At 38.6% G+C, this 72,089-nt stretch overlaps 1 protein-coding gene and 1 long non-coding RNA gene across 2 annotated transcripts; one reads left to right on the top strand and one right to left on the bottom strand.

Moving 5' to 3' along the window:
- The first annotated feature begins 29,329 nt into the window (after nt 1-29,329).
- Nucleotides 29,330-40,405, top strand: snrpa1 (small nuclear ribonucleoprotein polypeptide A'). The gene is made up of 9 exons (XM_073859161.1): nt 29,330-29,558; nt 29,659-29,806; nt 30,543-30,626; nt 30,731-30,772; nt 31,390-31,492; nt 32,563-32,642; nt 32,974-33,046; nt 36,496-36,589; nt 40,151-40,405. The coding sequence occupies exons 1-9, from the start codon at nt 29,477-29,479 to the stop codon at nt 40,294-40,296; spliced, it is 852 nt and encodes a 283-aa protein (XP_073715262.1). The 5' UTR covers nt 29,330-29,476; the 3' UTR covers nt 40,297-40,405.
- Nucleotides 40,406-43,038: 2,633 nt separating this feature from the next.
- On the bottom strand, nt 43,039-45,193 carry LOC129443900 (uncharacterized). Its single transcript, XR_012360207.1, has 3 exons — nt 45,037-45,193; nt 44,011-44,141; nt 43,039-43,408 (listed from the first exon to the last, which is right to left on the bottom strand). It is a non-coding gene; the product is annotated as an uncharacterized lncRNA (long non-coding RNA).
- Between the last annotated feature and the right edge of the window lie 26,896 nt (nt 45,194-72,089).

Genomic DNA, 72,089 nt, shown 5'->3' with positions numbered 1-72,089 from the left:
AAACTTCTAACATCATCTTGCCTTGTGATAAACACTGTAATATCGTCTGCATATGCGGATAAAACGGGAGTTTGCTCTTGTATTTTCTGCAATTAATTCAGGAATAATCTCCTTATGTATGTCAGGATCCGTGAGAATCATGTCTAATTATATCTTGCCTTTGTGTTTGGGGTCCTGGCAGTACCATGTTTTATGTGGGAAATGCGTGGTTTTAGTATTGAATTATTCTGACCACGCATTTCCCGGGTCTCGTCACTTTTTACCCGCTCCCTTGCTTGTCATTGATTTCATTAGTTCTCCCTATTTATTGTCCTTGTGTTTGGTGTTCTGTGCTCGTGTGTCTTGTTGTATTCCTCGTAGTCGTCCTGTTTAGGATCTGTGAGTATTTTTGTATATCAAGTCTAGTCTGTTATATGTAGTTTGAAGTTTATTGTTGGTTTATGTTTAGTTTAGTGTTAGTTTAGTGTTTCACTCATCCTGTCTTGTTTTGCCCCCTCGTGGGTTTTGTTTTCCCCTGTTTCGTGTTCAATAAATCATTCGTTTTGTGTCATGTCCGCACTTGGGTTCATTTCTTTGTTAAATCCTCACAATGTAGAGGTGTGTTGTCATCAGTTGGCAGGGACGTGCACAGACATTTTGAGGGGCAGGGGCTCAAGTGAAATAAAGGGCACCTTTCATAATTATGTATATTTTTTTTCTTTCTTTTTTTTAAACAAAAAGTATATATATTAACACAATTCTTACTTCCTTTTTAAAAAAAATTATTAAAAAAGTTAATTAATTTTATCTTCCTCAAACTCCTGCAATTGTTTAATTTTCAAAAGATGTCTACAAAATAATCAGTTCACACAGACACCATGGTCTCCTTAGTATTCTAGGTTTATAGAGCAGCAAAGGAAGCCAAGTTGTGACTGCTGAGTTAGCACTACATGCCAATAAATGCTATATCATATGCTAGCGTTTAGCTGATTAGTTGTTAGTTGTTACTCAAAATGTATTTTTGTCTGATAAGGGCTCAAAATATAAGGTCTGTTTACTAATGTGAGCTTCTGGCATGAGCCTCAGAGCAGAGCTCAACATTATTATTCATGACCCTTTTAAATAGGGCAAAAATAGACCATTTAAATAAATTGACAAATTCTAGCGTTGTAAATAGACATATAAAAACGTTTCTGGATAATTTTTGCACTTAATAAAGCAACATACCTTCTATGTAATTGTCAAAGAACAATTTAACATATTATGACAACACATCCTATGGCACCGTTAATCTTAGGTTTCATATTTATTAGGATTACATGTCAGAAACAACAAATATAGATTAGGCCTATTTTATTTGTATTTTATATTTTACTTTTTTGTGATGTCAGTGAAAAGTCAGACTGGGCAAGTAAAATACTGAATCATCAGATTTCTTCCAAATCTACTCCAGCACTCCAGTATAACACATTATACTTATTTAACAGCCATTACAAAAAAACGCAAACAAAAAGCTTACTACTGCAGTTAGCAATTATTTTATTGTTTGTGCTTAATTATTTTATGAGCAGTCTGTTAAACTACATACACTATACGCCGGTTACACGTTTGCAACTCTTCAGGTTAATATGGGATTGCTGTGGAAAACAATGTCCCTGAATCGTTATGTGTAACAACGTGTCTCATATTTTGTGCGTAAAACTGTTAATATAAGAATGCTTTCTTGCTCACACACTTACCGGTAGCTGCCTGCATAGTCATGCACATCGCGTCTCCTTGAGCTTTGGCGCTTGAAGCGCGAATGATGCAGCACGAGTGTAGACAAGCCAATCATAAAGGGAAGTAAGTTAGAGAGGCGGGACCAAGGAAAGGTAAAGCCAATCATATTAGCGATGTGAATTTTGGAGGCGGGAATCATCTGTAAACCGTTTGTGTGCCACAAATAGCGCTATTTTTCTTTATATAAGAGTTTAAATCTCATTTAAATGATTCCTGAATAAATTCATGTTAAGTTAAATTAAATAAGCAACAAGTAAAAAACACAAGAAACAGACAGACATCAGTTGTTATATGAATAAAGATCATATTATTATTTTTTTTTTTTAAGTACCCCAGAAAAAAAGGGCACTTTCTCTCCAGGAATAAAAAGGGCAGGTGCTCAAGCCCCCTTTGATGTCTATGTGTGCACGTGCCTGTCAGTTGGTATACCCATAATTAACCCAATGGACACAGTATGTGGTAAAATTAGTTTTTTGCAGTCCAAAAACAATAACAAGTCTATTCGAGCACTATTTTTAAAGGACATTGTTACCAAATCTTGCTCTACTGCCTATTGGGCTAAGTTTGTTAATGACCTTGATTGGAAAAGTGTTTGGTTATTACCTCATAAATTCTTTGTTACAAACAAGGTCAAAGAAATCTCTTTCAAGTTAATTCACAAATTTTACCCTGTCAAGCATTTTCTTAGTAAGTTTAGGAAGGACATTGATGTAAGGTGTTCTTTTTGCACTTTACACTTGGAAACGGTACCCCATATTTTTTGACACTGTAGTCATGTGAAGAAGTTATGGCATGAGATGTCGTTGTTTATTATAGTCAGGAGGCCAAAACTGATATTAAAACTTTGTCGGACACTTTTTGGTACAAGCATACAACCTATCCAGTATTAATATTTAACCCCTCAACATGTGTTCTAGCCAGGTTGTCAGCTTAGTAAATGTTTTTTGACCATTTTAACATTATATTCTTAAAAGTGGTAAAATCGGTTCCCCCCCAAAGTGCTTTCAATTTCTATGTCCTACTGTAATTTTGGGCAAATGTGCAATATAATCCAATTTATGTGCAAGCATGATCATTAAAAAATAATAATCAATAAATACCACAAGAGTACCACACCACATTGGGCACTGTTGTGTCAGCCTAGCTGTGATTTGGCATGAGGCAGCAGATCCAGAGAAGATGATCACAGCAGAGTCAACAGTCTGAACCAAACTTTCTAATCATGATGGTAAATGGACTGCATTTATATAGCGCTTTTAACAGACCTATGGCCATCCAAAGCGCTTTACAATTAGCCTCACATTCACCCATTCACTCACACATTCATACACCGACAGCGGTGTCAGCCATGCAAGGCACCAGCCAGCTCGTCGGGAGCAGCTGGGGTTAGGTGTCTTGCTCAAGGACACCTCGACACTTGGTCCAGTGGAGCCGGGGATTGAACCACCAACCTTCCGGTTGAACCACTAGGCCACTGCCGCCCGATGATGATGAAAAAGTGGCAACGGCAGCTGGGATTGATGATTAATGTTGCCCACATACGGGCTGCACATGAAGAACAGTTTGTCTGCAAACCAGGGCTTTGAACAGGTTTTTTCCCAATTGGTTCGTTCTGAACAGAAACAGTATTTTAACGTTTCCGGTTTTCGGTTCTACCCTAAAACTGACGTTCCTAAACCGGTTAGAGCAAAAAAAATGAAGTTCCCGAACAGGTTAATAACGTTCCATGACAGCTGTGGGACATACAAATAAGTATGCTGATCATTAGGACATTAACCCTCTGGGGTCCGACCATTTTGGGACACTGTCAGAGGTTCTGACATGCTCTTACATTTGGTCTTTTTTCAGTTGCTTTAAACATATTAATGGCAAGTGTCTCATACCACTGCGTTCAGCACAAACTGGGCTAAAATATTATATGAGCTACATGTATGTATATGTTTGTATTTTTGAGAGAAAAATGTTTATGCGTGGTTTTTAAAAAAGCAAAATTTTTAAGTCACTGATATAAGTCCACAAAACCCATACTAAACATGTTTTAACAAGACTTTTCTAAACAGAATCTAATCGTCAAGAGTTTTCTCATTAAAATTATGTGAAAATCATTCTGCTTACTCATTCACATAAACCAGTATATTGATTTAGAAATTGTAAGACAGTTTTTGTTTAGAGGGGCCGTATGCGAGAAAAGGATTGATTTACAGCTAGCAAACAAAGGCTCGCATAATGAGCTGCATAATGAGGCAGGAGTGTTGGGAACTACAGTAAAGAATGTGCGGACAAATGTATACATGTTTGTTTGAGGTTTATTAAGAAGTTAACAATATAATAAAAATAGAGATGAAGGTCAGTAGGACATTTTCAGTTTATTTAGAAACAAACTCAATTCAAAAACTTAACTTGTATAAGAAACTGATAAACAACAGAGCTGGTCATGTGGCTAATGTTACCATATAACTTTATGTCCAAAAAGTGTTTTTCCACTTCATAGTTTCTGTACTGATGAGAGGGATGCAGACCTGTAAGAGAGTTATGGACAGCTGTTAGCATAAATTGTCCACAGAAATATCCTTACATATATAACTGATGGGTAAATATCACTGATAGTACATTCATATAAACTATCATGTACACAAACTAAATTCAGAACATCTCAGATAAACATCTGCAGTGATTAGTTATATAAAAAGCTGTTTTCAGATGCCCATCCCCTTATCGTCTAGCTTCTGTTTTAAACGTGTTTCGGTAAGCGCGTATGAACTTTAAAAACACATTGCATATTGCGGCCATGTGCGCGGGCTCGCGTCTCCGTGTAACGCGGCACTCATAAACACGGTGTCGCGTGTAAAGCGCAATGTATGGAATTGCCTTGCATGTAAACAATATGGAATCATTTTACAGCAAATCCTGCAGTGCAGCATTACTCAAAGTTGCCATGAAGGATACGAAAGTGAATAACTGTGTCTAACACTGTACAACATGTAACAGATATCCGCCATTATGGGAGGTCACGCATACTGGTTTGTAAATAAGCATGTAAACATGGAATCATATTACAGCACACACTTAAAAGATACAGCAGTTCAGACTTACTGAAAGTTGCCATGAAGGATATAAGTGAATAACTGTGTTTAACACTGTGCAGCATGCAACAGTGAAATCCGCCATTACGTGAGATTGCGTCCTCGTTTGTAAATAAGCATGTATACATGGAATCATATTACATCACACACTTAAAAGATACAGCAGTGCAGGCTTACTGAAAGTTGCCATGAAGGATATAAGTGAATAACTGTGTTTAACACTGTACAGCATGCAACAGTGAAATCCGCCATTACGTGAGATTAGGGATGCTCCGATCAGGATTTTTGCAGCCGATACCGATCACCGATTTGTAATCTTCGTGATCGGCCGATACCGATTCCGATACCGATTTTTTTAAAGCTGATATGCAAGCTCTTTGATGACTGTAACTGTTACAATCTTTCTAAATAAAATAATACCATGGATGTTGCCTTTATTATATTACTTGCAGTAATTAGGTATATTATTGTTTTAATAGAGACTCAAATAAATAAGCACAACAAATATTTATTCTGCAAAGAGAAATTTAATATGGCTTTAAAAAGGCTTATGTCTCCTAAAAGTACTGAAAATAAAACACTTCACAGACTTTACTGTATTAATTAAATATACACGCATTCGTATGAAGTATAAAAATTCTTAAGTCAAGAGCAGAGAGTGATGTTATTGAGAAATGAATTAGGTTACTGTAGCTTTAAGACTTGACAGAGCTCGCTCTGTCCACGTGCACTGATGACAGGCTGCTGTGTGTGTGGGCGGCGGCTGAACGCAGACAAGCAGGTGTGAGGAAAATAAAAGTTTAAACGCTCAAAACTTTAAGACGCATGCAAATAAGAAACTTTTGGCATGATGATGCAATTGTCCGTGATAGATATGTGTTGTATACGCTGTTTGATGGGGATGTGAAGACGCCTCGCGCTGTTTACCGGAGCGCGTAGAAAATACGCATATCTCTGTAAAGGCAAAGAGAGACATACAAATCTGCACGCTGCACATGAGCAACAGGTTGTAAAAATGCTCGCGCTACGTAAAAAAATGTCTTTAATTGCAGCCGCATTCAGGATCCTTTTGATGACAAAAGTAAACAGAAAGATCGGTTTAAGAGATCGGCAGATTTAGCGAGCACCGATCGAGTCATTTAATGCCATTATCGGCCGATACCGATCGGCGGCCGATCGATCGGAGCATCCCTACGTGAGATTGCGTCCCCGTTTGTAAATAAGCATGCAAACATGGAATCATATTACATCACACACTTAAAAGATACAGCAGTGCAGGCTTACTGAAAGTTGCCATGAAGGATATAAGTGAATAACTGTGTTTAACATTGTACAGCATACAACAGTGAAATCCGCCATTACGTGAGATCGCTTCCTCATTTGTAAACAATGCAAAACTTTTTCAATCCGAAGCGTGCCGTCTGCTGATGCTTACTGTGCGTAGGCTGAACTGCACAAGCCATGAGCATATTACATGATAGCAAATATAAATAGTATAAATTAACTGTTACTTACTTCCAATATCCTCCTCCAGTGCGTCCTCCATTGTTCTTCTTAGGTAACGATAAAGATAAATGCTTCCTCAATGTCCAGACATAAATGAAGATCTTCCTCACGTGTGTATGTATAAAGTTTAAAATCCAGACATGCGGTAAAGTCTTTAAATCTGAACTTAAATCAAACTTCACTTTTTAATGTTCGAGGTGCTCTTCATTACCATGTATTACTACTAACTAGTTACTAACCCCTAACCCCAAAGAAGTGAGAGAACAGTTATGTTAGGATAGAATTATTAACTATAGTGATATGTCAATTAAATATAGTATGTGTTACAACCTGGTTCATTAATGAAGTCAAATAGCACCATAGACCACCATCTACAGTTCTACATTTCGGCTTGACATTAAAGTTTTATAACTTGTGCATCATTGCACTGTCTCTCCCTACAAGCTTTAAACTTGGCTTGACTCATTCCCATAGATAGGGGTACTGATAAATAGAACTTTTGGGATACTATGTTATGTTTCCAAGCTGATATTCACTTTGAAAACTGGTTCTCTTTAGGCGGAGATTGTTTTTTTCATGTTCTAGTTCTGTTTTCTCTTACATTGTACAATAAATGTTCATTCTGACACTTCAGCAGACATCCCATGAGTGTTTGCTTTCATTTGATACCATTTTTATGTATATGGGCCTTGTGGTTGTGGAGATTTGAACATTTATTGTTGGATTGTCGAGTTGAGCTGGAAACCAAAAAAATTGTCCTGAAATCGCTTGCACAAGTAAAAAAAAAATAATAATTCAGCTTGACAACCACCCTAATCTCTTACCTATAGGTGTCTTCTAACAAAAAAAATAGGGTGACAGCTTGTACCAAAACATGTCCGCAAAAGTCTTAACGGAAGCCCTTTTCAGAATTGGCCCCCTGACTATTAAGGAAAAGGTACTTTTTAATTTTGTTTTGCTTTTTGAAAATGTAGTTTTTGGTTATTCAAAATATGAAAATTGTGTGATAAAGGAGGCTTTTGTAATCAATCTATTAATAGTATTGGTCAAATTTCATATTCATAAGTGTAAGTTTTCTAACAAAAAGCCACTTTTTTCTGTATTCCTCAAAAAATTTAAAAATGATTTTTCCACAATTCAATCTAGTACTAATAGAAAAGCTATAAAAACTGTTCAAGTGTGTACTGTCTTTAAAATCTTTGACTGATGTATTGGTCTTGTATTTTATTTTATTTGTGTGTGTATGTTTTATTTGCTTCCCTGGCTCTTAAGTTGTATACTCTATCATTCTGTTGTTTAAAGAAAAAAAAAATAGGCGGATAAAACCAATGTAACACTTTCATCTCCATTTTGAAATAATACACCTCTTAAATCTTTTTTAAGTCTGAGTAAAAGCGGTTCAATTATTAAACTATATAACTGCCCTGATAATGGACAGCCCTGTCTTATTCCTCTTCCAATAGGTACTGGAGCACTTAGACCTCCACCAGCCTTCACCAAACTAAAAACATTTGAATACAACAATTTTACATATGACATAAAAGTTTCACCAAACCCAAAATGTTTTAACACATTAAAAAGGTATTCATGGTCCACCCGATCAAATGCCTTTTCCTGGTCCAATGATAAAATACCAAGGTTATTATTGTTTAGATTGCTAAGATCAACTATGTCCCGCAATACAAAAATGTTATCTATAATTGACCTTTCTGGAACACAATATATTTGTTCTTTCTCATTCTATTCGCCAAACACTTTGATAGTATTTTATAATCCAGGCATAATAAAGACAGTGGTCTCCAGTTCTTCAATAAGCATAGATCCCTTTTTTTTGTAACAGTGAAAGTACTGCGCTTAAACAACTTAAAGGAAGCAACTTTCCTTTAAAACAACTTAAAAACACCTCATATAAATCCACTTATATAACATCCCAAAACATGCATTGCCTCTGTAAGTTCATTAAAAGTAATTTCATTGTCCAACTTTTTTTCGTCTGCTAGCTTTTGTAAACCCTGAAGCAATTCCTCAATACATTTTGAGTCACATGATTCTTTATCATATATAGTCCATGAGGCAGACCCCCAAATTTCAGAAATTAGTATCATAAGAGGGCACCAATGTTGCTCTTTTTATTCAACAGAGGGATGTCCCTGCACCACAAAAATGCATGATAGCAATTCTTAGTGGGTAGCTTAAGGTACAAAAATCACCAATTTTATGTATGACCGTCCTAAAATTTGGCGAATTCCATGTGAGGTCAGTTATTTCTTTAATTCATTATTTTTGGTACCAAACAATTTATACTTGGTGATATCTAGGTTGTTATATTGTCAAACCTTTAACTTGTTTCAATAATATAGTTTTTATGATTATTTTTTTAGCATAAAACATAGTGGTGTACAGCTTTCACTCATTGTTTTAAACTAAAGACCAGGCTGTATATGCTTCCATGTAACAGGTAAGAATGGATTTTGCAATGTTATATATTATAGACCCCTTGCACGTGACGTCACGCTCTACTCGCGCGAATTATGGCCGCCATGATGGACGGCGGAAGTGCTATGTTGTAGACAGACGGCAAGCCGAACAAGTACGTGTTTGTGTTCGTTAGGGTCATTAAATGGTTATTTCGTGTTGCTATGATGCACCTACCATTACAGAAAAGTGGCATAAATACATTATTTTTACATGAATGTTATTGTTTAATGCAGCAGTGACATCATAAATTTCATAGCTGCCAACTCTTACGCATTCACCGTGAGACCCACGCAATTGACCCCATTTTCACGCAATACATCCATTATCACGATGCAAGTAGCTAAACCAGTGCTCGCAGTACTGACACTTTTATATTTTAGCGTACCTTCACTGTCTTTTGCGTGCCACCTTCTCATGTTGCTGGTACTTTGCTGCAAAGAGTCAAAGAGCATTTCACTTTATGTGGCGCTGCGCAGGAAGTTCGGCAGCGAGGACACCAGAGTACAGAGAGAGCAAGTAGAAATGTTACAAATGGGTCAGCCTTTTGCTTTTCTCTAGCGTTACGCCGACGTCATACTCCGTTCAGTCATCTCGGCACCAGTCGAACACAAAAAGCGTCAAGGTCTGAATGAAAAGCAGAGACCTGCCCGGATTCCACGCACGCAGATACCCTCAGAAAACAGCAATTTTAATCAACCATCACTCGCGTGTGCATGTTTGCAAGCAGTACAAGCCTGCGTGAAGTTTGCGGTGACAGGTTTTAATAAATGAGAAAAAAGTCAATTGATATTTGACATCTATAAACAATAATATATACGAAATACAATTATATGGTCTTGACATACACATTATCTGTTGCTTTAGTTTAATATAAACTACTCATTTGGTTTATTTGATTGTGACAGTCCCTCTATCACCAATCACAAATCATCACTTTACGCTTCTCTTTCTCAACGGAAAAACTGAATCAAAGCTGCTGTTATCTGCAGTTATACATTTTACAGAGACCAGTAGCTTATTCATTAGATTTTAACTGAACTTTTTTGGCACTTTTATCAGAAGGAAAGCATAATAGAAGTGTAAAAAATTATAGTAAAGACTCTAATCCGAGGCATTTAAACTCAGTCGCAGTCTTTCCCAACTATTTAACACAGAAATAGCTAAAATCCACACTATTATCAATTGGCAAATGGTTAGGACTTATATAAAAAAATATTACCACAAACCCCCACCCCCCCAAAAAAAATCTCACTCCAAGCTGAACTCAGAAGTTGGCAGCTCTGCAGACTTTTAAAAGCCTTAAGATCAGGAGCAGTGTATGGGGATATCCCGTTTACCACATAGTGGTACAAATCATGCGGGCTGAAGTCGGGCAGACTCGGCGTTTAATGAGGTCCGTGAAAATTGAAGGAGGAAGAAGGGTCGGTATCCAGTCCCGCTATCTCTAATTTCTCTAAATAGCGCTTTTTGTGAGGACCTACCAAATGCCCTACCTCGACCGATAACGGCACAACAACTTCCTTAATATAAGAAGCCATGTATTTTAGTGTAATATATATTTAAACTGTTTAAAACTAATCAAAAATCCCGCTCGTCTATTACTAATCAACCTAGTGCGTCAGTGATTTTGCCGTCCAGCATGGCGTCGTCACGTGGTCTAGGTCACGTGTTTGCAAAGGGTCTATACAATTATTGATTAAGTTAATTCATTGTATGCTATCATGGCTAACTAAACAACAAGTAAAGTGAATGCTAATTGCCCAAATTGTACATTTGTTGACTGTCTGTGTACTGGTGTTTGAGACATCTTTATAATAGATGCACACTACAGTATATGCAGAAACACACATAAGCAGACATTTAGTATATTACACTCTTGAAGGCAGACAATAAACATTAAATTAATTTACAGCTTGCAGAAATATGTATAAGGCTCAGGAAGAAAGATCTCCTCAAAAGAAATGGCCTAAAATTGTAAACCAGTGTTTAATACATTGCACTGAAGAGGACCCAGAGAAGAATTTAACAACACCAAAGGACTGGAATTCGTGGACAACATTGGTTAAGGCAGCAGAAATAAGAAATCATAAAGACATATTAGATTTGGCTGAGAGTTGTTCTGAAGCAGAGGTTCCAGAAATATGGTATCACAGGAGGTGCCGGAGTCTCTTTACAATGAAAAGGGATTTGGAAACACTCAAAAGCAAGCCATTAGACCAGGAGTGGGGAACCCTGGGTCCTGGAGGGCCACCGTCCTGCAGAGTTTAGCTCCAACCCCAATCAAACACACCTGAATCTAATTTCCAAGTGATCGTGAAGACTTGAATTAAATTTTTCAGGTGTGTTTAATTAGGGTTGGAACAAAACTCTGCAGGACAATGGCCCCCCAGGACCAGGGCTCCCCACCCCTGCATTAGACACTACAACAGAAACAATGGCTAGAATGTCCATACGAACTCAGAGCTCTAGTTCATTGGTCTATGAAAAAATCTGCATCTTTTTTGATAAGTCTTCAAAGTTCAGACCAGGAACAAAAAGTAGAGGGCCATTAATGCAGTCTGTCTTGGCAGTCTGATGTTGCAGTTAGAAATGCAGCTGTAGCCAACCAGGATAAAATAATGATTGCAGTTACTAGCAGAGAGCTGATAGCAGCAGAAGCTCACTACCACAAGAGTTGTTACAGGAACTATAATAGAGTCCTTACATCTCATGATGCCCCTTCGGACAGGTCAGAAGTGTCTGATGAAGAAAACAGATATAAAGCAACAGAAGCAGCTGCATTTGACGAGTTGTTTGAATACATACGGGAAGAACTGATGGAACATCCTTGTGTTATGAAGTTTAGAATTCTCACATGTAGAATCAGAGAGTATATGCACAAACGTGGGGTTGATACTGTGATGAAATCAATGATCAAGAATGATTCCCTACATTTCTGCAAGTCTAACAATGGCAGGATACTGATGTATCCTGACACATTGTCTATGGAGCATCTTGTTGTGGAGAACAGTGAAATACGTGACAAGCTTAGTCAAGAAACAACCTTGTAATGGTTCTCCCTTACTTGTCTTCATTTGCCCTCTTGTTTGATTGTCTGCACCTGTTCATTGTCATCATCATTGTCATTAGTGTCTCCACCTGTGTTTTCCTGATTACCTGTGTATTTAAACCCCTGCTTTAGTTCAGTCCTTGTCGGTTCTCGTCTATGTCTACGTGGATTATCTGAATTGAAACATAACAGACAGCCCCATCTCAAGAAAAGTACAGACTCTGCCCCATCTGCACCTTCAAGAAAAGTCTTGGATGGCTTGACCCATACTTACACAGTGATGCTTTGACTGCAACATCCTAAAGCATAACTAAAAAAAACAGACACACAGTTCACAGCTGGTTTTAATAACAACACCAAAGCGAACTAATCCACAATGCAAAACCCTTGCCAATGGATAATGTTTCTACTTTGTGTACTTTGCGTTCACACGGTTTCATAATACGGTTGTCAAACCCGTATTTGAGTCCTTAAGACGGTTCCGTTCACACGCAGTTTGGTTACTTATGGGTTTGACAACCGCATTCTATAACCGACCTCACACCCGTAAATTTTCGGGTTTCACAACTATATTTACAGAGAAGCTGTGCCGTGTGAACGGAATCGCACTGGACAACCAGTTGTCTGTCACGTCATTCATTGCTCTTTGTGTTAAGATAACGTTACAGTGCATGAAATACATGAAATGCAAACTACACAGCAGAATTGCTCCATAAGGTTAATGTGATATTATATTACCTTCATAGACGCCACAGAACATATTACATTACGCATAAAATCGCGTGCAGCCCAGTAAGTGAGATATATAAAGTTTAAACCTTAAAAGTGGACGATTAATATAATGTTAAGTGTATAATAAAAGGGATATAAAAATTAGCTGTTTATTTACTCACCTTTTTATCTTCAGTGAAGCAATAAAGAAGATATTTTGCAAAAAAACATCTGTGATTCATGTAATGCAAGGCAAAAGATGCGTCACTTTGAGAGCTCAAAAAGCAGATATTAGGGATGGGCGAGTACAGCATTATCTGTATCTGTATCTGTATCTGTAAACCATATGAATTATCTGTATCTGTATCTGTACTCGGAGTGGGTGTGGCCTAATCCGGAAGTAGGCGGGGTTTGTCTTGAAATGGGCGGGGCTTTAACCGGTATGTTATTTTAAGCATGCAATATGGGTTGATCAGAAATTGTTATATTTCTGTATCACTGATCATAAGAGGGAGAGAGAGAGAGAGTGTTTGTTTGTGTGTGTAGCTTAATTTGTAATATTATTTAATATTTATACCACTACTACCTTTATATTTTATGAAATACAGCAAAAAGTGTCAGACACTCAGTGCGTAAAGTAAAAAAAAAAACTGGTTAAAGCCAGCTGATGGTTAAAACGAAAAAACTTAGATGACTGGCAGAGAGAGGAAGAGAGAGGGAGAGTGTGTGTAGCTTAATTAATTTGTAATATTTATAACACTAACTTTAACTTACTACCTTTATTTTTTATGAAATACAGCAAAAAAGTGTCAGAGAGAAAAAAACTGACGAGAGAGAGAGAGAGAGAGTGTGTGTGTAGCTTAAATTAATTTGTAATATTTATATTATAGCTTAATACCTTTATTTTTGTATGAAATACAGCAAAGAGGTTAGAGACAGCTGAAGGTTTAAAAAAGAAAAAAATTCTCCAACAGGCAGAGACGCGATGCGAGTTGCATTCACGTCTGAACGAACCCACGTTTACCAGAACTCTGCTGGTTAGTACCTATTAACGTTACAACCCGAAGTAAAAAGCTGAAGAAACCCTAAACGTTAATGGAAAAGAACCGTGAACCCGAGAGACTGAGGGAGAGAGACAGAAAGCTGTTCTGTGTGTGAGTGTGCAGAGCGGGACACAGTGGTTAGAGAAAGCTCCCAGCTGAAGGTTTAAAAAAAGAAAAAAAAAATCTCCGACAGGCAGAGACGCGATGCGCGTCGCATTCACGTCTAAACAAACCCACGTTTACCAGAACTCTGCTGGTTAGTACGTATTTGAACGTTACAACCCGAAGTAAAAAGCTAAAGAAACCCTAAACTTTAACGGAAAAGAACCGCGAACCCGAGTGACTGATGGAGAGAGACAGAGAGCTTTTCTGTGTGTGAATGAGCAGAGCGGAGCTGCGGGACACACAGCAACACAATACATCTGTTTTTGTGTAGGGGAGGGGCGGCGCTGTGTTACTACTAGCCTATCACAGAACGCTGACACAATCAGCTACCCAATGATGATTTTCATTTAATCCGAGCACAGATATTGACTCGTATTACTCGTATAATACTCGTACTCGGCAGAAGTGCTTTATCCGTACCGGATACTCGTTTCAGCCGAGTATCCGGCTCATCTCTAGCAGATATATCCAATACAAAAGTAATCCCCATGACTCCTGGTGACATTTTTTGCTGCTTGTGAAGCAAATCGGTCGGTTTTTGCAGGATATTGAAAGTTATTTACAACATTATTAGTGTCCATACAGAACCTTGGAAACATATCCCTGCTGAAAAAAACAGCATCAAACCAGCATGGACCAGCATGGGAATTATGCTGGTCTATGCTGGTTTAGCTGGTGAACACAGCATACCAGCACCAAAACACAACATATGCTAGTATGACCAGCATGGGATGCTGGTGCTAATGCTGGTTTAGCTGGTGCTAATGCTGGTTTGTTGCTGGTTTAGCTGGTGCTGATGCTGGTTTGTTGCTGGTTTAGCTGGTGCTGATGCTGGTTTGATGCTGGTTTAGCTGGTGTTCACTAGCAAACCAGCACCAAAACACAACATATGCTGGTCTTGCTGGTATGCTGTTTTTTTCAGCAGGGATAAAGTGCGCTTTTAAGCTTCCGCTGTCTAGGTGGCGCTAAGAGGCTGGTTTTGCCTGCGGTTGGTAAACCATACTCTCTGCGCCACCTACAGAGCGGGAGCGTAAGGGCACTTCCTATTTGGCTGCGTTAATGCTTTAAATAAAGTTCAATTTCTTGCAAAAACGGATCGATTTGCTTCACACGTCATTTATGATTACTTTTGTATTGGATATATCTGCTTTGATAAAAACGTGCAGTTGCTGAAACTGACTTTATGTTCATTCATTTTGGAAATTAAAACTTTAATAAGGAACCACCCTTTTTTAATTTTCTCTGCACAATGGTAAGCGTTACACCAGCCAGCTGTTTTTGTTAATTACATAAATAAAGTTTTGCCCATTGCATAAATAATACTTTTTTAAATATTTACGTCCATCACTATGGTTACAGGCGCCGCGTGTAACTAGCATACGGGTTTGAGGTCGGTTGCTCGTTCATACAGGCAGTGTTCTATTTGTGTCTTTAATTTGCTGTGTGAACAGGACACTTCCAGACTCACACCTGTAAGTAAATATGGTTGTCACTCCTGAAATTTTGTCGTGTGAATGCACCCTTAGTGAACTTGCATGTTAATAGATCATCTCAGATCTGTAGTGTTTTTACAAAAAGTAACATAATTTCACATAAAAGGCTCCACTCCATTTCTATAGTTTTAAGTTTAAATGGTGTAAATAGATACAACGTCTTTTTGTTAATACACTAACAGTATCTGTTATCTCCCAAAACAAACACAAGCTTCATCTCAGAGTTATACAATTTTCTTTCAACTTTTTGTACAACTTCTTCAAATATACTAATACTTGGAGATTTTAATATACATGTCAACAACCCCACTTGTCACTTTGCCTCGGAATTCTTACAGCTACTGGAATGCCTAAACCTCAGACAACAAGTAGATGTCCCTACACATATTAAGGGGAACACTCTCGACTTGGTGATTACTGAATCTGCCTGTCTTGGTCCACCAACTGTGTATGATCTGGGTGTATTTGACCATAAAATCATTTCGATGGAGCTGCCTTTTCTGTGATCTTATACCAAACCAAAGCGTGTAATGCGCTTTAGAAACCTAAAAAACATAAACTCAGAAAACCTGACTCTAAGCCTTCAAAATCTGCAATTTGCAAATATATCATCAGTCACTGAATCTGTGGAATTCTACAATAACACTCTGAGCAACCTTTTGGATCATTATGCACCCGTTAAGGTTAGAACAATTTTGTTTGCATGCTCGGCAGCCTGGTACATAAGTGACCTGCGGAAAATGAAGGCAGCTGGACGAGCCTTGGAGCAACAGTACACAGCATCTGGGCTTACAGTTCACAAACTGGCTTACCAAACTGGATCAATCGTACTCGACAAATCGTACTCAAAACTCATCAAAGCTGCATGGTCTGAACATTATTCACGCATCATTCAAAACAGTCATGGAAACTCCAAACAGTTATTCTCCACCATAAATCATCTTCTCAAACTGCAAACAGCTCCGCTCACAGGATCTTCAGATGAAGATTGTAACAAATGTATGGCTTTTTGTAGGACAAAAATAGCCAAAATTTGTTCATCTCTTGCTGTGCACTCCCCACCATCTGTTCTAACTGCCGGACTGCAGTCTGGAATTACAAGGCAGTGTGGCAGTTTTCCAGAAGTTGCACAATCTGAGGTTGAGGACATCACTAGAGGAATGAGATCCTCCAGCTCTGCCCTTGACCCTTTCCCTACAGCACTGATAAAAGCAAACATCTCTGCTCTTAGTCCAATCATCACCATGATTATACAGCAATCCCTACAGTCTGGTCATGTCCCCCACACTCTTAAAACTGCTATAATTAAACCACTACTCAAGAAACCCAATCTTGATCCTAAATCTCCTGCTAAGTACAGGCCCATATCCAACCTGCCATTAACTAAAGTAGTTGCTAGTTACCTTCAGGATCACCTGCAATATAACAATATCTATGAAAAGTTTCAGTCTGGCCTTCGCTCCGCCCATAGCACAGAAACAGCCCTAGTGAGAGTCACAAATGATCTGCTGATTACAGCTGATGCTGGTTCACCATCACTCCTTATCCTCCTGGATCTCTCAGCAGCATTTGATATCATTGATCATAACATCCTTCTTAACCAGCTACATCACTCCGTTGGACTTGATAATAATGTCTTGCGCTGGTTTGAGTCATACCTTATAGACAGGTCTGAATTTGTGGCCATGGGAAACTCGAGGTCTTCTACTCAGGTTGTTTGGTGTGGGGTTCCACAAGGTTCAGTTCTTGGACCCATTTTATTTACTCTGTACATGATTCCTCTTGAAACAGTCATCTGTCGTCTTGGAATTTCATTCCACTGTTATAATGATGATATACAGCTGTACATTAAAATGGACAATTACTCATCACCATCCATGATCACTGCCTGTCTAGAGGAAATAAGCACATGGATGAATCAAAATTTTCTCCAGTTGAATAGTTCCAAAACAGAAGCAATCCTCTTTGGTTCTCCACATCAGATCAGAACATCTACCATTACCTTCTCTGGCCAAATCATCCCACTAACATCATCAGTCTTAAATCTTGGTGTCAAGTTTAATCCTCATTTAACATTTGAATCTCACATTAAGCAACTTTGCAAGACATCATTTCATCACCTCAGAAATATTGCCAGACTCCGTCCCACATTAACTATACAGGATGCAGAAAAACTTGTCTATGTATTTGTTTCCTCATGACTTGACTATTGTAATGCTCACCTCATTGGGATCCCTTATAAGAGCAATAAAAAACTTCAGAACATTCAGAACACTGCAGCTCAGATCCTGATGAAAGTACGCAAATATGAACACATCACACCAGTCCTACAATCACTACATTGGCTTCCTATTCCAGCATGGATTGAATACAAGGTTTCCCTTCACACACATAACTGTACTCACGGTAAAGCCCCCAGTTACCTTCAAGAATTACTTTCACTAAAGATCCCAGCACGTTCCCTACGCTCCACAAACACTCATCGTCTCCGTCCCCCAAGGACTAGGACTCGCACCATTGGCGACAGAGCTTTCTGTGCTGCAGCTCCCAACCTATGGAATGCCCTTCCTGAATACTTGAGGGCCCCACAAAGGACTGAGATTTTTAAAAAGGATCTTAAAACATACCTTTTTAAAAAACTTATAGGGGCGGTTTCCTGGACAGGGATTAGACTATAGTCTGGTAGGAAGGGGGGGTTCACCTGCACCCGAAAGGTATATTTTTTTAACCTAGTTTTTTGTAATCCTTAAGGTGTCTAGTAAAGGAATTTTGATGTTCCCCATGCAAATTATTGTCCCATATGTGAATTTTTGTACCATCTTTTGTGACCGTGCTTGATATTCGGCTGTGAAAAATGTAAACTTTAAATCTACATAGAATCTGAACAATACATCCTACAGACACAATCCACCCCATTTTCTCTTAATCTTTGCATAAGGAATTGATAGATATGAGGATTGTCATGATTAGATGATGTATGGTGCATTAAGACTCAAACACAAATAATTAAAAAAAATCTGTGAACTTGGATCAGTGGAACTTCTCCCTTATGGACCCTATTGATATATGTTTTCTAACTTTTGTATTTTTACAGTCTTTAGGATGTCTAAGAAGCAAATGTTGATGATCCCTACCTAAAATATTGTCACATGTTGGTCCAACTGAACATCTTCCATAATAAGGAGTTACTATTCAAACCGTTATTTTGGTATTATATTTATAGAAACAAAAGAGAAAACCACTCATATAGTCAAATATGTGTATATATAGGGTATAACAAATCCCCATTAGAATAAACTGAAATAGAAAAAAGTGATTCTAATCAAAGGTCAAAAGGTCAAGGGCAATGAAGTCTATTTATCATACAGCAGGGCTGTTTCTCAATATGTGTTCTTCAGTGATCTTGGGTTCTCGTGTCCCCGCTCTACGTCATCATTAACAGTCGAAGTTCATTCCAATTCTCAAGAACGCAAGTACAGAGGACGCATGAAAATACCCGGATGTGTTCTTGATATCGAGGATGCATCGAGTGCAGACTTGCGCGCTGAAATCGTTTTACGACCCAGAAGTCATTGAGGCAAAACAATGGCGGAGGTCAGGTGACCAACAGGAAGATCGCACACATCTCAATTCTTATAAGTGCGTTCTGTGTTCTCGCGACCTTCTGAGTTCGTTCTTCCGAGGTCGCCTGGCAAGTTCAATCTCCACAAGGACGCAAGTCCGTTCTTTGCGTTCTTGGAATTGAGAAACAGCCCAGGTCTTCATAATCGATTTCTTGCTCCTCGTCGTCTTCACCATCTCCATCCATCTCCTCGACTGTTTCCTCCAGCAAGCCAGTGAGTGAAGTGGGGAGGATAGGTCCACAAGACCACACTGGTTCCAGAGTACCCTCTTCAGTCTTTTCCCAGCCTTGGCCAGGATCATGGGGCTTGAGACACCAGAATATCGGTGTGGCTGCTCTCTTGTAGATGGCCAGACGGTGGTTGACACAGTTGATGTGTGGGACCAGGTTGTCTCTGCAGGGCGGGAGCCCGGACAAATCCACCTTGGATCTGGTGGTAAGCGTCTCATCCTGTGAAATGAACTGCTTTGCCAAGCTGAAAGTTGGTTAGGAGAACTGTGTGAAGAGTTTTGCAAAAGTGACCTATGTATTGAGAAATGTGTCCTAGCATCTGTAAAAAACTGTTATTGCCATTACATGCTACAGAATATCTGCCTTGAAAAAACTCACTTGAAGGCTGCATGGTACTTGGATTACTCTGCAGCTTTTTCAGAGACCCAACCTTCCCTTTGCCTCTAAAGGTACTTGTAAAGCTTTCCCTGTGAAGATGTAGAGGCCGAGTATTGTGCAGTAGTCTGCCCCCTTACATTCTGCCAGTTCGCTGACATTTAGGATCTGCCTGTGCTTTCCGATCCCAATGTCGACATAGATGGTCAGCGGGACGGATTGGGCGTGGTGTAGGAGGATGAAGAAAATGTCTGTGTCTGCAGTTCTCCCCACAGCCACCTTGTGCCCCAGTTGAGCGGCATACAGCAAGTACAGAACAACCCGGTTGTCAGTCTCTTCTCTTGTCAGTCTCTGAATCCAACTGAGGTATCTCACATACGTAGTCCTTCTCACATGGCCATCAGTGTGGTCCTTCGGATGAGACGTTAAACCAAGGTCCTGACTCTCTGTGGTCATTAAAAATCCCAGGATGTCTTTCGAAAAAGAGTAGGGGTGTGCCCCGGCATCCTGGCCAAACTTGCCCGTTGGCCTACTAATCATCCCCCCCATACTAATTGGCTATATCACTCTGTCTCCTCTCCAATAATAAGCTGGTGTGTGATGGGTGTTCTGTCGCAATATGGCTGCCCTCGCATCATCCAGGTGGATGCTGCACATTGGTGGTGGTTGAGGAGAATCCCCCATATGTAAATCGCTTTGAGTGCTGCCGGAAAGCGCTATATAAATGTAACTAATTATTATTATTATTATTATTATTTGACACCATCATCTCACTTGGATTTCTTTGTAGCAGGATTAAACTCTTCAGACTCACTATCATTTTCTTCCTTGTGTTTCTTTGACTTGGACATGATTAGCAATGATCACCAACTAGCCAATTAGCTATTATAGTATAACAGTATTGACTTTATTTTTCCTTAATGTCTTCAAGGCAGCTTCAAACTTGGTAGAGGAGTATATTTTTCAGACTCACCATAGATATCACTCTTCTCTTTTTTGAGGATGATTAGCATGCATCAATTGCAAAAAAAGAGAATCTGGGAAGATGGGCCAGCACTGATACAGTGTGGCACTGGATTACTCCAAACAGCTTTTTTGTATTTTGGGCTTGCTAAGTCTGGACTTTCTGAAGGCCTTCAGAGTTATTAACTTTCGACCACACTTATTGCTCTAAGTTTCAAATTGATTCCAATCTAAATAAAAAACTTGGCACAATATTTTAATGTGGAATATGTTTATCAGACACCTGAAGCATTACAAATATATACCAGTTTGAAAAAGACATTATGTAAATGTTCTTTTTTGCTTTTTTGGAAATCCAGGGAGGCAACCAATATAGCCAGAAAAGACATACACGTGACAATATTTCATGTGTGGATCATCAACGTTTGTTTATAAGACATCTTACAGACTGTGAAAAATACAAAAGTTAGAAGACATATATCAATAGGGTCCATAGGGAAGGAGTTCCAGTGATCCAATGTCACAATTTTATTTAAAATGTTTTGTGTTTATTTGAGTTTTTATGCATTATACATCATCTAATCATGACAATCCTCATATCTATCAATTCCTCGTGCAAAGACGAAGAGGAAATGGGGTGGATTGTGTCTGTAGAATGTATTGTACAGATTCTATGTTGATTTAAAGTTTTCCTTTTTCACAGCCGAAAATCAAGCACGGACACAAAAGATGATACAAAAAATCACACATGGGACAATAATTTGCATGGGGAACATCAAAATTCCTTTTCTAGACACCTTAAGGATTACAAAAAACTAGGTTAAAAAAATATACCTTTCGGGTGCAGGTGAACCCCCCCTTCCTACCCTACTACTAGTCCTAAACTTAAACACTTTTAAGAGCTCTCCAAACTGAAAACATCTTTCACTAACATATCTTAAAATACATCGGTGTCCTTTGTTTTACCTTAAAATGCACACAGGTAATGTTTTTAGTAAGGCATGTTTGTTAAAACTAGTTATATTTCCTAATTAAACTAAGGAATAGTCCTGGAATAAGCTAATCCTGGCCCGGGAAACCACCCCTTAATGTTTAATTACTTTTTAATCCCTTTATAATAACTAATGTTTGTATAAATTGTGTTTTATTAACTTTTTCTATATGTCTTTTGTAGCACCTTTGAGATTTTTTGTAGCACTTTGAGATTTTCGTAAAAATGTCAAGTGCATCATAAATAAAAGCCATTATTATTATTATTATTATTATTATTATTATTATTATTAAGTCTTAAGCCTAGTCCTGAACTAAAATGCATGGCAGTGCTATTGTTGCACACCAGTAATGTTTATATCTAAGTAACATTTATAAACGCTACATAAATGTCATAATTTAACTAAGGCTAAACAGTGTTGGAATTATGTCAAAGATTACAGTGGTCCATTTTGCCAAAGTCTGTGTATAAAAAACACTTTAAACAAGACGTCTTGCTGCCACCTTCTGTGAAGTTAGTTACTTATTCACGTGATCCAATACCAGTATCTTAGACGATTGCCAGTGTCTGTTAGAGATGCTGTTAGTAATGAACTTCAATGCCTTCTTGACTTGGGTGTCATTGAACGAGTGAATGCATAAATATGGATATCTCTAATTGTAGTTGTTCAGAAGAAGTCAACTGGTATTCGCATGTGTGTAGAGCTGGGAGAAACAAACAAAGCTGTTTTTGCAGACAGTTATCCTTTGCCTCATATTTATGAGTTGATGTATATGATGCGTGGAGCAACTGTCTTTTCTACAATTGATTAGGAGAATGCTTATTTTCAGCTTTTATTACATGAAGAAAGACGTGACTTGACTGCATTCATCACCAATGAAGGGTTATTTAGATTCTGTCGTGTACCATATGGCCTAGCTTCAGAAAATTTTAGCAACTGTACTGCAAGGACTGCCAAATGTAACAAATTATCTGGATAATGTTATTGTTTGTGGCCGCACAAAAGCTGAACATGATCACATGCTCAAAGTGGTTATCCAACGCATACATGATGCAGGTTTCCAATTAAATGATTCAAAGTGTCACTTTAATAAAAGCAGTTTACGCTTTCTTGGTCATACTGTGTCTGAAAAGGGTAATGCTTCATGCCCCTGTGCCTAATGATGCACATCAGCTCCGTTCTCTTCTTGGATTATTGTCATGGTACAACACATTTATTCCAAATTTTGCTACAGTAGTAGAACTGTTGCGTGCTTGCATCAGACAAGGTTCTGAGTTTAGCTGGTCAAAGGATGCTCAGAAGAGTCTCAGTGATGTAAAGAAGTTGCTACTTCAAAGCCCTGCATTAGCTTTGTTTGACCCTAACTTGCACACTGTTGTTTCAACTGATGCTTCGGATTATGGACTCAGTGCTGTACTTTCTCAAATTTCATGAAAACAACACGGAAGGTGTGGTTGCATTTGCTTCAAGAACATTATCTGTTGTTGAACGGAAATATTCAACAATTGAAAAGGAAGCTTTAGCATGTGTCTGGGCTGTTGAAAAATAGAGAACTTACCTTTGGGGGCAAACATTTCTTCTACGTACAGATCATCAAGCGTTTACAGTGCTCCTCTCCTCTAAAAGCACGGATTGCGCAGGAATGAGGATTGGGCAGAGACTCTTGTGTTTTAATTATGAGGTCAATTATTATCCTGGATCTCAAAATCAAGTAGCTGACTATTTATCTCGGTTACCCTTGCCTGCTTCTGATGAGGATCTTGCCGATACTGAACCTGAGTTTGTTGCCTTTTTGTCATCTGAAATGTCTGCTGTATCTTCAATTGAATTTGCTTCTGCTTCTGCATCATGTTCAGAAATGGGTGCATTACGTGCTCAGATTTCCTGTGGATGGCCTTCTTCATCAGCTGCTGTGGATGTTGTTTTGCGTCCATATTTTCAAGTACGTGATAAACTTACTATGCAAAAGGACTATGTGTTCAGAGGATCGCGTCTTGTTGTTCCTGTTTCATTACGACGTGTCTTGGTGAATCTGGCCCATGAAGGTCATCAAGGAAGAGTGCGCACAAAACAACGCATTTGTGAACTTTATTGGTGGCCTGGGATTGATTGTTTGGTTAATGAACAGATTAAGAGTTGTGAAATTTGCTTGTCTTCTGATAAAACTACACATGTCCGTGTTGCACCTTTACAACTTGTACCTTTTCCATCTATGCCATGGGAAAAAGTGGCTGTTGACATTGTTGGCCCATTTGAAACTGTTACCTGGGATTGTCGCTACATTATGACATTGATTAACTATCATAGTAAGTGGCCAGAAGTAGCATTCACTTCTTCAGTTACAAGTAAAAATGTGATTTATTTCTTGACATCAGTTTTCAGTAGATTTGTAAATGCTCACTATATTGTGTCTGACAATGGATGTCAATTCAAGTCAGTGGAGTTTGCTGCATTTCTAAAAGCTAGGGATATTCAACACACACATACATCAGTGTATTATCCAGCTGCAAATGGAGCTATCGAAAGATTTCATAGAGAACTGAAAAGTTCTATTCAATCTGCTATTCTGTCTGGAAAACCATGGAAATCAACAGTAACAGAGTTTCTTCAAACCTACCATGCTACTTCACATTCTATTACTGGACAATCTCCTTCTAAGTTACTTTGTAGTAGGAAAATGCGTACTCTGCTCAATGCTCTTCCTCTTCCTATTACTTGTAAGAATGCTACTGTGAGTCAAAAAGTGTCATTGGCTCAAAAGAAGATGAAAACCTATACAGATCTGAGATGAAGAGCTTGTTCTCATAAGTTCAAACCTGGAGACTGGGTGAGAATACAAATTCCAGTACATGTTCCTAAAGGACTTCCTAGATTCTCAAAGCCTTGAAAATTTTTTAAGTCAACTTGGTTCATGCACATACCAGTTGTCAGATACGAAAACTTGGCATGCATCTCAGCTCTCTCCAGCAATATGTGGTTGCATTTGAACTTATTGAATTGGGTGTAATTATTGTATTGAATTTGTATGGCACCAACAATGTTGCTTTTAAGTAATGGGAGAATGTTGTGTTGTGCATTTGTCACTAAATGACGCTGTAGGCTCTATGTCAGGGGTGGGCAATTCCTGGTCCTGAGGGCCACAGCCCTGCAGAGTTTAGCTCCAGCCCTGGTCGAACACAGCTGAAAAATCTAATTGAAGTCTTCAGGACTGTTTGGAAATGACATTCAGGTGTGTTCGATTAAGGTTGAAGCTAAACTCTGCAGGACTGTGGCCCTCGATGCCCACCCCTGCTCTATGTTATCTATAAAAGCTGCAGAGGAAGAATTGGGGTTGTTGTTACACCTGCTGACATTATGGGCTGTATGGCGTGTTTGCCTTGAGAATAAAACTTTAAGAATGGCGAACTTTCTTGTCCTTATGTTTTGGATTATATGAATTGAAATGTAACAGACAGCCCCCTTCTCAAGAAATGTACAGACTCCGCCCCATCTGCTGATAACTGCCTCTCAGCTTTTGTCATGACCAGAAGACCAATTCGGGTCAAAAATCATTGATACCTCCAAAGAGCCTCTTTCGACCATGGAATAAAGAAATAATTGTGGGAAAAAAGTTATCAGTACACTTCATTGAATCATTAAGATACAGTTTATATCAAATCATCTGAATAAAGAAATATGTATTGTTCACTCTGTAATGTTTTCCATGAGAAAAGTCAAATAAGGGGCAATCAAATTTTTAAGTTATGCTGCTTTCATACCTCCAGACACAATGATGCACATTATAAGATGAGACAACCTGTGGGATACGCATCGTATTTTGAACCGTATGTTTAAAAGTTATACAATCTTGTAATTGTGTTTGTTGTCCACATGCAACATTAGCCGATCTGTGCCTGATGTAAGTGAAAAATAATGGCACTGATTGACAGTTTAAATGTGCTGTTTGTGTTGGGTAAATGGATCTGGACTTTTCTCACACTGAGGAGGCCTGTCTTGGTGGTCTGCATTTAAACACTAATAATCACTTTGGTTATTTGGATATTCCAGTGATTTCCCATGTTTTTAAATTAAAAGTTGTAAATGTTTACAGTGGGCTTTCCGGAACGATCTGTGATGACCCTTCAAGAAAAGTCTTGGATGGTTTGACCCACAGTTACCCAGTGATGGTTTGACTGCAACATCCTAAAGCAGAACTAATAAAAACAGACACACACAGTTCACAGCTGGTTTTAATAACAACACCAAAGAGAACTAATCCACAATGCAAAACCCTTGCCAATGGTAAATGTTTCTAATTTGTGTTAGTGAACTTGCATGTTAAAAGATCATCTCAGATCTTTAGTGTTTTTACAATAGGTAACATCGTTTCACATAAAAGGCTTAAGCCTAGTCCTGAACTAAAATGCACGTCAGTGCTATTGTTGCACATATAATGTTTGTTTCTAAGTAACATATATAAAAGCTACATAAATGTCATAATTGAACTAAGGCTAAACAGTGTTGGAATTATGTCAAAGATTATGAGGGGTCTCCTAGCTAACGTTTGACATTTGTGGTTGTGTAGTGTGCGTACCAAGACGGCTGAAACAAAACACTGTTGTTTTTTTTTATCATCATCTAACACAGTGGTTCTCAAACTGGGGGCCGGGGCCCCCAGGGGGGCCGCAAGATGGTGCCAGGGGGAACCCAGTTTTGAGATTTTATAAAATACATTAATTTATCATGAATTCTGTGTTATTAAACCACAAAAATATAAGGCTACTAACCAACAGCACTACTTTGAATTATTTTTAATGTTTTGTTTAATTAAAATTTTTATTTTAGAACAAATTTGTCATAAATTTTCTTTGGGGGGGCGCAAAGAAATGCACTGTACACAAGGGGGGCCGCACGCTGAAAAAGTTTGAGAACCACTGATCTAACACATGGGGCCTATTAAGATCAACTGCTGTTTAACATAACCCAAAAGGACCAAATCATTGCAAAAAAATATAATTACGTAAAAATGTAATACATAATATAATAATAATAAAAAAGTGCTTCTATACAATTTCATTTGTTACCAATATTTATTACATGGCTTAGTGGAATGCTTGATTCCGATTGGCCAGTCGCAACAATTGCAGGTTTGTTATTCCCAAAACAACCGTTCAAAACTAATAACACAAAAATACATAAATATGTCTTTTAATAACATATTACATTGTATTTACAAATGATTAAATCATATAGTGTGCTTGGGACATTTGAACGTCTTGTCTTATCTAAAATACATAGGTTTTCCTTGTGGAAGGTCTGCATTTGTTACAAATGAGCAAATAAAATAGTTTTAATCAATATTTAATGTTCCCTAACTTACTCATGAGGTAAATAGCCATGTAACAAGCGGAATTATGTACAGGCAGCCGGTTGTTTCAGTGTGATACAAGACCCTACGCTTTGCATCGGGTCCGAACACACTGTCGCAGCTTATTTCTGCAATAACAATCAGCTGCCCCTTACGAGTAACCTTCATAACACACCATAATGCCATCTGAACGTGGAATGTCCTCTACCACACAGAGACATATTCTGGCGTGATGAGTGTTTGATGATTACAATTATTTATGTTTGTTTTATTATCAATATTAGTTCATTTCTTCGTTTCCTTTCATTTTAGGTGGTGGTTGGGGCATTGTGACACAATCGTCCTTTGATCATGCCCATTTATTCCTCTAACCCAGCATAGTTTAAGACATTGTTGAGATCACCTCTAAAGCCATTTAATCTCGTAGCTGTCTACAAGAACAACTACTACTGAAATACTAAAGAGATCTCATTAGTGATTGTCCTCATGGCTCTGCTTGATTCTGTGCTTATCCATCGGCTCTTCTGCCTTAAGTTTGGTTTGAACTTTGGCAAGTGCGAATTCAGTATGTTCAGCCAAGGCCTTTTTGTGCTTTGATAGCATTTGTCCATGCAGGGTGATGTTCTCACGGTAAGGGCGGAGATAAGAGTGAATGCCCAGCAGGGTTGCATGCTAAGAGAGTGACTGCATGCTGGAGTCCTGGAACGTGAATAGACTTCCGCACCACTGCTGTAAGGTCCCGAGGTTATCAATGCACTGTGATATCACAAACAAGTAGCTCTTGCACCTGTCTGATAACTCAGTGGAGCTTAGTACACAGATAAACAGATAATAAGAGGATAAGGAAAGGGTGAAAGAGACAGAAGAAGGAAAACAAGTATTTGTTTTGCAACATACAGACTAAGTGCATTGATATAGACACTAAACCACGGTTGTCAAATCTCCAACTGTTGCCTTCCATCATGTTTTAGAAAAGCTTTTTTTGTGTCATCCCTGTTACTCAACAGAATTGTGCTTGTAACGCAGAGGTCATAGGTTTGATACCTTAAATTGACTGTAAGTCACTTTGGATACAGGGGAGTGCCAAATGCATATAAGAAGCATTATAACAAACTATTATTATTCAGTATGCATAACACAGAAAGCCTTCTTGCTTGGTTAAAAAAATCTCTGAAATTTCAAGTTTAACTTTTTCCTTAGTGTCACTTTCCAAGAGGTCCTGTAGTGATTAATGTTCCTGAGGTATTGAGTATTCTGTTTGAGACACAAAGATTTATGTTTTCTAAGCTGACTTCCACTGCAGGTTTTAGGAGAAACAATCCAGATCAGTTACTGCTTAATAAATGTTTTTTTGCCAATAACTTTAGTCCACTGGCCCTATTCAGATTGGATTATTGTCTGATGATGTGACATACTGGAAAGAAATCCCATTTCTAGTCAGACTACAAAACATATGCTGGGTTTATTTTGTAAATCTGATAATTTATAAATAAAAAATATGAGCACTAAAGTCATCACATTGATATTGTCAAACGATTAGATTAAATGATCTTGATCATGTTGAATGTGGACAGTGTTTGGTTCTGTTTCAGCACATGTTTTGACTTTCTGTGGTAGACTATGGCCGTTTCTCAATCGGAAGCATCAGGCTCCGGAGTCGCATATGCAGAGGCTGCATACGTCATCAAGCCTGGTTTATTTAAGTTAACTGAGCATTACATTCACAAGTCATAAGCACAATTTATGATTAACTAAGAATAATAGTCTACTTTATAATTGTCAATATTCTGAAATAAGACAGTATTGATTGCATATGCAGCCTGGAAATGCGACGTTCAGAGGCTGCAGGCATCGGATTGAGAAACGGTCATTATTTCCGTTTTAAATAGATCTGCACTGCCCTCTAGTGGCCTCGCAAGGTAAGCAAACCAGGTTGCCTAATTACATTTTGAGAAAGTTTCGTTAAAGTCATAAAAAATAATCGAGGCTCTCGGTTATAATATAATAAATATAAATAATAACATATATTCCGATTGAAGAAGTGTCCCGCTAACTTCCGGATTAGAACTACGTCATCACACAATCCCGTAACTCAATCGAAAGGTTGCAGCCTTCTGAGGTCGCATATGCAGGCTGCACACGTCATCAAGCCTGGTTTATTTAAGTTAACTGAGCGTCACATTCGCACAAGTCATGAGCATATTACAACAATGTAGAATTAACTAAGAATAATTAGTAAACTTTATAATTGTCTGAAATAAGACAAAATAAGTCTTTATGACGTGTTCAGCCTACAAGTGCGACCTCCGGAGGATGCAGCCTTCTGATTGCTTTGTTAAAATGTATTTGTATACTATAATGTGATTGGTATTTTCTTCCTTAAATCTATTTATCCATCCACACTTCATATTTATTTAAACTTCATTTAAATTTAAATTTCGTCTAAGTTTATAACTTTGTTCCTAACGCTGAAAATAGAAGCCTGCGCTTACCTCCAGTCCGCCTGACGGCGTAGTAGAGCTGTCCACATTACGTCTGTTTCGAGGAAAAAGAACAGACGCTTCCGGTTGGCGGCAGCGTGTGTGAATCGCAGAGGATAATAAACTTCGTATTGGAGGTTAAGACTCGTTTCTTTTCTGTTTTTCTTCTCAGCTGTCGACATGGTGAAACTGACGGCGGAATTAATCGAGCAGGCGGCTCAGTACACGAACCCCGTGCGGGACAGAGAGTTAGATCTGCGCGGTAAGTGAACGCTAAAGGCCCGGTCGACTAAACAAACCACTTCGTTCGATTGTGGCGGGTTGATTCAATGCGTTTTACTGTACATTTAATTTCATTGTAGGTTATAAAATACCCGTGGTGGAGAATCTGGGAGCTACACTCGATCAGTTTGATACCATCGATTTCTCAGATAACGAGATTAGGAAACTTGATGGATTTCCACTGCTGAAAAGACTCAAAACACTCATGATGAACAACAACAGAATTTGGTGAGTAAAGAGAAATAAAGAACACACATTTTTGACACACGAGATATGAACAACTAATGGCTCTAGTCCAGTTATCTCCCTACTTGTGGAGGGGAGGACCCCTCAACAGTACACCTTGTGAAGATCTCTTTTATATGACGCACTTATTTTAGGAGTTGGAGTACTACATATAGGTTATGTATTAGCGGTGTTTTTATTAACATCCTATTTGTGTAATAGTCGTTAAACAAAATGGTGGGGGGGTAAATGATAAAATATTGCATACGTTTGACCAATACATTATAACATTGTTATTGAAAAAAGTATACTTATATTAAATATAAAAAATCTGTTTCTTAGCTTTTGTTAGGCTTTGTGTGAATTTGGTAATGGTTAGACAAGTAAAAGGCAGCTTTTTCAGGAAAAAATGTAATTACGATGTTTTCACGTTTCCTTGCCTTGACTCAAGGAATCAGAAAAAGCATAGTACATTCAAATACATATTGGAGTTTCCCGGACTGGGCTTGTCCTAGTCCCAGACTACGTTTGAACTGCCTTAATTTAAAAACACCTTCTAGTGACATATATTAACATATATCAGTGCCATTGCTTTGTCTCAAGATGCACAGCAGTATTGTTTGTAAAAAACTACTGAAAAGTTGTAATAAAACTAAGGCCTAGTCCTGGATTAAACTAAACCCTGTCCAGGAAACTGCCCCCATTATCACTAATGACATTTTTCCCACATGTATTGTAGTCGAATTGGAGAAAACTTGGAGGTTTCTCTACCAGATCTGAAGGAGCTGATTCTCACAAGCAACAATATTCAGGAACTGGGTGAGTTCAGTAAAAATTCATCTGTATAAACGTAAACAAATATTTGAGCTTCCAAGTTCTATGTCATTGAAATCTGTTAAATTGTGTGTTTGGTCTTCAACAGGGTGATTTGGATCCTCTTGCTACAGTGAAAACCTTGAACCTGCTCAGGTCTCCTGCATTAGCAGTCTTTTACATTTCACAAATGTGCTGTGCATTAGGGGCTGTCCACACGGAGACGCGTATCACTGCATACGTATAAATTTGTTATCGTATTGGCGTTTCATCCACACGGATCCAGCGTTTTGGGAGACTGAATCCGCTATTTTTTGAAACCGGGTCCTAAAGTGGATAAATCTGAAACCGACACCCTTGTGGTTTCGTCTGTACAGCCAATCCGTATATTTTGTGAAGCGAAAACGTCATCACGTCACGTGTCGGAAGCGTCACACGTAACAGCAACAACAATAACGGGGGACTACGTGATTGTGTTCGTGCTACAGAAGCTACTAAAGCCTACTAGCTTTATTACAGCAAAATCTATTGCTTCTATGAAATTGTGGTGAGCAACAAGCGATAATGTATAGTGTATATCTGTGGCAGAATTACAGCGCCCCATACTGGTCCGGCATATATACTACACCGCTTTCAGTCGGTTTCAGTGGTTTTGTGTTTACAGATTATTTTTTTAGAGCAAGGAAAAAAAATTATCGGATAGGGAATGCACCGGCTTCGTGTGGACATAGCCTTAACCTCAGAAAATTTGAATTGTTTTTTCTGTCATGTAGTTTGCTCAGAAATCCCGTTACCAACAAGAAACATTACAGATTATACGTCATCAACAAACTTCCACAGATCCGTGTTCTGGACTTCCAGAAGGTTAAACTGAAGGTATGATTGTACTGTGATGCTTAATTGGTTCTCTTTTTGTATCTTGTGTATTTAAATAGTTTGTTTTTGAAATATTATGTTTGGTGTCTTTGTGTCAATAAAGCAGTTGAGGAGCTCCGATGCAAATTCCGCTAAACGTAGGGCTGTGACGGGGCAGTATTTTACCACCGTCACGGTAATGCACAAATCGCTTGATCGTCACATTACAGTTTTTCTAATTCTCAGTTTTAAGCATGATGATACAATCGATTTGCTGTTAAAATGAACCATCTGTTGGTGAAGTTAGAGTTGATCTGCATGTAACACAATACGCTAAACGTATGCTGCTTTAAATGAAGTTACTTCGGCCAGATTACTCTACATTTTCTTAAAAGCATCAACACAAATTTTACTACCTGGCACCTATATGTGTGTTTATTGTAGCAATTCTACCTGTGAAACAACATACGGTTCAAAGGTTATATTGTTTCAAGCCATGCTTGTCCTTAACCCAGAAAGAATATCTTGTGCCCATCATCACTGATATCAGTTGCCTCCGCTTGCAAATAGCATGCTAACTCTGAGTCTGCTAGCTGTTTGTGTTCACATGAACTTGAAGACGTCTTGCTGGGTGAGGTTGTACTTTATATTTTTCATAGTTTATGACATGCACACTAATGCAGGTTCACCACCACGGTGCCGTGTTTATGACAACCATCACAGCCCTAGCTAAACGCCATCTCAGTCAAAAATGTAATGATATAATACATGCCAAAAGCATTTGGTTAATATGTTCATCAAATACATTCACTTTAAATCCACTTAATGCCGGCTTCAGACCATTCAGAAATATTGGTTTGTCGGCAGAATACATTGAGTCTGATAAAAAAGCTAATTTACAGGAAAAACATGTCAGATGGTTTTGCATCTGAGCTCTGCAATTGAAAATTGATTTAGGTGGACAGATTATTTCTAGAAATTGCATTGCTCTGTGTTGCTTTGTACCAATCACTACTGACTGGCGCAATACCATGGTCCGTACCATATTGTTTTGTCAACGTTTGCTTGAACTTTCTGCTGTATCATCATAGGAACGTCAGGAGGCCGAAAAAATGTTCAAAGGCAAACGAGGTGCTCAGCTTGCAAAGGATATTGCCAAGCGAACCAAAACGTAAGATGAAACTCCTTGATCAAGCACAGCTCTCCCGGATGACTGGACTGTGGAAGTGGTTTAAAAACGCAACGTCTTGATGAATTCAAATTGATGCACAATTGGCCACCAAAACCTCACATTTCCAAATAAAACTTTGCAAAGCTTTAGCAACCATAACCCAACAGTGTTTCTCGGGGAGCTGGCTCAGGGCATTTCTGTCTTGTATCAGTTTATTATTATTATTGATAAGATACTCAAGATACTACACTCTGATTGTGAGAACAGTGGTTGAAAGGCTGTGGAAGCAATCTGAAAATCTGTGTTTTTTAAAACCCTGGTTTGGTTTCAGGTTCACACCAGGAGCTGGACTACAGGCTGAAAAGAAAATGGGACCTTCTGCTGCAGATGTTGAAGCCATCAAGGTATGCAATTGTTAAATGTGTGTGTTTGTGTGTGTAAGCTGTGTCCCAATTCAAGGGCTACGACCTTCTAAGGACGCAACCTCAAAAGATAAGCACTTGGTCTTTGAAGGTGGTAGCCTCAGAAATCTGCAAAGAGAACTGAAATGAGACTGTCTATCTTTCGAAGGATCCTTAATTTGCATCACCTGCTGTACGCATCCACCACGCCTGTCAGCAGGACACAGAGACATTTCTGACGGTTTAAAATAAATATGGAACCAGAAAAATATACATTTATTTTAGAAAATGTGACACGATGTACATTAAACTATTCAACAGTACATCAAATTATCAACCTTAGAAATGTACGCAACATAAACAGATATTGATTCAAAACATAACTTATTATAGTACTAAAATAGTGACTACTTATAGAAACTTTTTTCTGCTAAATACACTTTTATTTAGTCACGGTGTTAAAGGCGGAGTCCACGATGTTTGAAAATGCTTTGGAAAAGAAGACGGGCCGACTACCAAAACACACTTATAGCCAATCAAATCAAATGCCGGGTTGCGTATGTGTGGGGCGGGTCTATCAACAGAAGGTCCAGATTCTATTGGGGTAGGGGCGTGTTTGTTTAGGTGATTTCAAATATCAACATTGGCCTTCAAACATCGTGGACTCCGCCTTTAATTTTTATTTTAGAATAATTAGCTGTTATATGCAGCCGTTACGGGCGCACAATGAATCTTGGGATAGCCAAGGCTGTGAAGGATCCATTTGTTCTATCCTAAACGAGGCTTCATTTTAAGCATCTTTCGAATTGGGATAGCCTTACAATTCTTAAGCTGTGACGCAAACGGTCTTAGAATATGTCCTTAAAAGGTCGCAGCCTTTGAATTGGGACACAGCTATAGACGCAGCTCTTCATGTGTACATACTGGAAGGAGCGTTATAGATCATTATTAATCTGTGGATTATATGATCCATGTATTGTATAGCGATGATAATTTTAGTTAATTTTCCTGAATGACAACCGCAGCTTGTTGACCGTTAACTGAAAAGATTTTAATATTGAATTGTCATTGAGTAATAATTAGAGATGGGTATTGTTTGGGGGGGGGTATACCGGTGCCAAATCGATACTTTTAAAACGGTTCCGGTGCCTAAAGCGGTACTTTGAAAAAAAAGAGTCAAAGAAAGATGGTATATGAAAGTACAGCATAAAACACTATGAAAATTCTTCTCTGTTTGTCATTTGTTTATTAATGATTTGCCTAAAGCACCCTCATCTTTTAAGACCTGCATTCTTGATTTCTTTTTAATGAAATTTTTGATTTGTGAATTAAATAAAATCTTCTCAACACTCCACTTTGAGCTCAGAAAAATGTTCTATGATTAGTTGTTAATAATCTGTTCAATGATTGGTTAAAGCCTACGCGGCTGCCGCTCACAAAAAGATAAAGGGCGAGTTCTAATCGAAAGTGATCCTCCCTATGTCCTATTCCCTTCGAAGATCAGATCTCTTGAACTCTAGAGAAAGTTGCACAATTGTGTCTCATAGTGTGGGTAATTAAACACACTTGGCAAATAGAGCAATAAAATACAGCGTCTTTTTCTCTTTATTTGGATTGACTGTTCATGCGAAATCCTCTTCGTGAAGTGCCCTTCAATGGCGCAAAACGGCATTTGGAATTCACCCAAAATATTTTCTTATCGGCTTGTAAAACCATTCACGTTTTGACACTTTCTGCTTGTCTCCGATGAACTTGACACTCGTGACTGCCGCGGGCCATCTCAGGCCAATATCAGCCAAAGTACTAATAAAAACATTAGTGAGGTAATACGTTTTAGCAAATTCTCTGAAGGAATGTTACCATATAAAATATAAAATAAGCTGCCATCAGATCAATTGCGGTATTCACGCGCTCCTCTAAGGATCTCATTTTCCAAATTGTTCTTTTAAGTCAGAATATAAAAATAACCTGGACATACATTCTTACAAAATTTGTTCGATTTGTATTATTAGGGATGTGCAGATGAGGATTTTTTCACATTTTAAACTTATTAAACACAGCGCATATTTTAAATGAAAATATATTTGGCAAAGAAGTTTAAAAGTTGGCTATTTAATCTTTAACATTAGATTATTTAATATTTCCATTTATTAATCAAATTAATTTTTAAAATGTTTGTTCATTATTACTCTTAACGAAAAACTCAACTCCAATAAAATAGTAGCTCTAATGACAAACTTGCTTATATTGCTTGTTTATTAATCAAACAAATTCGACGGATGGTATCTGGGTTAAAACACAAATAAATGAAAGATTTAATTGACATAATTTTCATTACTACGAATGCTTATTTGTTAATTTTTTTTTTTATTAAAACAGAACAACAATAAAAATGTAAAATGACTGGCTTATATTAAACAAAACGTTTAACAAAAACGAATAGACGGTAAACATTTTACCCGCCCTATAACATAAATAAATCTAAGATCCTTAGATTTTTCAAAACAAATGATTGGTTTCCCTTTTTTATCAAGTTAAGCGAAGAAATCAAACTTGAATCCTCTGTATTATCAAATCTTTCCGACTTTCACATTCACGTGAATTTTGTAAGTGAGGAAATTATTTACAACATATGAGTGCAATATAATTTATCTAGCAATTGTGCTGTGCTTGTGTGATTATGCTTTTTGCGCTACAGAGAGCAAAATACTTCAGTCAACCGTTCATGCATTAAGAGGCACCGAAATCTGTGTTCTGATTCGGTCCGGTAGGTACCGCCCATATAGGCTTCGGTGCCATAATGGCACCGCGTTTCGGTACCCAACCCTAGTAATAATACGGTTGACGGTTGTCAGTGACCCTGTAAAACAATATAAACATTTTATTTAATTTGAGCGTGCAAACAGCAGCAACAGATCCAGGATATACACATTATCAAACTTGCACTCAACAATACATTATCAAACAGCAACAGAGGATTAATATCTAAAGAGGGCGGATTGTCTCCTTTTCATCTGCCACAGTTGCATATTTTTTTGCACAAACGTAGAAAGATCAGGGTCAGGGTCTAGGACAGAGGCGATCAGTGAAGATCTGGTGGACACGCGTCTACATGCACTTTCCAAACCATACTTGAGCACAAATGTCTGTAGGAATATGTCGAAACGCACTGTGCATTAAGCTTTTTTTTTTTAAATGGTAATTTAATTATCATCAGTAATATGTAATATATATTCAACTTTTTATTTAAAAAAAAACAAAAAAGGTTTTATCTACAAGACCTAAAATCACATACTGTACATAAATTGTCACAGAATAACTCAATTTTTAATTAACATTTGAGGTCGAACCTTATAATTATAAGATGTTGAAATGAGATGCAACTATATAATGAATTTTCTTGAAGATTGATGATATGATGTAATGTTTTGTTTATGACTGTTTACCTGTAGAATGCTATTGCTAATGCCACATCACTTGCTGAAGTGGAGCGTTTAAAGGGACTTCTCCAGTCAGGACAGATCCCAGGACGAGAAATGAGATCAGGTAAGGAGATATCCTCACTGTCATGTGGTTTACATAAAAACAAACAAAATAAACTTGAGATGTCAGAGCAATACACATGTGATCGGCAAATGAGGGTTTTTCTGTTTTATTTCAGCCAATCTGTTTTACCGACACAAAGCTGTTAAATAAATGCCACCCTGAAGGGAAGTGTCTTCAGAATAGTCTCAATGGCATTTTCTTTAAGTCTTAAAGGAATTGCGGAGGATTTTCTTTTTCCAGGTGGATCATCAATACTCTTGGTCCTCCTAGTTGTCAATCAGGAGTGTTGCGCAATTGCATTTTTTAAAGAAGTGGAGAAGGCGGTTCTTTTATAAAATTCGAGAAAATCCTCCGCTATACCTTTAATCTCTATTCGGACGGGATTAGTTTTACGGGGGTAAATGGATTAATTTAACTTTATCACAGGACATCTGTAATATTAATCCTGTGCAAATAGACCAGCATGAATATTACCTGAAGTAATTTCTCCAGACTTTTTTTTTTTACAAAAGGTAAATCTTTACTGACATTTGTCCAAGTCCATTATTTCAAAGTCCTGTCCAAATACTTCAAGAAGCTCCAACAAAAATTTCTTTACACCACCTGTTATGTAAAACTAATCCTGACTTTATAAACATTACTTTATTTGGCATTAAACTGAGGTAAGCGCACATGGCTGCTTTGTGTACAGTGGGAAACCTTTTAACCACTTTATAAGCGCCATCTACTGTCAGAGTAAAAGCTGTTCCCAATAACCAAGCATGGACTGCTATGGTTTAAAGGTGCCATAGAATAAAAACTGTATTTATATAGGCATAGATGAATAATAAAAGCTCTGTAAATGGTAATGACTAGGGATGTCGTGATAACAGTTTTTCATTTCCGATTCCGAATATCAGCTGATATTGATATCTGCCCAATACTACTGTATAGTGCTTTCTGCTACATCTAGTATAATTTTAAATGTAAATCATTTTAAATTATTGATTTTTACAAGTTACAGGAAACATTAGTAATTATTTATCATGGCAGTGTTTAGAAGAACATATAATGGGTACATTTGATCAATTAAGTATGCTTAATATTTTTTGCTTTATTGTGTAAACTGTCATAGTAAAAAGCTTTAGTGTGCAAATGGTTATTTTGGGAATTATACGCTTGAACGGACATTTATGCACATTCCGTGTGCAGAATTGATGCACTTGAATCATTCCCTCATGAAAAATCCATAACTGTTAAAACACAAATAGAATAGATGTGCCAGGTGGTCAGCACATAGTGAATTGCATCCATCCAACGGCTTACTGAGACTTTATAAAATCAGATGTTTTAAAATGGCCTACAGTTATCTTGTGTGTGCGTGTGAATGACGCATTTTATCCGTCCGCCTCACCATTGAATTAACTCAGTTTGCGAGTAAGTTACAGTGTTTCTGTGAACTTCAATATCCTTAAATGAGCGTTTGTTCCTTCACATGAAGCTATTGAGTGTATTAAAAGACTTTGAATATATAGTGCATAAAACGTTTATGGTGCTTTTATAATACTTTTAATAGCTTGTCAGTAACAACCACGGCTAAGGCACAGTATCAGAATAAAAAAACACGGATTGGCCCCGATACTGATCCGAAATATCGGTTCGGGAATTCCCTAGTAATGACAGATCGCGAACCTCATGTGTGTTTGTTTCCTAATCTTTATGTAAACCTTGTGCATGCAAAAGATTGCTGGAAAACACCCCAGTCTTAAGGGCGGAGTCCATAATGTTTGAAAGCCAATGTTGATATTTGAAATCACCTAAACAAACACGCCCCTACCCCAATAGAATCTGGACCTTCTGTTGATAGACCCGCCCCACACATACGCAACCCAGAATTTGATTTGATTTGATTGGCTGTAAGTGTGTTTTGGTAGTCGGCCCGTCTCCTTTTCCAACGCGTTTTTCAAACATCGTGGACTCCGCCTTTAACATCACATTAACTATGATGTCACAGTTGAGATGTATGTCCCAACATTAATTTACACATTTAAGTACAAAGTTGTTAATGTTTACTAATGTGAGCTACTGACATGAGCCTCAGAGCAGAGCTCAACATTATTATTCATGACTCTTCCAAATAAGGCAAAAATAGGCAATTTCTTTCAAAGGACAAATCCTAAAGATGTAAATAGACATGTAGAAACATTTTTGTATATTTTTTGCACTTAATAAAGTTACATACCTTTTATGTAAATATCAAAGAACAATTTAACATTATTTCAATGCAATTCTTTGGCACCTTTAAGCTGTTTCTGTAAGAGAGGGATGGGAGTGAGCTGCACATGTTCCCTGCCAACAAACAAACACTTGTCATATCATACTTTGATTTAAAAAAATATATAAAATGATGCCACATAAATATATATATGGTCTTCAATAGGGATGTAGCAATTAACCAGTTTCACTATTAACCGCGCTTTAATTTGTCACACCCCCTCAACAAAGATATTGGACTTCCTGCTTTCAATGATGCAAAATGATGATTTTTACATCATTGAAAGAAGGAAGTGCAACACTGAAATCTGTATTTCTCCTCTCTTAGCGGCAACTGAGGAAATGATGCATGACCATTCAAAAACATGACTGGGGTTCTAAAGCTAAAAAGCTTAATGCAAATGGGTGAAGTGTCCCTTTAAGAATCGTAAAGCCTCCGCCACACCGCATTTTTTTTTTTTCCCGCACACACAAGCCTGATCCACGAACCACCAAGAGGCGCGTGAATCATGATGCAGACTGGTTGGTGCACTGTATGACGTTAAAAAGAATGTGCGTGTGACGCGTCTCTTGGTTGTTCGTGCATTTGGTTTGTGTGTGTGCCTGCATGCGTACATGAAAGAGCCACAATTATTATTATTATTATTATTATTATTATTATCATTTATCCAAGAATTGTAGAAAAAAATACAAAAGAATTTAGCAATTGTACAAAAATGTATTCATGTGATTTTTTACATTAATGTTGTAAAATAAATGAATTCATAATAACCATATAACTGATTTATTTATTACACTATAACCATACCATCAAAATCTATAATCGTTGCATCCCTAATGTTAAATAGACCCTGTGATTGGTATCAGCCGATATTGTTTCCAGTGACTGGCCCCAAAAATCTTGATAGGAGCACTCTTAATGGTGCATCACTAGTTCTTCATGTTGTTCTATTCCTATTCTGTTTGTTTGTGTTTTGTTTTTTTATTTAAAAAATGACACATTTCAGAAAGCTAGTTGTCAAAAGACACACAGAAAATGGTAACACCCAGTGGAATCACATATTAGATTTAAGTTTATGATCTTAAGTCACACTATCCAACACTAAGTATCAGAATTGGTAGGACAGATTTTGGTGGCAATAAATGTGACACTGAGAGGCTTTTCTGTTTTTATTTATTTATTAATTTATTTTGCTGCGAGAGTGAGCATTCTAGAGATTAAATTAAAGGCAGAAAAATTAAACTCTTACTTCTTAAAATGAAAGTGATCAAGTATGCTGCTCATTTCCTGTGGTTTTCTCTTTTCAGGAGCATCTAGCATGGTAGAAGAAGAGGAGGAGATGATGCAAGAGGAAATGCAGGAATCGGTCTCAATGTATAGTAATATGCAAGGCATGGGAGAGGGAGAAAATGGAGATGGCATGCAGGAAGAAATGAATGTTAATGGATTATAGTGTTTTTGTTGTTTGTGTTTTTTATTTTTGGCGCTATGTGAGACGCAGTACTTGTTTTTTGTTGTATTTTTTGTAAATGAAAGTACATTAAATTTTTTTTAAAGAAAAATGTGGTTATATTTGAAACTGGTCAAAATTACTGAGCACGAGTATCCCATTTGATTAAAAACTCAACTTTTCATGCATAAATCAATGCATTGCGTTCCTTAAGTTGCTTTATTGCTTTTGTTTACAGGGGTACAACTTGTCACCTTTTGGCGCAATTCTCCGTTTTTGATCCAAAATAGGTAATTCTTGTGATTCATCTAGATCTGATTGGTTTTTGAAAATGAGGGAGGTCTGCGACAGGGGTGCAGTTAATGAAATTGTGAAAATCATGTCCAGCTATTGTGGTCAAATCTTTTGCCAGTTTGGCGGGTTATGTTTTATAATTTAGTCACCTTATTTGCTGCCGAAGTTTAAGCAGTCTGTGCAAATTGAGCTCACACACTTAAAGGAATAGTCTACCCTTTTGCCATATTAAACTATGTTATTACCTCAACTTCGACGAATTAATACATATCTATCTTTTTTCAATGCATGCACTGTACAGCGCGTCGTGGATGTGTTAGGATTTAAAGGGTAGACTATTCCTTTAACTCAGTGTTTTCTCAATCAAGGTTACGCAGCCACTTCACATTGCTCTATGCGTGGTCACAAAAACGTAACATTTGTACATGTATTTAAGCACCACAGTTTTAAATTAAGTGATTTTAAGCTGTTGAAACACAAACAACAGTGCTTTATGCGCTGTTACTGTGTGAGATGAGCGTGCAAGCCGCCCATATGCGTCTCATTGAGCTTATGAGTGTTTTTACCGGTGTATTAGCCTTAAATATACACATTTATCAAAATTCTTGGCCTTTGAAAGTATCTTCATAAACACGTCCATTTAGGTCTTAAGAGAAAATTGCATGTGTAACAGTATATTAGATCTGGACTGTGGTCTTGAAGGGAAAGTTACCTAATTTTGCTCCTGTCTCGTCACTCATGTTAATAACCAGCATTGAGAGAAAATCTCTCACTGCTCTTAACTAAATCACTTTTCTACCTTTAATAAGATTTTGAGTTTGATTTGAGTTGCTCCTTCAGGGTACATACAGTATTGTTCAAAATAATAGCAGTACAATGTGACTAACCAGAATAATCAAGGTTTTTAGTGTATTTTTTTTATTGCTACGTGGCAAACAAGTTACCAGTAGGTTCAGTAGATTTTCAGAAAACAAACAAGACCCAGCATTCATGATATGCACGCTCTTAAGGCTGTGCAATTGGGCAATTAGTTGAAGGGGGTGTGTTCAAAAAAATAGCAGTGTCTACCTTTGACTGTACAAACTCAAAACTATTTTGTACAAACATTTTTTTTCTGGGATTTAGCAATCCTGTGAATCAATAAACTAATATTTAGTTTTTAAAACTGCTTGACATCTGTGTGGCATGGAGTCAACCAACTTGTGGCACCTCTCAGCTGTTATTCCACTCCATGATTCTTTAACAAAATTCCACAATTCATTCACATTTCTTGGTTTTGCTTTAGAAACAGCATTTTTGACATCACCCCACAAGTTCTCAATTGGATTAAGGTCTGGAGATTGGGCTGGCCACTCCATAACATTAATTTTGTTGGTTTGGAACCAAGACTTTGCCCGTTTACTAGTGTGTTTTGGGTCATTGTCTTGTTGAAACAACCATTTCAAGGGCATGTCTTCTTCAGCATAGGGCAACATGACCTCTTCAAGTATTTTAACATATGCAAACTGATCCATGATCCCTGGTATGCGATAAATAGGCCCAACACCATAGTAGGAGAAACATGCCCATATCATGATGCTTGCACCTCCATGCTTCAATGTCTTCAACGTGTACTGTGGCTTGAATTCTGAGTTTGGGGGTCGTCTCACAAACTGCCTGTGGCCCTTGGACCCAAAAAGAACAATTTTACTCTCATCAGTCCACAAAATGTTCCTCCATTTCTCTTTAGGCCAGTTGATGTGTTCTTTGGCAAATTGTAACACCTTCTGCACATGCCTTTTTTTAACAGAGGGACTTTGCGGGGGATTCTTGAAAATAGATTAGCTTCACACAGACGTCTTCTAACTGTCACAGTACTTACAGGTAACTCCAGACTGTCTTTGATCATCCTGGAGGTGATCATTGGCTGAGCCTTTGCCATTCTGGTTATTCTTCTATCCATTTTGATGGTTGTCTTCCGTTTTCTTCCACGTCTCTCTGGTTTTGCTCTCCATTTTAAGGCATTGGAGATCATTTTAGCTGAACATCCTATCATTTTTTGCACCTCTTTATAGGTTTTCCCCTCTCAACTTTTTAATCAAAGTACGCTGTTCTTCTGAACAATGTCTTGAACGACCCATTTTCCTCAGCTTTCAAATGCATGTTCAACAAGTGTTGGCTTCATCCTTAAATAGGGGCCACCTGATTCACACCTGTTTCTTCACAAAATTGATGACCTCAGTGATTGAATGCCACACTGCTATTTTTTTTAACACACCCCTTTCAACTAATTCAACTAATTGCCCAATTGCACAGCCTTAAGAGCGTGCATATCATGAATGCTGGGTCTCATTTGTTTTCTGAGAATCTACTGAACCTACTGGTAACTTGTTTGCCACGTAGCAATAAAAAAAGTGTACTGAGGGCCTTGATTGTTCTGGTTGGTCACATTGTGCTGCTATTATTTTGAACAATACGGTATACACTAGTCAACATTCGAAGTTGATCAAAGCCTTTAATAAAAGTTTACATAAAACCAATCCCTAATACCCATTCTTGTCTTAAGACAACTTTGATAAACCTTTTTGATCCACTTCAAATGTTGACTAGTATATATATATACATACACGAAATTCGGTTTTAAGCAGCCCGATTGTGGAACCCCGAGTGAGAGGACGTAAGCTCCCCTCCAATCCTGTTCCTTATTTTTAAATTTAAAACATTTTAATTCATTGTTTGTCTATTCGCCCTCTGGATTCGGCCACCATCCCTGGCCACCTGGTGATGAGGAGCTCTATCTCCTTTTCTGTGTTATCTTTGGTCTGGGCATTCCGGCCTGCATCTGAAAAAAAAAACACAAAGATAGAAAAGGTCAGCATGACCATGTGATGTTACTCGTAAAACCATCAAAACTTATTTTGGATGCAGGGCTCTATGCTTACATTTCTTTTTAGTGTAGGAGCACATTAAAAAATTTTGGAGCACCTTCTGATAAATGAAAAAAATAACCTTACCATTATAAGGAGATATTTGACTATAAAATTTTAACCTTATTAATTTTCAAATTCATAAATTGAGTTAGAATAATAAGAGAAAATCAGGAAGAATAAGTTACCAATCAAATGAAATCAGTAGCAACACAATTCATCTTTGCACTGCAGAGGTGGCATATAACACAAATGTGGCATTTAGTTATATTTACAGACTGTTTAACGAGGCTCAGAAGTGGCATTAATGCGTTTCAATTCATGATAATGTTATTGATGTTAATGTTTTAAATAGAGTTTGAGTATAGAAATACCATTATGATCAGTCTTGAAGGAAAAAAATGACTAACTTTTAAGACTACTCTAAAAGGTTTATGCAACCAGCCACTGATCGGGTTAGTCACACTGTAGAGCCCTGGGATGTCACTACAGTGCCGTTTCCAGTACTGACACTCACCCAAAACCACGCTTTCGGTTGGCCCCACTCCAATTAATGAGTCTCGCCAGCGAAGAGTTCATTGTTCTTTTCAGGACCCACCCCACGGTGTCTTTAAGAGTCATGCCTCCGACCATTCCAGGAAAAACAGTCTGAAACAAAAAGACATGTACCTTATTAGTTATTTAAAGCTCACGTAACACACGCTGTTTCTGCATTTCTGATATTAATCTGGAGTACCTATGGAGTAGTATGACATCCTTTATATCTCTGAAGAGTCTTTAGTTTAATCAGATTTATAAAAGAAAGATTAGCTTTACCGAATCTTTCCGATAACGTACGAAAAAATGAAGAAGGAGGAGTTATAACACGGGAGGAGCAAATACGAGTCATACAACACTGTTTTAACTTATGATTCACTACATGTTCGTGTCATTTATATAATATACACGCGCCTATTTCCAACATTAGACAGAAGTCTTACTTACCACGTGTAACTCGTCATGACCCGGTTCTGAAAATCCACCGCATCAAACACACACGCAAAACTCCGCTGCTAATCCGGATAATAAACTATATCCATTGTTTCCATAAGGCTGGATGTCTTCTCCTTACATCCAAAAACACACTTCTTGTTGTGCCATTGTTGACTTTTGAAATTAAACAAGGCTGAGTGGCGTGATAAGCTGTTAAGCAAGCTCTAGCGTCTCCCGCTGACTGACGGCTGGGCGGGGTTTTCCGGGGGAAGTTTTCCGGCGGAAGCCCATATAAAGAAGTGATACGTATCGAAAACCCCTGAAACGTCAGTTAGAACCGTAATCGAAAAAAATTTGCCGAAACTTGTACGAACCCTGGCCAAGTGCATTCGGCACAGAAATACTCTGAAACACGCCCAACTGCATTTTTGACACTTTGCCTACGTTTAGCATGAGGAAACAACTCTATAACTGTGTTAATAAGTCAGAATGCTTGAAATACCATTAAACCCCCCCTTTAAGGAATATAGAGTGAAAATGATGACTGACTTTTAGGAATAATCTGATCCACCAAATTCTTCTTCTCCTCTGGATTCTTTAATGTCTCATCCAAACATTGTAGCTCCTCAATAGTTGAAAGTGGGAGCCCAAAATGTGTGGGTCTGGCGTGAAGTCTGCAATTGCTGCTCTCTAATAGAATCGAGCTGGATGAGGATCTCCTTAGCAATTGCTGTAAGACACAAGAAAAAGCAGGCAAAGCAGATTACTAGCAAAACATTGTATGTAGATCTGTCAGAGTAAACCGAGAGAGATAACTTTGTATAATTCCTACCTGTAGGCACAGCCTTCCAAAAAGACCTGTGTTGTGTGTCATATTTGTGGTGTTTTGTGTGCCATGTAAGGGTGGGGTTTGCTAAAAGAAAGGAAAAAGATGATTTAATCTCATCACATATACCAAATAGGAATAGGCAAAAAAATATATATTTTTCGATTAACTATTTTTTGTTTAAATGTGGTCAATTCAATATCAATTCTCATAATTTTTCTGTATTTATTTTCATTACATTATATCTGAAAAGCATTCCGGTTGAAGGAACTGTCAATGTCCCGATTGGGCCAGTGCTGCATGGTCATATAAGTTTACATTTTGCACGCATTTTCAAGCCCTGCCAATTTAAGCATTCAAGCGAAAGAGAACTTGCATGCGCTGTGTGAGAAGAGCACACACTGGAAGTGTTTACAGCTGTGCGACAGCGTGCAAATTACAAAATTAATTCTCGTTCACCTCTCTTTGCAAATTCGCACAAATTTTTCAAAAAATGCCGGCCTTTGCGAGTAAACAGACGGTTATGAGAAGTAGTAGAAAAAGAATGCATTCATAATCATAATTTGATCCGTGCATTAGTCTTAAAGTGGCAGCAACCTTCAGCTGTCTGTGTTTTTAAATGTCAATCAAACTACAAAAGAGGAAGTCACTCCCTGCTTTTCACTGAATAACGATTTGTAACTTTAATAGGGCTTATTCGCAAATACCGGAAGTCGCTAACCGCAGCCATATTGTTGACATGACATCTGTCCTGCCCCTAGCCGCACGTAGATTTGAGTTGAGGGGAGCAGTAGCCTAATGGCTTCATCTCGTCTGTATTAAGAGAAGATTAGCTTGATTATTGTGGAACCATATCAAATAGACCCAATAGCCTTAAGTAAAGATCCGTCCTTATTGCCAGCCGTAACTTATCTGGATATTTATAACTATATCGTTCATACAGTATCCGCATTCATCATACAAGCACTGAAGGGCCCTTCACATTATAACGATAACTATAACGATAACTATATCATCGTCCACATCACCAAACAATACGTTTATGCTAATTTGCTCACGGCACTCGCGCAAATCACTTGCCTTTTAATATTGCTTGTAATAAAAACTTTTGCAGATGTCCTCAACACGCTGCATTTCGCGTAACTCTAAACAGTGAATCTAATAGTTTGTGTAATCTCTTAAATTTTGGCATAACAGTTAGTTAATGTAATAGATTAAAAAGCATTACGTAGTGAATTTTCACAGCAACTGCAGGTAATCTTCTTGTGTTATAGACCTCAGCAATGAGCTTTACTGTCATTTTAAGTGCTCGTGCACTTGAAGTTCAAATAGATGTGAATGCTATCAATGGTTTATCCTTCATCAGGTGGGAAAAATTGCTCAGAAAGTGATCCCGATGATGTCGTTCATTGTATCTGTATCGTTATAGTTTTGGTGTGAGCTCCGCTATTCTGTTTAATATAAAATGATTTTCAAAACTATATTTTTTATAGTTATCGTTATAATGTGAACGGCCCTTAATTCCCTACTTAGTATCAATGCCAGACCTATTATTATGTTCATATAGTTATTTATACTAATTTAATAACTGTCTCAATTTATGGCAGCTTATTTGAAAGAGCAGTTTCAGACACATTTGATATGTGATCAAAATATGGGGACAGACTTTGCTGTGAGGCATCCCTAACGTTTCCTGTGGTAAAATGATGGGGACAGACTTTGCTGTTGGGAGTCTCTCCTTCGCTGGTTCAACTCCTCTGTCTCCTTCCTTCTTTGCTGACAGTCTGTATCGCATAAAAACTAATTCTGGGGTTCTTTTTGCTGTTGTTAGAACAGCCGTGTATTACACCACACACCATCATGCGATAATACCATGCATAATACCCACGCTGCCGCGCTTGTCAATTGACAGACTGACAGTTCTATGTCAACAACATGGCCACCGCGAACATTGATGACGTAGATCGAATAACTCCTATTAGGAATAACCTTTATTTAATCTGCACAGTGAAGATATGCCGTGTTATTTTACAACCCCAAATCAGAAAAAGTTGGGACACTATAGATATTGTGAGTAAAAAAGGAATGTAATAATTTACAAATCTCATAAACTTATATTTTATTCAGAATAGAATATAGATAACATATCAAATGTTGAAAGTGTCATGCCAAATATTGGCTCGTTTTGGATTTCATGGGAGCTACACATTCCAAAATAAGTTGGGACAGGTAGCAATAAGAGGCCAGAAAAGTTAAATGTACATATAAGGAACAGCTGGAGGAGGACCAATGTTTAGGAATAGAAATGTTGTCCTATTCTTGTCTAATACAGACTTCTAGTTGCTCAACTGTCTTAGGTCTTCTTTGTTGCATCTTCCTCTTTATGATGCACCAAATATTTTCTGTGGGTGACAGATCTGGACTGCAGGCTGGCCATTTCAGTACTCAGATCCTCTTCTACGCAGTCTTGACGTTGTAATTGATGCAGTATGGTGTCTGGCATTGTCATGTTGGAAAATGCAAGGTCTTCCCTGAAAGAAATGACGTCTGAATGGGATCATATGTATCTAGAACTTGGATAAACCTTTCAGCATTGATGGTGCCTTTCCAGATGTGTAAGCTGCCCATGCCACACGCACTCATGCAACCCCAAACCATCAGAGATGCAGGTTTCTGAACTGAGCACTAATAACAAATTGGGTTGTCATTGTCCTCTTTAGTCCGGATGAAATGGCATCCCAGTTTTCCAAAAAGAACTTCACATTTTGATTCGTTTGACCACAGAACCGTTTTTCACTTTGCCACAGTCCATTTTAAATGAGCCTTGCCCAGGGAAAACGCCTGTGCTTCTGGATCATGTTTAGATATGGCTTCTTTTTTTGACCTATAGAGTTTTAGCTGGCAACGGCGAATGGCACGGTGGATTGTGTTCACCGACAATGTTTTCTGGAAGTATTCCTGAGCCCATTTTGTGATTTCCATTACAGTAGCATTACTGTATGTGATGCAGTGCCGTCTAAAGGCCCGGGTATACTTTTTTTCCGCGTCCGGCTCGCGCGCGCACGCGTCCGCGAAGCTTACCGAGTATACTCCGCGCGGCCACACGCGGATGGCCGCGTTCGACACTATACGCAATACAAATGATTTCTTATTCAAATTATTAGTCTAACAGGCTGTCAGGACAGCACTGATTTGGCGACATTTACAGTACATTAAAACATTAGGATAGGTGAAGAAAAGTAACTGATCCACCATTGCAAACACAGTTTAGAACAAACAACAAGACAACAAAGAACAGGAATCAAATAAACATGCTCCAGTGCTTTCTCTTCTTGGAAAAAGTAAAAGTTAAAGAAGAAAAACGATAGTGTGTGTGCAAAATGCTGTCTATTTCCTTTGTATAATTGTTTATAGTGGAGTGTCCTGTCTAAATATTTTAACGCGCATGCGCTGTTGTACGCGGACTGTACGCGCACTGTCCGCGCGGTCTCATATTTTGGGCTGCACGCGGACGGTCCGCGCGGCCGGCCGCGGACCCTCTTGATGACGAAAATGACGTCATGCGGACGGCGCGCATACGCGGACGTCCCTAGTATACTTTCGGCTTAAGTGCCCGAAAATCACGGGCATCCAGTATGGTTTTCCGGCCTTGACCCTTACGCACAGAGATTGTTGCAGATTCTCCAAACCTTTGAATGATATTAAGCATTGTAGATGATGATAACTTCAAACTCTTTGCAATTTTTCTCTGAGAAACTCAGAAAACTGTTTTTCGCCGCAGCATTGGGGGAATTGGTGATTCTCTGCCCATCTTGACCTTTGAGAAACACCCACTCTGAGAGGCTCTTTTTATACCCAATCATGTTGCCAATTGACCTAATAAGTTGCAAATTGGTCCTCCAACTGTTCCTTATATGTACATTTAAATTTTCTGGGCTCTTATTGCTACCTGTCCCAACTTTTTTTGGAATGTGTAGCTCTAATGATATCCAAAATGAGCCAATATTTGGCATGACATTTAAAAATATCTCACTTTCAACATTTTATATGTTATCTATATTCTACTGTCAATAAAATAAAAGTTTAGGAGATTTGTAATTATTCCATTCCTTTTTTACTCACAATTTCTACAGTGTCCCAACTTTTTCTGATTTGGGGTTGTACATTTGATTGCTTTTTTCAATTTCTGTATCTGAAAAATACTGTTAGACCTACCTGAAATGCACAGATTTCTTCATTTGTATCTTTGTTCTATTGTATTTACATTCCGTTGCTAGCATTTAATTTTTATTAATAACCATTAACTTGTCTTTAATCTATGAAATTGATTTTAGTAGTTTTAGCTGTACTAGTATCACAAATAGAATCGATAATTGTTAATTTTCACTGGTATTTAAAATATTGGTTGTCATAACCTTATTACAAGGATATGACACCCAATGGGTTTTTACCACAAAACGATTTCATTCATTTATTACTTTTTTGTGGTGGTGGCAGTGAAAATGTAATCATTGAATCGAAAATCGCAATCCAATCAATTTGAGATCTAGTGTATCTGAATCGATTTGAGACATCTGAAACAATACCCAGCCCTACTACCAAAATTACTTTTTTCTCTCCATGGGCTTTCTCGCCCTTCATACTTGAAATCCAGTTTGGTCTGATGACTGACTTCTGCCAGCTGCTGCATGGGTTGGGGTGTCAGTAGGTGTAGCCCTCAGGCTGTTGGTAGTGGAGACTGGAGACCACTGTGGTGGACTAGGCACTGTGATGTTCCTTGACCAGCTAGTTGACTCCATTCACCTAGAGCAGTAATTCTCAAAGTGTGGTCCGCGGACCACTAGTGGTCCGCCAAAAGTTGATCTAAACTAGGCAAGTGTTTATACAATCGTCACTTATTTAAGTAGATTTTTAATGCACTTGCGAAACTGTGATATCAGTTCTTGCCTTTCTGTTTTAATAATGTAAAAATGGATCGGTTGGCTAAACCAAAGAGTCGTCAAAATAAAAGATCAAGCGTCAACTGAAAGCAGCTAAAATCCACATATCTATTAGTTTTGTAATGTATTAGTTTTTGTTCATGTGTAAAATCCCTGTAATTTCAGTGATTTTGGACATTAAGGGGAAGATTTTTTTTTCAGTATTTTATTAGTTACAACCATAGACTTCATATACCCACCATCTCAGTTTTAAACTAAGGGTTCTTTGGAATGACATTAAGTAGGACCTAGGCTGTTATACTATGTTTAATTGCATTTTTTTCACATGTGCAGTTTGTTGTTCATATTAAGCTGTAACTCATTTCACATTTACTTTTTCAAATGAAATAAAATTCATATAATAATTTCTGAACATAGCATTACATTTGTTTTTAAAAAATTCGTTTTTGACTTGAAACAGTTGCATATTAAACTTAAATTTAGCTTATCCTTCCTATTTTGTTGTTTTTGGGGGGAGTGTTAGAGTGGGATTCTGTTAGGTGGTCCTCAGAAAAAAATTAGAAGATAAAGTGGTCCTTGGGCTGAAAAAGTTTGAGAAACACTGACCTAGAGCTATCACAATGGTGCAATTGGCCATTATATTACTTTCACCCATATGCTTAATATAAAAGATAAATGAAAACCATTGTACCAAGTGCAACAGGCCTACCACCAAGAGATGGGATGCAGGGGGCTGGTGCAAGTGGAGTGTAAGTTTTCTTTTTGGTTGGGGCATGCTCCTCTTCCTCCTCCTTGCTGCTTACAATTCTTTTACAGCCTCTAAAATAGATTATATTGGGATTTCAGTTTGTCATTACAGTGAATAAAAAAATTATTTTGATAAATATTTTGATTTTGACAGGAGGTTTGTCTGCATTTTAAGGCCCTCTAGCTTGAGGCGTAATTGTTTGCCCAGGTGTATGGTAACTTTTGACATGGTCGGTCATTCAAATGCTTTGAAGGAAATTATGGGGCACTCCTACCTATTCTTTCTCTTCATGTACTCTGGTCAGGTCAGGTCTATGCTCAGAAGGGCCCTCTCTATCATCACGGTCACTGTCCAAGTTCCAGTCACGCATCAAGTCATCACTATCGTCACAGTTTACAACAACGTCTAAGTTATGTACAGTGTGGTCGTCAGTCAGATCATCGTCAACAAGCTTACTGTCGTTCTCAATACCTTGCAACAAATTAGACACTGATTTAACTGCCTTGCATCTCAGATTAGATTTAAAATAATGCATTTGATCAGCCCCCTATTACCTAAGAGCAGTGTTTATTTTGTTTATTTTGTTTATTTTAGAACAGCAAAAGCAAGATTAACTGAGAAAAAAAGAGTAGCACTGTACATAACCATACATAATGTCTTTTTTTACTAAACCATTACAATTTCCCTTTTTCAGTCCAAGCCCAACCCAATAACCATTATGACATTACCCAACTACCAGCATAACTGCACAGCGCATAAATTAGGGTCCATCAAGACATGTTTAAATTACTTTGTTTAAAAAGCATTTAATCCGTTCACAAGGTTCTGAATTATCTAACACACAAATCTATAATTGTGACATTCCATACACTGGTATATTAATCCGCGAATCACATGCGAGCCGAACCGTGGGTCGGTTCAACTGCAATGTCACAGCACTACCAGCTAACATTTTGTTCTACTTTATTTTCTTCCACATAACACTATGCTTGTAAATATTATTCACGTAAATTGCAATCAATAAAAATGGCGTCTAGCCTGGTTAATTCTTTGCCAAGCTGCAACAAAAATAAGCTAACAGCCCAGCTAGTCAATGCTAGCTTCGTTTGCACCATAAAAGTTGGAGCCACTTTTATCTTATCCAAAATTTGCACTACTTTGATGTGATGCTGAGACGCAGGTGCAGCAGGGCAGCCAAGCTCGGGCCGATTATACATGCTAGCTGGGTGTAATTATACAAGTTGAGTCATAATAAATAAAGTGAAATGATACAGGGAGTAAGTATTGAACATGAAGAGAACAAGGTGTAAAACGGCATAGAAAGTCAGGAGATCACCTGAAATCTGTCAGTATTAAGAGGGAAACCCTGCCCCCTATTAGTACTAATTCACATCAGCTGCTTTAGTCCTAATTGATGGCATATCATTACCAGGAGGCACACAGGAAAGACTGCATGATGGGTAAAAGCAAAGAACTCTCTTAAGATCTTCGTAAGGGTTTACAGGAAGTGACGAGCCTTGGCAGAGGTGGTGTGGAGCTGAGATGGCAGGAAATGACGTGGAATCAGGAAGTGAGGAGGAGATGGAAGGAGAAGATGCGGGAAAAACGAACAATAGTGAGGTTGAATGGCAAATGATGCGAAAGAGCAAGAGAAAGAAAAAACATTCACAAAGTTCTTATGATTCAGATGTGAGTAGTGTTATTAATTTGGACAAAACGGAAGAGATAAAGGTAAAGCTTCAATTTGATTCTCCCGGTTCTATCAACCCATTGAAGTTGACTAAAGCACTACATGAAAGTGTAGGAGTAGTGTCACGGTCCTGTCAGACATCTGTGCTAGATGTAGGTCTGAGTGCATCTGACAGGACCGTGGCAGTATTATGTTCTGTGTGGGGGCATGTGGAATCACATGGTGTGTGTGGCTTCCACATGTTCCCGGTGTCTTGTTGCTGTCGTGATCTTGCCAGACCTTAGTATAGGTTCAGGTCTATGTTCTGAGGGCAAGGTCAGGGCAGCATTGTGTTTACGTGGGAACACGTGTGTTTCACATCATATCTGTGTGACACATGTTCCCAGTGTTTTGTGGCTGTCATGGTCTTGCCTGACTTTGGTTATTATCCAGAGGGCAAGACCAGGGCAGCATTGTGTTTATGTGGGAATACGTGTTGTTTCACATCATGTATGTGTGACACGTGTTCCCAGTGTCTTGTCACTTTTACCCTACTCCCTTATGTACTCGTGTCTTAAGTGATTAATTATGTTCACCTGTTCCCCATTGATGTGCTGTCTATATAATGCCCTTGTGTTCTCTGTGTGGTGTGCGTGCGTTGTTGAAGTTTAGTGTTCCATGTTTCTGAAGTGCTTTATTGTTCCAGTTATTCCCGTGTTTGTGTTCCATCACAGTGTTTTCAGTTATCTTCTGTTTTACCCCCTCGTGGGTGTTTCTGTTATTCCTTTTTGTAAATAAATCATAGTTATATTTTTATACATCTTTGCGTTTGGGTTCGTCTTTTACTTTTCACAATCCGGTGTTAAACCGTACGTGACAAGTAGTGAATGTTAAACCACTGAGAGATGGCAGTCTATTGATTATTTGTACTAATACTAAACAGCAAGATCGCCTGATTAAACTTAAGTCCTTAAACAGAAAGAAAATGAAATGCTTTGCATGGAAAGAAAAGAAAACTATCATAGGGGTATCAACAGATATATCAGTTGAAGACATCTTAAGTAATGTACACTGAAAAAAATAATTTGTTCACTTAACTCATTATATTTTGTTCATTTTATGCATGGGCTTTTTTGAGTTTATTTTACTAATTTTAAACAGTGTAGCTGACAAATGATTAAGTAATATGAACCAATTTAATTTAGTCAAGTAAACTTCTGATTTAAGCTCAACAAACTAAAGTGAAGTTGTTTAGTTAACTAAAGTCAAGTTTTCAAAACTATGTCTGTTGAGTTCAGCAAACTAAAGTGAAGTCTTCAAAAATGCTTCCGTTGAGTTCAGTGAACTAAAGTGAAGTCTTCAAAACTATGTCTGCTACATTCAGCAAACTAAAGCGAAGTCCTTAAAACTGCGTCCGTTACATTCAGTGAACTAAACCTAAGTCTTTAAAACTGCGTCCATTACATTCAGTGAACTAAAGCGAAGTCTACAAAAATGATTCCGTTGAGTTCAGTGAACTAAAGTGAAGTCTTCAAAACTATGTCTGCTACATTCAGCAAACTAAAGCGAAGTCCTTAAAACTGCGTCCGTTACATTCAGTGAACTAAAGCAAAGTCTTTAAAACTGCGTCCATTACATTCAGTGAACTAAAGCCAAGTCCTTAAAACTGTGTCCGTTACATTCAGTGAACTAAAGCCAAGTCCTTAAAACTGCGTCCGTTACATTCAGTGAACTAAAGCCAAGTCTTTAAAACTGCGTCCATTACATTCAGTGAACTAAAGCCAAGTCCTTAAAACTGCGTCCGTTACATTCAGTGAACTAAAGCCAAGTCTTTAAAACTGCGTCCATTACATTCAGTGAACTAAAGCGAAGTCTACAAAAATTCTTCCGTTGAGTTCAGTGTACTAAAGTGAAGTCTTCAAAACTATGTCTGCTACATTCAGCGAACTAAACTGAAGTCTTCAAAAATTCTTCCGTTGAGTTCAGTGAACTAAAGCTAAGTCTTTAAAACTGCGTCCATTACATTCAGTGAACTAAAGCGAAGTCTACAAAACCATGTCTGCTACATTCAGCAAACTAAAACGAAGTCTACAAAAATTCTTCCGTTGAGTTCAGTGAACTAAAGTGAAGTCTTCAAAACCATGTCTGCTACATTCAGCAAACTAAAACGAAGTCTAGAAAAATTCTTCCGTTGAGTTCAGTGAACTAAAGTGAAGTCTTCAAAACCATGTCTGCTACATTCAGCAAACTAAAACGAAGTCTACAAAAATTCTTCCGTTGAGTTCCGTGAACTAAAGTGAAGTCTTCAAAACCATGTCTGCTACATTCAGCAAACTAAAACGAAGTCTTCAAAACTTTGTCCGTTACATTCAGCGAAATAAAGCAATGTCCTCAAAACTGCGTCCATTACATTCAGGGAACTAAAGTGAAGTCATCTAAACTATGTCTGCTACATTCAGCAAACGAAAGCAAAGTCTTTAAAACTGCGTCCATTACATTCAGGGAACTAAAGCAAAGTTCTTGAAACCGCGTCCGTTACATTCAGGGAACTAAAGGGAGGTCCTCGAAACCGCATCTGTTACATTCAGGGAACTAAAGGGAGGTCCTCGAAACTATATCCGTTACATTCAGGGAACTAAAGCGAAGTCCTCAAAACCACGTGCATTACATTCAGGGAACTAAAGCGAAGTCCTCAAAACTGCGTCCGTTGAGTTCAACAAACTAAAGCAAAGTCTTTAAAACTACGTCCCTTACATTCAGCGAACTAAAGCGAAGTCCTCAAAACTATATCCGTTACATTCAGCAAACTAAAGTGATTTTTTTGGAAAATGTAAATACTTCAAAACCTGCAGCAATACTGAATGTATAAACAATTTCTAAAATCACTTCTGATCTAAACAAAAATGATATAAAATTAATTGAATGTCCACCTTTCGCATACATTTTATTGCAAAAATAAAACACCTAAAAACATTCAAAGAAAGGTGTTTCAAGTCACAATGCCTCTAGTACAAGCAACAAGAAAGAAATAACCTTCTAGTAATAACAAAGTTATTACATTACTCAACATTAATAAAAAAATCATATGAAGAGTTTAGTTGCAAAACGAGATAAATCCATTTTTTAACATTTTTGTCAAAACATGTTTATTATTTTGTTTTATGGTGCTACTTAGCTGTATTTTTTAAGTTATGAAGGTTTAAATCAAAACAAACCAACTGCATTTGAATTGAAGTTAATTGGAATGCACAACCAAAAAACGAGATTTCTGGACAATTAAAAAAATGGTGGTTATCTCTCGGTGGTGATCACTTTAAAGCATTCAATTTAGAGAACCTGCCCTACATTAGATCTAAACTGGTTTCAAGCTATTTTTAATCTCAGCTAAAACAAGTGTTAAACTTTTCTAAGCTCTCAAGCTTTAAAAAAGTGTTCAATTACATTCACAAACTTTAATTAAAAATTCATTAAACTGACTGCATGTTTTGGCGATCTGGTCAATGCAGCAAGGTTGCAATGGTACATGCAATGCGAACAATATTGTCCTACAATTTACAAAATACGGGCTTCAATGCATTTTAGAGGGATAGTTCACCCAAAATTAAAATTCTGTCATCATTTACTCACTGTCATGGTGTTACAAACCTGTATACATTTTTTTGTTCTGATGAACACAAAGATTTTTGAATTTTTTTGTGATCAAACTGTTCGTGGACCCAATTCACTTTCATAGTAGGCAAAAAATAACATGTAAGTGAATGTGGTCCACAAACGGTTTGGTTACAAACACATTTCTAAAAAAAAAATCTTCCTTTGTGTTCATCAGAACAAAGAAATGAGTGCAGGTTTGTAACAACATGAGAGTAAGTAATGATGACAATTTTCATTTTTGGGTGAGCCATCCCTTTAATCTCAGCTAAAACAAGTTTTACTTATCTAAGCTCCCAAGCTTCAGCAAATTGACCAATTACGGTCTCAAACTTCAACAAATACATCAAAAATACATATAACTGATTGCATGTACCAGTGCTACATCGCTGCATTGACCAGATCCCCAAAGCATGTAACTTGTAGAACAATGTTATTCGCATTGCAAGATAAAGAACTAGCTTAGTTTGCCTCAGCTTGCATGAAACGCATAAAACTGAACAAATACATAAGGATTACTACTTTAGTTTATGTTCAGACTTCGGACAGATGCGAGAGCGTGTGCACATGAGACAGAGAGAAGCGCAGCTGCTTATATGCTGGATTTATTTCAGATGCTATGAGTCCAAGACACACGCATTAAGTCCATGTGCATTAAGTCCATGTTAGAGATGCGCGGATGGACTATTATTTCATCCGCAACCGCATAACAAAACTCATCATCCGTCCACCATCTATCCGCACCAACGTTTCTGACCAGTTTTCAAAACCGCACCCGCCCGCCATCCGCTGACTGGGCGATGCAAGACGCTGCTGATGACAGCCGCGAGACTAGAAAGCTCTAGAATATCAGCAGTGAACTCCGTCTCCGATCGGGGCACAGGGACAAAAATAAATAAATAAATAGCCTCAATTAAACGCACAAATTACATAGTCTGCACTCCTGATTTACCACTTTGTAAAACTTATTCCAGGCAACCCTTTTCTGACCTTCTATTTCCTTTGTTTTTAATTCTCATTTTTTGAGTTTGTCACGTAACGGCGTTGATAAGAGCTGTGTCAAAATGCATCCTCATTTCTCCGCGCTGTTAATGATAGAACGAATGGATCCTTAACAGCTGAGGATATCCCAAACAATTAAAAGCTTTATTAAATAAAAGTGTGTATTTATTAGAAAACTTTTTCTTGTCAATGTTTTAGTATTATAAGTTATGTTTTGTGTTAATATTATTCTGTTTATGTTGCGTATATTTCTAGGTTGATTATTTGATATGCTGTTGAATAGATTAATCTACATCAATGTGTCATATGTTCTAAAATAAATTAAAATTTTTCTGATTACATATTTATTTTAATAAGTCAGAAATGTCTCCGCTGTTTTCTGCTGACAGGCGCGGTGGGCGCTACTGGGGGCGTGCGCAGCAGGTGACGCAAATTGTGGGTCCTCCGAAGGCTAGAACGTCTCATTTCAGTTCTCTTCTTGAACTTCTGTGGCTGCCACTATGAAAGGCAGAGAGGTCGCATGCTTAGAAGGACACAGCTAATAACAAGCAGTCGACCGAATTTAATTAAAATATTATTTTTTGTCACGTCATCCGCCCGATCCATGTAACTGCCAACCGCGCATAGTCATGACTCATGTGTGTGCAAGAAGGAATCCTCTCTCTACAAGCTCTCGCGTTAAGTGAAGCCCACAAACCCCCATGCGAGTTGTGCAATGTGCATGTTAATGTTAAAGTATTATAATAATAATAATAAATAATGGCATATCTTTTTTTTTCTAAATTATATGGCATATAAAAAATATGTAAAAATCGAGAATCGGATCGAATCGTGACCTTAGAATCGAAAATGTAATCGAATCGAGGATTTGGAGAATCGTGACACCCCTATCTTTAATAATTGATTTTTTTATTCAAAATGTGGTATTTTTGGATGAAACCTACCCATATAAGAGTTGATAAAAAAAGTATAAATAAAGACAACATGAAAGTTTTTTTGTTGTTGTTTAAACGGATCTGTTCTTTCACTTGATGTATCGTATGTTTATGTTTAAAGAAAAGCATTTTCGGGAAGGTATACAATTTTGTGGAAAAAAAAATGCTGGCACTGGCTGGCAACTTAAAAAAAAAAAATGCTGGCGGGGAAAAAGTTCAAATCACAGTGAGTTAATAGACAGGTGTCTATGAACTCACTAATTTATGTATAACGTGACACAAGTAGCTCTCGACCACTTTTATTTTTTAGAAAGTAGCTCTCCAATAAAAAAAGGTTGGAGACCCCTGATGTATACTGTGTTTTGATGGCTAAATGACACGCATCCCGGTGTAGCAGCCGATCCTGTTCCCCTCGGAATGTCTGTTCCCCCTCCAGTCGATAAAGCTTTTCTGCTGACAACGCAGGCGTAGGTACCCAAGAATATCTGTGTTTTTTATTTATTTATATTTTTTGGTATGGTATCGCATATTTACAGAGTCTGTACAATCTAATACAGCTTACAACAATTAAAACTATGAAATAAATATTCAGAAAAAACAGCTGGGTGTACAAAAAACGACAAGGGGAACAAACATTCCGAGGGGAACAGGATCGGCTGCTACACCGGTACAAAACAATACGCACAACCGGCGCAACGTCATAGAATGTCTCTGAACAGGTTCACGCCCACTTTTGGGGGAAATCAGACTAGACCTTCCCTTGGCTTCCATTCAAAATAGCGGAACAAAGCAACCTTCGTACACAGCCGGCAGGCGTAAATAACTTATAAAATCACTCAGATTAAACATGTTGAGTAATTATCTGTCCACCCTGCCTGCCATAGAGCGCGAAAGATACATTAACATATTTAATTTGGTCAATATAAAAACATGTCTCTTTCATTCTCCCAGCATCAAATTTGTGTAACAACGCTCCCTATTGGCCAGAGGTGTCTTACCCGGACATTTACTCGTACCTCATCGAGTCAACAGGGAAGCAAGTGAATGATGTTACTTCGTATTTGAAAGTTACTTGGTATTTATTTATTATGTCTTTATATTTAGAGTAATGAGTGCACTTTTCCGTCCAGCCATACAACTAACTGGCTTAGCGATATTTCCAGCAATCACTGGATGGCGTTGTTACACAAATTTGACGCTGTGATAATGAAAGGGACATGTTTTTATATTGACCAAATTAAATGTGTTTATGTATCTTTCAGGCTCTATGGCAGGCAGGGTGGACAGATAAATACTCAACATGTTTAATCTGAGTGATTTCATAAGTTATTTACGCCTGTCGGCTTTGTAAAAACGTTGCTTTGTTCTGCTATTTTGAATGGAAGCCAATGGAAGGTCTGTTTTTTTCCCCAAAAAGGGGCAGTGACGAAATTTACAGTCAAGTTCCCGGATGTGCCGGTAGTCCGTATAGGTTTAAAGCGCACGCTCTGGACGTTTATCCCTCACAGCAGGGGCGCCGTAAAGGGGGGAAAAGTTAGGACGATTCTAAGGGCCCATGAACTTTTGAGGGCCCCAGCCAAGGACTGTGCCGTAAACGCAACCCCCTTAAGCTGAGCCCTCTTAGCTCCGCCCCCGTCTTTACTCTGCGTGTTAGCGCCGTCTTCAATCCATGGTCTCACAGTGTGCGTGAACTTCAGAAGAGAACAAGGTGTGTGTATTTACTGCTATTTGCTATGATATCTGCATATGTGCACTTCCTTACTATAAATGCAGTTTACACAATGTGACGCCTGGAGCAATACAATGCAGTTTTCTTTCCACTGTAAAGTCTTCGCTCTGTTCACCTCAGTTTAAAAATAAACAAGGTGATTTACGTTCCCTGTTTTGTGTTATGATTCTAACGCGAAGTCAGCCCTTATAAGCTGTTTTAATTGACGTAGCCCGTATAAGCTAATTAACATAAACTAGAAATGCGATCGGTTACACACTTCAATGTTTTGCAACGCAATATGCCAAAGATGGATTTTTATGCAGCCGTGAATCGAGTTGATTGTGATAAAACTGAAATGCAACTAAGGCTAAACTAATCCAGTTATGTATATTAAAGCTTCTCACCTTGCAACAGGTTTAAGAAATCAATGGAAATCTATGTTGTAATCTGCTATAGTTGTCATTCATTTCATTTTAGAGTCCCGTTGATTAAAAAACAGTCTGAAGAATTATTTAATAACAGTATAGCTGTTTTCTCAAGTTCACAGTTTCAATGATCTGTCACGGCCGGGGGCGGACCCGAATATGCTAAAGGTCACGCCCCTCTCAATTCTTCCACCTCGAGGAGGTTCCCAAGACCACCCCAATGACCAGACAGACGAGTAAACTACGTTTAAAACAAACTTTATTAAATATTTAAAAAGAATAAAAGGGGGAAGGGGGAAAGGCAAATTAAAACTATGTGTCTCTTCTCGCCTCCAGGGCCACTTTGCTATAAGCACAGGTTAATTTCACTTCACAGGATATATTACTCACAGCACTGGGGATCTTCGTTCGCTCGCAGACAGTGGATTTTCTCTACAGTAGCCATGTTTCCATCCACATGTTTTTATCCGAATTAAGTGATTTCGAATGAAAAATGCGTTATGGAAACAGTAAAATTCGATTGAATTTCATGAATATCGACTCAAAAGAAATACGTTCGATCTCATCGGATTTTATCTTGATCGATATATGGCTTATTCGATAAACCCTGATGAAAACGTTATTTGCCGAATAAATAATAATTTGCAATTAAGGTTAAGGTCCTTATGGTTGCAAAGAAGAAAAAGTTTTAGGTCATTTCCGCTCTGGTGGCACACATGGCGTGTGTCAAGATGTAAGTGGACAAACGACGAGACGAGATTAATTTTAAATTTAATTTAGCAGAGAAAATAACGGCTATTTTAGAGCTGAAGATCGGATTCGGGCTTCATTTCTAACATTTTACACGGGCTCGTGCTTCGCCTTTGCACGGTAAATGAGCGGTCAAGTTCAATGCTGCTGAATGCCCTAAGCGCAGGATCACGCTGAAGCCATTTATAGTGGATTTAATTATTTCCTCAACAAATATGTAGCCTAATCTTGGTGAGTAAAGGTTTTTTAATATATAACTAAATATTATAAATACATAATTTAGACAGAGGATATAGACTAATGTTGGCATTAATGTAAAGAAAGTGCCGAAGCAAATACCACGGAACCTTTATCTTAATTTCGTTATTCCCAAATAACCATCTTATTTGGAATGTATTATCTTAATTTAATTCGAAATAATTAAGAAATAATTGTTTTTATTGGCATGTTGGCCTATAATGTATTGCATATGCCTATTTAGAACGAGATGTTACGATGTTACAGATGACTTTTTTTTCTTTGTTTCAACTTTCAAGTCACGTGTAGCCCAGTTAGTCATTAATAAATAATGTTAAAACCAGTGTAAATTACTCATTCTTGATAAAAGCTGTTTGTGTGCGCAAATTTAAATAATGTATGGCTGTAAACGGGTTCGGGCTTTTAAAAAGCTGTCAATCTAAATGTACTTTCGGGTACGGGCTGCATTCTGTCGGGCTCCGGTCATTTCAGGCCCGATTACAGCTCTATTTTAGATAGCAAGAATCTAATAAATGGCATAATTTATCAGGAACTGGCGAAGGAAATGTCCAACAATGGTTATGATAAGACGTGGGACGTCCTCCGGTGTAAATGAGGCGCTCAAACAGCGATACGCGTTTCAAAAAAGAGAGTTATCTCGCAACGGTGCCGGAGGGAAAATAAAAGCAAATTCGACCTTGATGAGATGGATCCAAAGAACCCTCGTAGCTTCATTGGCTTCCAATATTAACAACTCTAAAGATATTTTTCGTTCTCATTTACGTTAAGAATTGATCCGGACTATCATTTCACGTTAATGCCTCCGTTGTCGTTGGGCATTCACATGCATCTGCATCATCATAGCAATTAACGTAATTTTCTTATTATTATAGCTTGATATGTCGCTATTAGCTCAGCTGGCACATAAGCACTTATAACTTGTGAAATGGCCCAAATTTGTTTAGCAAAACTTTGTTCGAAAATGTTTGCTTGAATATTGTGCGATTCAGTGCGAAAATGAATGGAAACACCTTCAAATGTCTCAAATCAATTCGATATACCAATTTGATCGCAAACCAGCATGTGACGTCATTACGCACAGGTTTTTATTCGCTTTAAAGCCGTTGGATGGAAACACACTTTCACCAGCTTTATTCGCATAAGTTTTTTTACCGAACTTTAGATAATTGATTGACAAGTGGATGGAAACTTAGCTAGTGTTTGTGCACCGCAATCCTTCGCCCATCCACTCAAGCTGTCCGGGCGTCGTAGGGACTGGTGGGCTCCGTGGCACGGAGCCGAACGCTTCCCGAACTCCCCCTCCTACTTCCACGACCGGGGTCACGAGTTGGGGCGAACTTTCGTCGGGGCCCCGCACACCACGAGCTTCTGTTGGAAAGGTCAGTACGCACACAGCTATGACCCTCAATCCGCACGGTACACCTCCTACAATACTCACTGGGTTTCACCACTGTCTGCTCTTTGGAGGAGCGACGCTCTCGTTGACACACCCGGGGCACAGGGCTTAATTTTCTCGCTCTCCGTAGGACCCAGGCCACAACAGATGTCGTCTTCTCGCGACTCGTCCGAGGCTAGGCAGTTTGGGCGCTACAAGCACAGCATACATACAGCAAGTAAAGCGTAAACACCATCAATCAGTGAAACTCACCCACAGCACTCTTATACAACTTCACGTGATTTTTAGATCGCCCTCGCCACCTGGCTACGACTCCCTCGAGAGGATAGTTGGGCAATAGCTAGACCACCGATGAGAGTGAGATGTGTGTTATTCACAGGCCCGGCGTGTTGTTTATCACTCCTCTGGCTCACCTGCGCTTCCTTTTTCCACAGGGCCACTGCTCGATTGGTGAACGGTGCTTCCTACCAATTGCTTCGTCCGTGCTTCCGGTCAACCCGCGGCTCGCCCACGCTTCCCTCTCCAGTGGGGCCAGGGACCTCAAACACAAGGAAAACACACACCCAGCAACTCCTCTTCCAAGTAATATACAGATGAGTACTACAGCTGTTACTCACTCTTCGTTGTCAATGGTTTCTAATCTCCACACTCTCAATGCTTTGTGTCCGCTCTCTCACGAGTGAAATCACCCAGTATTTCTTCGCCACCTGACTGTATCTTTCTCTCTTCCCCAGGGGAACAATCAAGCCAGCGTAGTCCGTCTGCAAAGCAGCAATACAGCGTATACGAAGTACACAACAAGCACCCGGTGTGGTCTCCCTTTAATTATTCTCACAGCCCCGTCCTTTTTGCCTCTTCTGGCAGCCGCACTCTTTCCTTGCACTATAAGTGGTTAACGGATCAACGGCGCCCTTCGGCTCCTCCAGGGACGGAGCGTGTGTTTACATTTTGCCCAAAGCAGAAAGGGACTCACACCCGAAAACAACTCTCTCTTTGTGCTTCTTTTGGCCTTCTTATGTGTCCTGTCTTTGCTCTCCTCCAATCCCGGGCGGCAAATCTAATTCGCCCCACCTGTTGCTCATTTTCTCCTGCTCTGCGTTGCTAGGGAGATCCGGAAGTAAAGTGGTGTAGTTAAAAGTCGGGCCCGGGCGGAAACCATCTTCAGGCGGAACCTTTCTCCGCCACTTTTGGTTCCGCCCTATCATAGTCACCCGGTGACATCCCCCCTGCCAAACCGTTCTAGTCCCTAGAACGGGCTGCGTGGCGACGGGTAAAAGTAGGGTGGGGGTTTTGAAACACTGGGAAGGGTTCCCCAAAAAGACGGACATGACACGGGGTGGGGCTTCAGGCCTCTCGGACACAACAGGGGGTGGGGCTTCGGGCAACTCGTCGGCCATTGGAGGGCCTTGGTCGCTCAACCCGAGGTGGACTGCCGACTACGCCAAATCTGTCACGGCCGGGGGCGGACCCGAATATGCTAAAGGTCATGCCCCTCTCAATTCTTCCACCTCGAGGAGGTTCCCAAGACCACCCCAATGACCAGACAGACGAGTAAACTACGTTTAAAACAAACTTTATTAAATATTTAAAAAGAATAAAAGGGGGAAGGGGGAAAGGCAAATTAAAACTATGTGTCTCTTCTCGCCTCCAGGGCCACTTGGGGACAGGGACGGGGGACAGGGACTTCTTTAGGACCCTGGTCCTCGAATCCGTGGCGCGCTCCGCTTCTTCCTGGAGGCAGAATCAAATAAAAGTTATGCAGTGGTACGTCGTTCTAGATCGCTACTCTTCTCACCCTTCTTTCTCTTTCTCTCTCGTGCCTTAGTTGCGTGGCTCTTCGGATCAACCCCGGGGTTCTTCGTTCACACAGAGCAGCACTGGGGATCTTCATTCGCTCAGAGCAGCACTGGGGATCTTCGTTCGCTCAGAGCCTTCGTTAGAACACAGGTAAGTCTTTGCTATAAGCACAGGTTAATTTCACTTCACAGGATATATTACTCACAGCACTGGGGATCTTCATTCGCTCAGAGCCTTCGTTAGAACACAGGTAAGTCTTTGCTATAAGCACAGGTTAATTTCACTTCACAGGATATATTACTCCCAGCACTGGGGATCTTCGTTCGCTCAGAGCCTTCGTTAGAACACAGGTAAGTCTTTGCTATAAGCACAGGTTAATTTCACTTCACAGGATATATTACTCCCAGCACTGGGGATCTTCGTTCGCTCAGAGCCTTCGTTAGAACACAGGTAAGTCTTTGCTATAAGCACAGGTTAATTTCACTTCACAGGATATATTACTCCCAGCACTGGGGATCTTCGTTCGCTCAGAGCCTTCGTTAGAACACAGGTAAGTCTTTGTTATAAGCACAGGTTAATTTCACTTCACAGGATATATTACTCACAGCACTAGGGATCTTCGTTCGCTCAGAGCCTTCGTTAGAACACAGGTAAGTCTTTGCTATAAGCACAGGTTAATTTCACTTCACAGGGTATATTACTCACAGCACTGGGGATCTTCGTTCGCTCGCAGACAGTGGATTTTCTCTACAGTGTTTGTGCACCGCAATCCTTCGCCCATCCACTCAAGCTGTCCGGGCGTCGTAGGGACTGGTGGGCTCCGTGGCACGGAGCCGAACGCTTCCCGAACTCCCCCTCCTACTTCCACGACCAGGGTCACGAGTTGGGGCGAACTTTCGTCGGGGCCCCGCACACCACGAGCTTCTGTTGGAAAGGTCAGTACGCACACAGCTATGACCCTCAATCCGCACGGTACACCTCCTACAATACTCACTGGGTTTCACCACTGTCTGCTCTTTGGAGGAGCGACGCTCTCGTTGACACACCCGGGGCACAGGGCTTAATTTTCTCGCTCTCCGTAGGACCCAGGCCACAACAGATGACGTCTTCTCGCGACTCGTCCGAGGCTAGGCAGTTTGGGCGCTACAAGCACAGCATACATACAGCAAGTAAAGCGTAAACACCATCAATCAGTGAAACTCACCCACAGCACTCTTATACAACTTCACGTGATTTTTAGATCGCCCTCGCCACCTGGCTACGACTCCCTCGAGAGGATAGTTGGGCGATAGCTAGACCACCGATGAGAGTGAGATGTGTGTTATTCACAGGCCCGGTGGTTGTTTATCACTCCTCTGGCTCACCTGCGCTTCCTTTTTCCACACGGCCACTGCTCGATTGGTGAACGGTGCTTCCTACCAATTGCTTCGTCCGTGCTTCCGGTCAACCCGCGGCCCGCCCATGCTTCCCTCTCCAGTGGGGCCAGGGACCTCAAACACAAGGAAAACACACACCCAGCAACTCCTCTTCCAAGTAATATACAGATGAGTACTACAGCTGTTACTCACTCTTCGTTGTCAATGTATTCTAATCTCCACACTCTCAATGGCTCTGTGTCCGCTCTCTCACGAGTGAAATCACCCAGTATTTCTTCGCCACCTGACTGTATCTTTCTCTCTTCCCCAGGGGAACGATCAAGCCAGCGTAGTCCGTCTGCAAAGCAGCAATACAGCGTATACGAAGTACACAACAAGCAGACGGTGTAGTGTCCCTTTAATTATTCTCACAGCCCCGTCCTTTTTGCCTCTTCTGGCAGCCGCACTCTTTCCTTGCACTATAAGTGGTTAACGGATCAACGGCGCCCTTCGGCTCCTCCAGGGACGGAGCGTGTGTTTTCATTTGCCCAAGGCAGAAAGGGACTCACACCCGAAAAACAACAACTCCCCCTTTGTGCTTCTTTTGGCCTTCTTATGTGTCCTGTCTTTGCTCTCCTCCAATCCCGGGCGGCAAGCCTAATTCGCCCCACCTGTTGCTCATTTTCTCCTGCTCTGCGTTGCTAGGGAGATCCGGAAGTAAAGTGGTGTAGTTAAAAGTCGGGCCCGGGCGGAAACCATCTTCGGACGGAACCTTTCTCCGCCACTTTTGGTTCCGCCCTATCATAGTCACCCGGTGACTCTGTCATTTTTTTGCTTTACTGAAGCTGCTGGTGTGTGAAACTTGTTCTTTACCTTATAAATAATGCTAATAATTATAATACAAGCTTTGGTCAAGCATTTTTGACCCAGTCTTATTTGAGGCAGAATGTAAATGTATAGAAAAGATGCATTGTTGTTGTTCGCCATTTTTGAATGTTACAATGTTGTGTGTGTAACAGCTCAAGTATGTCACTGAGACTGCATGTGAAAATCAGACTAAAGTCTCAAATCTTATTGTGAAATAAAAAGCATCACAGTTTAATTTCAAGCATTAATTTCACTATGATTTCAATCGCTGACATGACATTACAGATATCAGGTTTATACTTTCACAAAATGTTCTTTACATTATACAGGATGAGTTTATGTGGAAAACAGTAAATCACAAATAAATACTTCAGCTGGGTTTTCACAGGCATGGTCACATTTATCTTTAATCTTTAAGAACGTAGCATTTTTTCTGAATATTCGATTAATGTACTGTATTTTTCAATTAAATTTACATTGGACAATAAATTATCTTAGCTGCAGACATTGTATGTGTCTATAAATACTGATAATTGTGGTCATAACAATAGCAAAATAAATAGTTCTGTATTATTAAATTACAGACAAAGATTTTGAATAGCTACAGTAGGTTGGATTGTATGTTTGGTGCGAAATGGGTATGGTGGGGGCCTGACCCCCTATTCTTTCATAGGGCCCAAAATTGCTAGCAGCGCCCCTGCCTCACAGTACTGGAATCATCATGGCGGCAGGCTTAATAAGGCGTATAAGTGTCAATAAGGTTAAGAGTTTGAGGGGGCAACTGGTTATGTCCGATTCTGTGACACTTCTTAGTCTACTTTATGGAACTTACAAGTCAATATGACTAAGCAGAACAAACAAACCTATAGTTGTAATGTAGACATTACAAATCAGAGGCAAATTAATACTTATTAACATTTCGGTTCAAATAAGTTTATTTGTAGTAACGTTTAAGAACAGGCATAAAAACTTACCCTGCACTCTGCGCATACAAATAGTTAAACACAATGCAGTGACTGAGGCGACGTCCGGGCTTTTTCGAATTGTTGATTGAACCTGCAAGTCAACACGAAAAGCACAAATCAACAAATTTTCCATGTACAAACAGTCTAAAAAATATAAAATCGTGTATGATAAAACCATAGTTTCTTAAAACAATTTGAACAAACACTGTGGTGATATAGCGCGAGGACGGTCCAAATTCCGAATAGTAAGTTACTTAAAAGGGAGACATTAAAAATTACAGACAAAGTAATACCTGTTTCTTTACCCACTTCGTTTTAAAATAAACAGTTAATTTTTATTAACTCGTTAAAAACTTACATATTCTGTGATAAAACCATGGGTAATTCACCAGAAAATCAAGGTTTCTTAAAACAATTTAAAAAAACACTGTGGTGAAATGGCGCTAAGTCAGTCAGGAAGGTTAAAATTCCAAATTGTAATTAAACCGGAGACATTAAATATCACAGACATTGTTGTTTCTTTACCCATTTCGTTTCAAACGGACAGTTACTTTTTTATTAACTTTTAATAACTGACATAAAAACTTACCTGGATCAGGCGGCTTGCACTGATGCACTCTAACTACACGTAAGTTACATACGGTTACTGTCACTGACTGATGTGGTATCCTGTTTTGTCCGGTTTGGTAATGAATCAATCCAAAGGCTGCAGCCTCCGGAGGTCGCATATGCAAGCTGCATACGTCATCAAGACTGTCTTATTTCAGAATATAAACAATTATAAAGGTGACAATTATTCTAGGTTAATTGTAAATTGTTGTAATATTAATGTCTTGCAAATGTAATGCTCAGTTAACTCAAATAAACCAGGCTTGATGACATATGCAGCCTGCATATGCGACCTCCGGAGGCTGCAGCATTCGGATTAAGAAACGGCCAATAAAACCTACGAGTCAACACGAGCTAACACAATCAGTATATCTTCTATTTTCAAGAATATAATTAGGGCTGGGCATAGATTAATCTAGATAAAAAAATAAAAGTAGTTTGTGCTGTGTGTAAATATTATGTATACTTAAACACACACACACACATTTAAGAAATGTATTACTTATATATAATTTTTCTTATATATAATATAGAATATATAAAAATATAAATTAAAATATATACACATGTAAATGTTTCTTAAATGCATACATGAATGTGTGTGTATTTTATATATATATATATATATATATATATATATATATATATATATATATATATATATATATATATATATATAATAACACACAGACAAACTCATATGTCATGCAAAAAATTACTTTCATTTTGTATGAGATTAATCTAGATTAATTTATGCCCGGCACTAAATATAATCCCAAAGTATGCTCATTAATCAAATAAATGTAATTACCATGAAATTACAGATTTGTGAACCGAATACGCAACATACACATACATATGGCATTAAGAAAAAAGAAAAATGAGGCACTCCTGATAAACGTATAAAAAGCCTTTAATGAAACAATGGCTACATGCCTACGCGTTTCAACTACACAGTTTTCATCAGGGCATGCCTCATTTTTCTTTTTTCTTAATGCCATTATATTATAGGCCCATTTTGAAGAGCACCCTGGATTGTTTATATATTATTTATATTTTTTTGACCCAGAGAAGCATTCCTTTTTCTTTTTTCTATACACATACATATATACATATACACTCAACGGCCACTTTATAGGTACACCTTACTAGTACCGGGTTGGACCCCCTTTTGCTTTCAGAACTGCCTTCATCCTTCGTGGTACAGATTCAACTAGGTACTGTAAACATTCCTCAGAGATTTTGGTCCATATTCACATGATAACATCACGCAGTTGCTGCAGATTTGTCGGCTGCACATCCAGGGCACAAAGCTCCCGCTCCACCACATCCCAAATATGCTCCATTGGATTGAGATCTGGTGACTGTGGAGGCCATTTGAAGAAACCACTCTGAAAAGATTTGCACTTTATGACATGGCGCGTTATCTTGTCGGAAGTAGCCATCAGAGGATGGGTACACTGTGGTCATAAAGTGATGAACATGGTCAGAAACAATACATGATGTTCAATTGGTACTATATGGGCCCAAAGTTTGCCAAGAAAATATGCCCCACACCATTACACCACCACCAGCAGCCTGAACCGTTGATACAAGGCAGGATGGATCCATGCTTTCATGTTGTTGACGCCAAATTTTGACTCTACCATCTGAATGTCGCAGCAGAAATAAAGACTCATCAGACCAGGCAATGTTTTTCCAATCTTCTATTGTCCAATTTTGGTGAGCCTGTGTGAATTTTAGCCTTAGGGGCTGGACACACCAAAACTTTTAAACGCGGCTGAAAACGCCTTGAGGAAGCCGAATGCCAGCTGTTTTTCAGCTGAGTGCCAGCTTTCTTCAGCTGAGCGCTTTGGTAGCTGTGATACTTCAGCTGCGAGCCGGTTGGTTGCTGAGGTAATGTCCCGCCCCTCCTCCACTGTGATTGGACGGCCGCGTGAGAACTGACATTGACGAGCGGAGCTTTTCTTCCACAGTTTAACATTTCTCAACTCTCGGCGCTCAGCGCGGAAAAACCGTCGGGCGCCGGTTTTCAGCGCGGAAGAAAACCGCTAGCTGCTGGCTTATTTGAAAAACGCCGAGTTTCCATTGAAATGAATTGAAAACATGCGCCCGCCGCGGGCGTAAAAGCGTTGGTGTGCACGCCCCCTTAGTTTCCTGTTTTAAACCCTTGAGATGGTTGTGTGTGAAAATCCCAGTAGATCAGCAGTTTCTAAAATACTCAGACCAGCCTGTCTGGCACCAACAACCATGCCACTTTCAAAGTCACTACTTAATCAATGTAGTTTTGAAAACTTCACTTTAATTAACTTTACTTAATCAATGTAGTTTTGAAAACTTCACATTTGTTAACTTTACTTAATCTGTGTAATTTGAACACTTCACTTTAGTTTGCTGAACTTAATCAATGTAATTTTGAAAACTTCAATTTAGTTAACTTTACTTAATCAATGTAGTTTGTAAAACTTTACTTTAGTGTGCTGAACATAATCAATGTCATTTAGAAAACTTTACTTAAGTTACCTTTACTTAACTCATTCACCGCCAGCCTTTTTGAGAAAAGTTGCCCACCTGCATTTTTGTGATTTTAACAAAATTTTCACAAAATTCCTTGCAGGAAAAATTATTTTCTATAAATATATAAACATACAAATTATATCAAATTAAAGAACACACCCTCTGCTTTCAAACAAGTAATAAACAAACAAACAAAATGGGGAAAAAACGTTTCATTATATATTTTATATAATCAATCAATCAATCAATCTTTATTACAGACTCGGGGTCCAGATAAAACAAAAGAATACTACAGACAAGACATTAAAACAAAATAAACAACCCACACATCAACCCACACAATAAATAGCTACAGAATACAACAATACCAATGTCTCCAAAGCTTTGACTGATATCGTGTAGTACTCACACTTATATTAGATAGACCCACAATAATCTCATTATCAGAATTATTTAGCCGGCAGATAAATCTATACATGAGATTTCGTAGCAGTGCTTTAAAAGTAATTACTCCAACACTCACAAACATTTCACTTGCACTATGCCATCTAGGTTTCTTAAGTAAAATCCTCATAGCATCATTATACGCTACCTGCAGCTTCTGTAAACTTGATGTTCTATAGTTAAACCACAGGTGAGCAGTATAAAGTGTAGTGCAAAATGCTTTAAAAAGAGACACCTTCACCTCATCTGAACAGAAACTAAACTTACGTAAAAGTGTATTCGCCTGCATATACATCATACGCCGTTGTCTTTCTATATCCTCATCATCTGTCATGTGTTCTGTGATAAAATGACCAAGGTATTTTACTTTCACAGATACAGTAAGACTCTTATTTGACAGCTTAAAAACTGGAAATGTTATACTTTTATCCTCCTTAGTCCTGCAAATCAAAACCACACTCTTATCAGGATTATATAAAATATCATGTTCAAGACCATAATCAGAACAGACATTTAAACGCTGTTGAAGGCCAGCATTGCTAAAAATAAACACCACCAGATCATCTGCATACATAATATGATTCACACACATATTCCCAATCATACACCCAGTTTACAAGCTTTCATACATTCAGATAGATCATCCATGTAAAAATTAAACAAAATTGGGGACAAAATCCCCCCCTTGTCTCACGCAATTAATAACCCCATATGGAGAAGAGACTTTACTGCCCCATTTTACTTGCATCATCTGGTGGGAAT

Source organism: Misgurnus anguillicaudatus, chromosome 21 (assembly GCF_027580225.2).
Source record: "Misgurnus anguillicaudatus chromosome 21, ASM2758022v2, whole genome shotgun sequence".
Taxonomy (NCBI): Eukaryota; Metazoa; Chordata; class Actinopteri; order Cypriniformes; family Cobitidae; genus Misgurnus; species Misgurnus anguillicaudatus.
The sequence above is the reverse complement of the archived record's forward strand: the minus strand, read 5'-3'. Positions and strand labels throughout refer to the sequence as shown.

Excerpts from the sequence above, each read along its gene's own strand:
- snrpa1 (XM_073859161.1), top strand. The coding sequence starts at position 29,477 with ATGGTGAAACTGACGGCGGAATTAATCGAGCAGGCGGCTCAGTACACG. Across the intron at positions 29,559-29,658 it reads CAGAGAGTTAGATCTGCGCG|GTTATAAAATACCCGTGGTG; the intron begins GTAAGTGAACGC and ends ATTTCATTGTAG. Across the intron at positions 30,773-31,389 it reads AAAACCTTGAACCTGCTCAG|TTTGCTCAGAAATCCCGTTA; the intron begins GTCTCCTGCATT and ends TCTGTCATGTAG.